Source organism: Trachemys scripta, chromosome 2 (genome assembly GCF_013100865.1).
Source record: "Trachemys scripta elegans isolate TJP31775 chromosome 2, CAS_Tse_1.0, whole genome shotgun sequence".
Taxonomy (NCBI): domain Eukaryota; kingdom Metazoa; phylum Chordata; order Testudines; family Emydidae; genus Trachemys; species Trachemys scripta.
This window is the reverse complement of record NC_048299.1, coordinates 216,723,001-216,786,914: the sequence shown is the minus strand read 5'-3', so window position 1 is coordinate 216,786,914 and position 63,914 is coordinate 216,723,001. Positions and strand designations below refer to the sequence as shown.

The 63,914-nt window shown below is 44.3% G+C and overlaps 2 protein-coding genes across 2 annotated transcripts; both read left to right on the top strand.

Moving 5' to 3' along the window:
• The first annotated feature begins 13,891 nt into the window (after positions 1 to 13,891).
• Positions 13,892 to 36,121, top strand: LOC117871819 (transmembrane protein 68-like). Its single transcript, XM_034759576.1, has 6 exons — positions 13,892 to 13,901; positions 15,018 to 15,182; positions 22,259 to 22,452; positions 26,171 to 26,231; positions 26,696 to 26,835; positions 35,239 to 36,121. Exons 1-6 carry the CDS (start codon positions 13,892 to 13,894, stop codon positions 35,341 to 35,343), a joined length of 675 nt encoding a protein of 224 aa, XP_034615467.1. The 3' UTR covers positions 35,344 to 36,121.
• Positions 36,122 to 43,646: 7,525 nt separating this feature from the next.
• LOC117871818 (uncharacterized protein F54H12.2-like) lies at positions 43,647 to 44,954 on the top strand. The gene is made up of 2 exons (XM_034759574.1): positions 43,647 to 44,131; positions 44,291 to 44,954. Exons 1-2 carry the CDS (start codon positions 43,647 to 43,649, stop codon positions 44,952 to 44,954), a joined length of 1,149 nt encoding a protein of 382 aa, XP_034615465.1.
• The last annotated feature ends 18,960 nt before the right edge of the window (positions 44,955 to 63,914 follow it).

The following is a 63,914-nucleotide window of genomic DNA, read 5'->3' as shown; positions in this document are numbered from 1 at the left end:
CCCCCCTTCCCTGCCCATGAAAGTGTAAGGCCTTTGTAGCAGAATCAGTGTATTTCAGCTTCTCAGAATATGTCTACACTACAGTTAAAAACTTGCGGCTGGCCTGTGTCAGCTGACTTGGGCTCAGGCTCAGTGGCTGTTTAATTGCGGTGTAGACATTCGGGTTCGGGCTGGAGCCTGGGCTCTGGGACCCTGCAAGGGGGAAACCAGTACTTAGATTCTGTACAAATAGATGGGAAAGCCACTTATACCTTTTTTTCTAGTTTTAATTTGTGAGTAACCTGCTACTTTTACATAGTCTTTTTAGACTAAAATTACACTTTGGGATGTACTGAGATGCTTTTTTAAACAAATACAAGGAAATAGTTAAGATCCTAAATCCATAACTAAAGTATATATACAAATACACTGTGAAATAACATAGTGGAAAAATCACCTCTTATTTCATTTACTTGTCAGGACCTCTGTGTAATTTTTTTTTTTTTTTTTTTGGCAAGTGTTCATAACATTGCAAACATCTAAAGCAGAAAAGGGAACTGAAAAATTTAAAGAACTCTTGTTGTGTCACTGTCAGCTCTTGCAGGAGAAATGCAGGACTCTGAACCTACTCTTGGCATGTTAAAATAAGAACTTCCAGCTTGGATTGCATTCCTTTATTAGGCAACCTCCTGTCTCAAGAAACTGCCCCAGAATATCCCCACACTTGGCATATTTCTTTTAATGAACCATCTTTTGTTAAACCAACCAGCTTTTGACAGGTCCGTGACTGATCTCTAGATCTTTAAATATGTACTTTTTGTAAATTTAAAGTGGTATGGGTATTTTGCTAGTAGTTTAAGTTCTTAATATTTTTTCCTTAATTTTCTTGTAAAAAGCCTTGGTTCAATTTTTAAAAGCAAATATCACTTCTGAAAGCAGGTAACCCTGATGTCTATTAGGCATAAAATCTGAAGAGATGGTCCTTGACAAACTGCATTTCTCATACATAAGGATCTATTACTCTGGCTGTTTTAGTTGGGTTATCCTGCCTGCTCCCTATTATTGGGGGGCAGCTAACTGTTCCTCTAGAACAGTGTTTCTCAACGACTGTCCCTGAGATCTCGCTGACTCAGTTTAGGAAGGCAGTTAGGAAGTCAGTCCTGTTATCAAAAAGACTGAGAAGCACCACTTGAGAATATTTATTTTTATAACGTGACTGCATCCTCTGCTGGCAGTTGGGGTGAACTGCCTACATGATGTAGTATTGGAACTGTGTCTTTATGGGCTGAGTGACCCAGGCAGTCTGGGCAAGGCACTGAACCTATTATTATTTATTATGCACAACCAATTGGAACAGGACACAGAACAAACCGGATCTCTTATAAGGACCATGTAAAGTATTCAAGCCAGGGGAAGCCAAAACAAATTAACAAAACAGATATGTCCTCTTCAAGAAGGTCAAGGGAAGAAGCCGTCTTTTAAACAAAGTTCATAAGGCCCTTACCTCAGGGCCCTAATTCAGAGCTCCTAAAATTAGCATCAAGAAACAAAATCTTTGTGCTCAGTCAGGCTAGTTTCCTGGTGCCTGAGAAACCTGCATGGCTTCTGGTCTCCTGCTCAGTCTCTTTTTCCTATTTAAATAGTCCAGCAGGCCACGGCACAGGACTTCCTTGATTACACCTAGAGAATTTTGGTTGTAGGCTCCAGCCTGTTCCTTAAAGGGGTAGTACAATTCTTCAAATACCTTAAGGACTGAGTGATCACTGAATGCTATACTTCAGTGGTTCTCAAACTAGGGCTGCCGCTTGTTCAGGGAAAACCCCTGGTGGGCCGAGGGATGTGCTGGCCGCCACTTCCTGCAGCTCCCATTGGCCGAGAACGGCGAACCGCGGCCACTGGGAGCTGCGATTGGCCGAACCTGCGGACGCGGCAGGTAAACAAACTGGCCAGGCCTGCCAGGGGCTTTCCCTGAACAAGCGGTGGCCCTAGTTTGAGAACCACTGATATACTTTACCACCCAGTCTTCTTTTTTGATGGGAGCAGCAGTAGATCCTTTCCAGCAGTGCTGTGGGCTTTTGGTTCCTTTCCTCCTCCATCAACCCCTATCTGTTCATCCTTTCCCTCTTTCATCTAAAAGAGATCTCCCTGCTCCCATGCAAATTCAATGACTTAGCCATTAAAGAAGATTGTCCTATTTGGCTGAATGAGTGTATTCTATCCACTTCACCTTGAACATGTCAAAACTCTTTTCTCCACACCTGCTTCCCAAATAGCTTCATTCTGAAGGGGGTCTAAGAATATTTTCTCCTATTATAGCATCATTGGAGAAGACATGCGTTAAATAAATCGAAGATCCATCAACTGAACTTTACTAAAGTGATACCAAGTCCAATAGGACTTGAAGCTTACACATTTTCTGCAGTTTCAAAGACCAACTTTTCCTTCCTACACCTCAGCTGATGCAGTAGGAAGTCTATTGGAGTTTCTGATCGCAGCTGAAAAATCTGAGTGTGCTCACAAATGAGAGTTTGGATCCTCCTCTCTTGATCTGAGAGCTACCATTGCACACATAGCCATGATCTGTACTGCCCTCAATGTCATTCCTCAGCCCCAGTCCCAGAAGAAGTCATCAGCTAGGAACGCCCAGTGCAGAAAAACATCAGAAGCCAATCAAAGACAACTCTCAGCATTGTTATACAGCTTGGCCTGTGTTGTTCCCAGATTCTTGGCTAACTCCTATGCAAAATTCTGGAATCTAAGAATACAGGGGAGGCAGCACCAGATAAAGATCCTACTAGCAGAAACAACCTCATTCAAGCACCCTTTAATGACACTTTATTGTTTGGAGCATCTTTAGGCAGCGCTTTAAATGACTTGGATAGAGCTTTTAATGACTTTTTTGGATCTCGGCAAAACATTCTCTCCATTTCCATCATCTAGAGAGTTAAGAGGGACGTACAGACCTTACCAAAACAAAGAAAATTACTGTAATAAAGACTTTGCTGATTTTTAATTTTGAGATGTGAGTTTTTATTTTAGGATTATTTTTATTTTTGGACTCTTCCCCCCCCCCTTGCTCTGCATCTCTGAATTTATAGTGAATTTATTATTTGATTTCTTCCTTTCCTCCGAGGGAACGTTTGTGCAATTCTTGCCACTGATCCTTGCATATGCCAAACAAAACATTTAATTTCAATCAGGGTGGATTTGATTTAAATCATTATTTAAATCACTAGTCAGGAAGACTATTTAATCGTGGATTTTTACATAAAAAGTTGGTTGTTATAAGCTTAATTCATATTCTTCACAACTCAGAGATAGATGTAGGTTTCATTTTTAGAAGGTACACACTATACATTTTTAAAGTGATTTATTTTGAAAACTTTTCAGATTACTTTTACAGCTATATCAGAAAATGAATGATTGTTTGCTTATTTCATTTACCAAAGGTAATTGAAGCAGATATTTATGAAGTCATTGGGAGGTGAACTTTCTCCAATTCAACAGGTTAATCATTAATATTTGGAGGATTTTCTTGCTATGCTATAATAGGACGAGAACATCACTAGAGAGACATTTAAATGGTTTTATTTAACTAATATAATATAAAATATTATATAACATAATATAAAATATTATGTGTTTTCTTCAACAGTAAACACATAATATTTTAACAAAACAAACATATGAATTTTTGAATTTAGTTAAACATTCAAGTTTTTTAAAATCAGGTTTGTTTTTGTTAAAATTGTTTTAACTAAAATAGTTAAATGAAATATTAAAAAAAACCAAAACCCCCAAATTAAATCGACTATATCAGCCAGGTCAACATGAGAAACTTGAAATATTGGCTTCTGCAGCTAACTCAGTCGTCTTCCCCTTCATTTTCCTGTTTGTTCATAATCTGGAAAAGAAAAACAAGCTTTCCTGCTTTTTCAGGTCCCAAATGATTTCTCAGTTTGGAAGGAATTAGTCCAAAGGAAGAAAACATTCTTTCTACACCAGCAGAAGAAGCTACTGCTGTTAAAAGTGAGATTATCACTTCGACAGTCTCTGCATCCAAGTGCTTAAGTGATTTCCACCAGTTCACTGGTGTGACTGTCTTTAAAACATCATCAGCAAACATATATTTCTTGAATGCTTCACCCTTAACTCTGAAATTTATTATAGTTGGCATTATGGAGGGATGATTGCTGGATGTCCATGTCATAGCCAACTCCTCTTCTTCAGCAGTTAAGGTTTGACCTTGGTACTGAGTATTGAGAATATTTGCAAGAAAATGAGCTGGAGATAGTGCTTGTCCCATTCGTTTTTTTAATGCTTGTAATTTAACTGTCGTATATTTCTCTTTTTAAGATCTCACTCAGTTCCTTCCAAATTTCAAGAGCGTCAGCAATAAAACAGCTATTTCCCTGCATTTTGTTCAAGGCTACAGAAATAGGCTTCAGGCTACTCAGTATGTGTTCAACATTTCTCAACATTGGGCTTAAGAGAACTTTGGCTGTGATAGTGCCATCTATTTTTTCACAATTTTGTTCTCAAACTGTCATCAAATTAGGCCATTTCTTGATATAGTGCTCAAAACAGTCCACTACTGAGTTCCACTGCATGTCTTGTGAGAGATTTAGCTTGGTTCCTCCTTTCAGAGCAGCTGCTGCAAAGTGGTTGTTACAGAAGTATTTTGCAATTTCAACAATATTAGCCTTTATTTCTTGAACACTGAAGTCTTTGGCTAGGAGGTGCATCAAATGAGCACTACAACAGTATGTTATTAGCTTGGGACTCTTCACACTCTCTTCTAAACAATTTCTTCTCATCTTGGATATATTTGCAGCGCTGTCTGTGACCAAGCTGTATACTGGACATTTGAATTTTTTTTCAGTTTGTTATAGCTTTTAGTGCTACTTCTTGTAAGTATTCTGCTGTGTGTGCATCTCCTGATGTATCAATTGTTTCTGTAAGGAAGACATTCCCTTCTTCTGTTGTCACACAAGCACATACAACAGGATTATTGTGGGACGTTGCTCCACCCATCAAGACTCAGGTTAACAATTTCACCCTCTAGACCTTTTGCACACTGCTCAATTTCTCTTTCATACATCTTATCCAGCAATTTGCCTGCGACATCTGCTCTGTCGGGTGGACTGTATCCTGGTCTTAATGACTGAACCATGTTAATGAAGTGAGAGTTTGTTGCATAAACAAACCGGGCAACTTTTTCATCAATTACTTCTTTTTGTAATCTGCTGGTTCTTATCACAAACTTATCTATGGTTGTTTCTGGGTGATGGAGATTTTTTTCTTTTTGCTACAGGTGATATACTGTGGCTATGTGACATACATGATGTGACTGAAACACTATCATTAACAGATAATTCTGAAACTATAGAAAATTATGGTGATCTCGACTATGGATAGTCTTCAGAATCCTGTATGTTAAGGATGCATTCTCCTAAACAAAATAAGTCAATGCAGTTATTTAATTATTATTACCATACTGCTCACTTAGTATTACTCATTGCATTCACTGACACTCAGTACTACTTTAAAGGTGAAATTGTAAAAGGAAGATCTGCCTATTTCAGCTATTTGTTTTTTATCACATCTGCATCTAAAATAATAGTACCATAGAGTAACAACTATATTTTTTGCTCAAACATGAGAATTCAACAATAGTCCAGAAGGAAGACGGTAGTCCTTAAAAAAGAAGTATGAAATAAAAAAGTTTAACACCCTGAAGATCCTGCATGTTCAGACAGGTTCCTTTCATCATCTTAACGCAGCTTCCTCCTGAGAAGGAACACTTCTTATGATGTTGTTTCATTCGGGCAACCAGGCCTTGTATTTCTTTGTTGCACTGTACATTTTGCATGCATGCCTGTTTTACCCACAAGTAGAAGAGCTTCATTAAAATATTCACAAACAGGGTCTCTTCTATGGCATGCTGCCGTTGTAGGTTTTCCCTTATAATGAGAGAATGGTATGGCAGATCTCAAATCAATGAAGGCTACACTCAAAAAAGATCTCAAGTCTTCTGGAATATGCTGCTCAAACAGTTTGACTTTTGTTTCTACTGCTTGTCCCTCCCTTCTCACATTTATCTCCAGACTTTTTCTCCTTGTCCAGATCTATTCCGCCCCCAACAATCTTCTATTTATTGAACTTTTTGAAACTTTGCACTTTTAGAGAGAGGTAAGGGATTGACTCTGTGTACACAAATTTGAAAAGGGACAATAGGGTTGAGGTCTGTTATTTCTCATCTCTAGATATTATTTATTTATTTAAAAACTTTTTTGCTGTTAACAAACATGTTATCTCTGGAGACACAAATCCACAGTTTGAGAAATGCAAAACTAAACATCTCTGATGGTATCTTCTAGACTGAGCACTGAGTCCCATTGGGTAGATAGAAAGATTAACCTAAATAATCTATACTGAAGCCCCTGGAGCGCCATAAGATTGGGTCCCTAATCCATGAACTATTGGAACGCATTTACAAAACTTTTCTTAAACATTACATGAATATATTGTCCCATACTATAGAATTGAATTTATAATCCCTATTCCATGATGAGATGAGGATGTTGAGCCCACCTCCAACCTTTCCTGCCCTGCTCCCCACTCCATTACTGCCATCACTTAAGCACTGACCCATGTCAGATCAGCATAGAGAATTCTACACAAAGAAATGAATGAAGGAACAGTCTGAACTATATTGCTCATGCGTACGAATGATCATAGGTGCCGACTTCCCCTCTTTCCCATGGGTGCTCGACCCACACCACCTCCGGCCCTCTCCCCTCTCCACCCCTTCCATGAGGCCCCACCCCCCATTCCAACCCCTTCCCCAAAGTCCCTGCCCCACCCCCTCTCTGCCCCTATTCCAACTCCTTCCACAAATCCCCGCACCGGCCCCACCTCCGCCCCATAGCAGGCCATGTTCCCGCTTCTCTCCCTCCCGGAGTATGCCAGCGCTGCCAAACAGCTGTTTTGTGGTGGCCCAGTGGGAAGGAGGAGGTGGGGTGGAGGGTGAGGGGAGCTTGACTAATTTTTCCACAGAGTCGGCACCTGTGCGAATGGTTACAACCAATTTAGAAGTCATTCAGGAAAAAGATTTAGGTGTCATTGTGGACAACTCAATGGAAATATCTGTGCAGTGTACACAGATTGGATGGCACGCTCTAATTTTGAATATTACATTACATTCTGGTTGCCTCTTCTCAAAACCGATATAGCAGAAATAGAAAAGTTACAAGGAAGGCTATTGCAGATGATTAGAGGCATAGAAAAATTCAACATGATGAAAGATTACTGACCATATAGTTCTTCGAGTGGCTCTGTATAGTCTTGCTGATGGGTATTGCTCTGCCTAGTGGTGTCTAAGTAGAACCCTCACCTAGCAGTGTATCTTAGAGCACACTCATGTGCCCCCTTCCCTGTCCGCACCCATCAACATCTCCAACTGTTTTGAGAGTGAGGATATAAGGGGTGGGGTGACCTGAGCTCTTCACCACCTAAGTTCCTTCGAACTGCATGCCTGGTGGAAGTGAACCGCTCCAGTCTCTTTGGATCTGGAGTCTTTTCTGCTTGAAGTGTTATTTCTTGTAGCTAGTTAGTGTTAGTATAGGTATAGTCAGTTAGTGCGTAGCTCGGTTCCAGGTTATGGCAGAACTGAAGAAGAAGATGGGATTCAAGAGGTGTTCTTCATGCCTCACTGTCTTCCCCGTGTCTGATGACCACATGTGGTACCTCAAGTGCCTGGGAGAGGGCTGCTCTCTTTCTAGGTGTTCTATTTGCCAGACTTTTAGACTCAGAGTCTGCAAGGACAGACAGACTCAATTACAGCTCCTTCTTCTCATCCCTCTGGACCTGGACAGTTGTTGGGTCCAAGAGGCCAGTCTTGACTTCCTGTGGCTTACAGTAAGTCAAAACAGTTGAAGTGCTCCAGGAATTGGAGCCCCATGAGGTCCAGATTTGGTTCCCACTGCTACCTCTGAAGCTACCTATGTCAGAACTGAGGGCCACGTGGTTGGCTTCAGCAGTCTTGCATCCAGAGAAAAAGTGGAGGGATAAGATGGCCACTCTCAGCTGTGGTGTATCTCGTGCATCAGGCTTCTTGGATCCATCCAATTCCAACAGAGCCTCCATGGCTTTGAAATCCGGGTTGGTTCCAGTCTTTTCTTCAGAAACTAGCAGGATGGATTTGAGTCTTGTATTGGATGTGATGATGTCCGTGTCTTTGGCTCCGGCTGTTACAGTTACAAGCAAAAGAGGCCTAAGGACAAATCAGCCACTGTTAGCAGTGCCAGATTCCATGCCTCGGATTTATCAGCCAATATGACAGAACTGCTACGATTCTAAAATCCAGATCTTCACCTTCAGCTCTGGCAGTTAGGATGATAGATTGTATCCTGCGTTGGATCTGGTGCCATCTAAGTCTTTGGCTTTGGCCAAAATTCCAGTTTCGGTTCCAGCTCCATCTTTGGTTCTGAAGGATGCTGTGATGGTGATAGCTGAAGTTCACTGTTTAGCTTCTGATTGTTCCTTGGGCAAGCGTCACTGGTTTTGAGATCTGCTACTTCATCTGAAAGAAAGAAAAGAACAGAGGACATTGTTACTCTTTCCCCAGAATGTGGTAAAGGTCTTAGGGCTTCCTTTGATGCCGCAGATTCTGCTGCTAGAACATTGACTCCTGCTATGAGGAGACGTGCTTGGCTTTGCTGCTCTTCTCTGGCCCTGGATACCAGACTTAAACTAGAGGATCTGTCCTTCAAAGGGGGATGATCTTCTCAGAGAAAAGACAGATGAGTTGCTGGAATAGCTAAAGGAGGCAAGATCAACAGCCCATTTTCTGGGCTTGATTTCTTCTGACAAGAGGAGACCTTCCACTCCTTCTTTTTGTTATCGGAGGCAATTCTGTCCCAAGTCGTCTTCATCTTATTTTTTGCCTAATCTAAGATGTCAGCAGTATCACTAATTGACATCCTTCCAGAGCCAACATAAGAAGAGGTTATTTAAGTCAAGGCCTATATCTAAGCAACCTGCTGCCTTCATGACATCTTTGTCTCGAAACACTGGACCTCAGATTTGATCGCACAATTGTTGGAATTATTTTTTAGGCAGCATATTATAACACTAATTTAACCATAAATTCCTTTATTAAATTCAGAAGCCAAATGGTATTGATACAATTGCTCTAAACATGCCTAAAAAGCCTAAATAATAAGCAATTTACTACATTTAAACAGTAACATAACATTTATAAGCACTTAATTAAGATACTTACAAATGGGCTAAACTCAGGGGTGCTTAGATCCATATTGGTTGGCTTCAGTGTGGTCAGGCAGGTATTGGCAATGAACCTTTTAAGAGTTTACTTTTTTATACCCTTTCACAAACAAGGGATGTCATTGCTAATTACTGACTTCAGCTAAAATCCCGTTTGAGAGAGTTCACCCTTACTTCCAGTTGTAATTCAGATAAGATTTACAATTTCCTTTCTTCCCTATATCATCCCCTTCTTCTTGCTGACCAATAGTTTTTCTACTGCACCTGGGTTCACATTGGCCCTAATTTTTGAGAGAACACTAGTGTGTGGGGTGGAAGGTCCATGCTGGCTCCTTCTGAGACAGATTCTCTTTCCTATTTAAAACCATCTGCAATCACCCCTATTGGTCAGAAGCCTCCTTTTTAGAAACTTCCCTTTATTTCATTAGTTATTCTTTGAACCCTACTTCATTCTGTCTGGCCTTATAACTAATTATTTTCAAGGCCTCTCTTTTACATGCAAATTAGGGCCCTTCTTTACAACACATTCCCTTAACCAAACTTAAGCTGACTTGAATTTTATATATATTCTACAGTGATTGTGGCACAGCCAGGAGCCTTGGAGCTCTCCTCATCGGAGTGTAGGGATGTGGTTTATGCCCCAGTTGGGCTTCATGGACCCCAGTCCCAGCTGCTATCTGTGAGCTGCGAGGTGGAGGACTGGAATGACATAACTCCCAGGACTCCTGGTTTCAATACCAGTGGAGCCTGACACTGGTGCAGAAAAAGGATGGGTGGGTTCCATCCAATTTTTGATTTAAGAATCAAATTAACAAATACATTCAGAAGTTTTGGTTCTGCATGTTAACTTTGGCTTCCATAATCCCTTCAAGTTCAGTTATCAATTTGTTCACAATTCTCGATTGAAAGAACTCGTAATTTCATATATTGATTCATCACATTTGTTGCAAATACCTTCTTTTCATATCCATCAGAGAATTAATTTGCTGATATCTTTCCAAAAGCCACATTCTAATAAGGAGGAATTTATTTTATTTACATGCTTTGGATGTGAGAAGGGCCCTTGCTCATTAGCTAGATCGAACTAAAAGTTTTGAAAATCATGTATTATTTGTGTCTTATTCTAAGTATCATATGGGTTTTATGGTTTCTTCTCAGATTATTGCTAGATGAATTAAACAGTGTATTGTTGAATGTTACATATTAGCAGAAATTCTTGTACCTACTTCAGTACAATCACATTCTACTAGAGCTGTTGCAACTTCTTTTGCTTGCCCTAAGCAGGTCCCTGTTGCTGAAATGTGAAGAGTTGCAACCTGGAATTCTGTACACACTTTTTCTCCAGGCATTATGCTCTGGATTTGGTCACTAGGACTGATGCTACATTCAGGAGAGTGCTGCTTCAGTCACTGTTCAGTGGGGACTCTGTTCATGCCTACCGACTATTATCAGCACTGCTTGTAAATCGAAACCATAAGTGGGAATATAGTAGAAATAGAATAGGTTCCAAAAAGGACACTGCAGATGATGAGCCCTGGAAAAGCTTGATGAAAGATTAAAATTATTAAGACTATATAGTTTAGAGAGAAACTATTGAACAGTAAAAATAAGGTAAATCATGTGCTTCTAGTTACATTTTCACCATAATACAAGAAGGGAGACACAAATGAAATTAAAAGCAACAAATTTAAAATAGATAAAGAAAAAATATTTTTGCAATACATCATGAAACTGGGGAACTAAGTGCCACAGTGTATTATGAAGGCAAAGAGGATTAGACAGTCTTATCTGAATAAGTATATCCACAATTCTATGATGCTGAAAATGTGTTAAGCATATAAACTCATGTGCTTCAGGACACAAGCCAACTTTTAACTCTGTGGTTCTCCAGATATGTTTTTTCGTAATGGTTCATTGTGGAGGTTTGGAGCATCTTCTGCTGATCACTGTTAGAAACAGGATACTGAACTAGATGGACCATTGGTTTAATCCCATGTGGCATTTTCTATGTTACCACTTTCCAGCAGCTCCACTCTTGGGATTTAGTTGTGCAAAAGGCTTGTGCAGGCCTTCCAAGGTGAATTTCTCACTATGGCCAATGACATAAATGGAGCTTCTTATGTTGACTTCAAAGGCTATTGCATTACGCCCCATGTGTGCAAAATTGTCCTAGGATTCATAATTTAGGAATAATGATCAGCCTAATGCAGCTATACGTCATGTTGCATCAAGAAAAATAATTAGGATAGTACTCAATAAACTAAAGGATGTAAAAGAAAATCATTAGGTTTAGTTGTAAAAGTAGATTATTGGGGAAAATTTAGCCACTTCAGAGTATAGACAAGTATGATTTCAGGCTTCTAATGTGGAAAATACAATATAACTGTTCATGACTATATTTTGTACTAAATCAAAAAAGATATAGTAGTGAAAGCTAACAGGGAAACAATACCATAGGTTCTTTCTGATGGGGTAGATTTGATAAGCAATTTCCATGACAGCTTATTTTATTGCAGCTGATCAGGATTAGAATCTGAGCCATCAACTGCGTCTCACTCAGTGACAGAAATTTATCATGTTAAACCCTGATCTACCAAAAGCATTTTCCCATCTATCCTCCCTGTCTCTGAGTGAAGGCCAGTTTCTAACTTGTTGGGTTTTCTGTTTACATCACACTTAAATAGGCACAAGTGACCAATGAGATTACTGAATTTTTGAAAGCCATTTGAGACTTTGATCTCAAGCCTCTTCTTAGCTCTTCATTCTCACATTGCCTTCCAGTGAGTAGACTGTGCAAATGCTGAGCTCTTCCCCAGTGTTCCAGACCTCCTCCAGTGTATTTTCCTAAGTCCTCTGCAGTCATGAGAAGGTTTAGAGGAAAACTATGGTCCTTCACATATCTCTGATTGTCACTGATCTCTGAGCTGTCATCCACCAATCTGAAGCTGGAGGAAATAACCCAGCATCTCCAAAGCCAATACTTGAGCTGGTGCATTGTTAGGTCAACTTGAACAGTTAAAGATAGTTAATAGGACATGGTATGTTTCAGTTCACTAGGCCTTTCTTTGTATTTCCAGCCCTATAGTCATTCTAATTATGCAGTGATTTTTCTATTGTTTTATTACTGTTCTAGGCTTTGACATCCTTTCAGTGAACATTGGCTTCATGGTTCTATTTTGTTTTTGGGGTTTGTTTTTACTAATGATTTCACTTTTGAGTTCTAGATATATTTTCCCCCACTTTAGATTTTCCTTGAGTGCAATTTTTTTTTTAATCCCATCCATGTGCCTCTCATCGAGGTTTGAATTGTTTTTAGTTTTTAGAGCTTTAGCATACACAAGTCTGGAAAACTAGCAGAAGGCTTATTCATTTGAATTGATGCTCAACATTCTGTAGTTTCATTGGTTGCTAATAACTATCTGTGATGTTCCCCTCTGGTGTTATCAGGCCTCGTGATCTACTAGGTCACTCCAATCCTTGACTCTGGGAACCAGCTTTACCCTGCTCTGTTGTGAGAACCTCCCACTCCTGGGCTGTTCATGCACTGCTTCTAGCATGTAAGCTGCTCCTTGGATTGTGCAACTGAATGACACTAGCCAATATCTCCGGTCCCAGACACAACCCTAGGAACCTCCGTCTTGCAGTGTCTAGTTATGCCCACTGGACACTGCAAGCTTATATGAGTTTGTCAATTTAACAAAGAAATTGATATGTACCAGGCTTGTTATCCCAAGGGGAGTTTCTGACATGCTTCAAACCAAATGCACTGCTGCAGGTAGAATAAACAATTGCAGTTCCATACTGACCAAAGAAATGGGGGGGGGCGGTGACTCATTCGAACAGATCCTTTTGTTGCTGCCCAGGCCAGCGTCCTTTGTTCCTGTGAGGCTGGGCTAGGTTTGTCTCATACCTGCCCTGATGAGGTGTGAACTGCCTCTCTGCTCTTGGAGAGTTTTTGCCTGGGCTTATTTTAAGCCACGAGGATACATTTTCAGCCTCATAATTATATAGATGAAATTATAACCTATAACATTACTGTAACAATTACTATAACATCACTATAACAACAGTGCTTAGAGCATCATGAGCCTTCCGAAGATACCCAACATGACAAACTTTGCATTAGATACCACACTATCATTTTACAAGAATGAACATGGGAGTGCTGGGTGTCCCCCCGAGGTACAGAGCGTCACACTATCCAAGTGTGACATGAACAAAAAGCCCATCAAGTTAGAGAATAGCCTGGAACTTTAGTTGAATACTGTGATGGACTGTACGCTTGTATTTACACTATTATAATCTTTTCACAAAGTATGCCTTCTGACGTATCATTTGAAAACTCATAATCTGATGGTCGTTATTGTCCTGGCAAAATATGTGTGGTAACATTGTATGTAAAGTTATCAGATTCCACTGTATGATGGTACTAAAACATTTTCCAAGTCTGGGGAGTGGTAAAACCAGTTCCTCAGAACAAAGGTCAAGCTAACGCATCAGTCAGGTATAAACAAAGTCAATGGGCCATTACCTGATAAGTGGCTATTCGTTGGCAGGAAAAAGGTCATGGGCAGAAAATGTACATTTTAGCAAAGGTTCCTGTGTACACAGTTTTCCCGGCACCATGCTCCCAGGTAGAAATACTTCTCAAGTGGAGGACAGGACGATAAAAAAGAAGGGGGCAGACACCCCACAGGACCGCACCCAACCTCCTCTCTCATTCTCTGTCCATCAATTCAGTGCACTAGAAGGAAAAAAGGAAACAGTCATTACACAGAAGAAGGGGTCCTGGCCTTAGGAGTTTGGTCAGTAAGACTGTTGAGAACATGTGGTAAGAATAACTTTGCTTTGAATTTAACATAGTTTGTTAAATTAGGAACTATTTGCATTTTAATTTTCTTCTAACCATTTCTGACTTTTATGCCTTATTCCTTGTATTCACTTAAAATCTATCTCTTTGTAGTTAATAAACTTGTTTTATTGTTTTATCTAAACTAGTGTGTTTGAATTGAAATGTTTGGGAAACTCCACTTGAGATAACAAGATTTGTGCATATCATTTCTGTTAATAGAATGATGGACTATCTATAAACCTGTATTGTCCAGAGAAGGACTGGGCAGTAGAAGACATACATTTCCGGGGAAAATCTGGGACTGGGAGTATGCTGGCATCACCCTGCAGCATAATTCAGGCTGGTAAAAGCCTAGGTGTGACTGGCAGGCTGCAAGTGCACACAGATATAGCTGGGAGTAACTTACATGCTGGAGGCTGTTTGTGAGCAGTCCCGATGGGAAGCTACAGTCGCAAAGCAGTGTAAAGGGCACACCAGGCAGGCGTGGAACAGCTACTCACCAGTCTAGATTGTACTCTGGGTATGTCACAAATGCCATTTACAGGAAAGAATTTTTTCCTTGATTTCTGACTCCTTTTCAATTATGGTCACAATTACAAAAATAAGAACAATGACTCAAAACTGCACCAAAACTTTAGGCCTCTGTGGGCTGACATATGGTTCAGTGATGCAGGAAATCAAGAATAAGGCTGCCATTTTCTCACTGCATTTTGACTATCAAGTGAAATGTTTGACTATCAGAACCAAGAGTTAATTGTTATGCTAAAACTTACTCCTGGTACAGCTTCCTCACATATCATCAAGAGTTTCCACAACTCTAGTAAGGAGTTTATGTTATATCACAGGTTGACTGGTATAAAGCTAGTATTGAAACTATTGTACTTTGTATTCTTGACAGGTTATGAGCTTCATGGTATTGAAAAAATTCCAGAAGGACCAGGGCTTATAGTTTATTACCATGGAGCCATTCCTTTAGACTACTGCTTCTTTATCAGTAATCTTTATATACAGACGGGAAGACTTTGTTACTCAGCAGTTGATCGCTTCTTTGCTAAGTTACCAGGTAAAGTATTTTTATTGTAAATAAGAGAGTTAGTAATATTTTGAATTCTGATATATTAATTCATACCATTTTAGAGATACATACATTATTACAAATATTGAGACATAAACAAAATGCTTTCCAGGTATGCACTACAGAAAATAGTATAATTTCAAGCATTTGAGAAACTCTCTGTGGTCTTTTGAATTTCATTATAGCTAAAGGTTTCTAGATTTCAAAAAACTTTGCATGTAGGTTTAACATAAAAATGAACTATGTTCTTTCTGTTCTCTTTTTATTGGTATGATTGACTGTTATAAATTGGAAGAATGCAACATTTAACGAGTTTTATTATTAGCTCTTTTAGAGCCAATCCTAAAATATAAACTATTCTAACAAACTTATTTTCTCAGTGTGGTAAATTGCACCATTGTTCTTAAATAGAAATCCTATGTCATTGTTAAGGTTGTCATTAGGAACCAGTAACTTGCATTACACAAGCACATTTGGACTCGGAAGGCAAAATCTATCCTTGATGTAATTCCATTGAAGTTAATGAAGTTGTACCAAGGGTGAATTTTGCCTATAGTCTTTGTATGTAGTCTTCCAGCACATTTTCTTTCATAATTTTGTTTTCCTGGCTTCTTCCAATTGATGTTCTGAAAATGAAGATTGGTTACTTGTAACTGAGATTCTTCAAGATGGACTCTGCATATTCACAGTCATGGGATGTGTGATAAATAGGGTAATCTCCTGAAATATCCTGGATGAACTTTACTGAATCAAGTTTTAAAATCTTTGGAACCTATTGTATTAAATGAATTGTTTATGTATCCTCACGGGGCAGGGATTGCATGTATTTCCATGGCAAGGGTAAATATAGCTCCCGCCGAGAACTAAGAACAATATGGGGTGATTAGTCAAAGTCACACAGGTTCCAAAATCTCTAGAGAAGCACCAGCTACTGGCAAGGTTTGCCTAAACTAGTTCAGACTGGATTCGTCAGGGACCAAGAGACAAAGGAAGGGATTTTGGTTAAATGGTCTGGTGGTAAACTGATTCAGGGCCTTCTTTCTGATCCAACAGTCGGACAGGATCTGTGGTCCACGGAAGGTCCCAATCCTTAGGGAAGGTTGGAAGGACTTTGGCCTACTTAGGCCCCAAAAGTCTGAGTTCCTGTTCTGAGCAAAGGGTGTTATGAATTTGAAACCATAGGAAAACTCGTGTGGGGTTTGAAGGATTGCTGCTGCCAGAGCCCTTATTGGATTTGGAGTGATCTCTAGTAAGCTTATTAGCACGCATGTAGGTCTTTGTGTTGTTTTTACTGTGTTTTCTCTGTATTGCTTTTGTGTTAAGACTAAAACAGCCTTGTTTAAAAAGAGATGTTTGGTAGATTAATAGTGGTAATTACACTGTTAACCATCTCTGAAGAGAAGGCAAAACAAGCCTGCTTAGGCAGCCTGTGTTTTGTCAGGGGTGGTTCAGCCCTGGAAATACCCTGGTCAGAAAGGAGAGAGATGCATGTCTCCACCCAGTGCTCAATCCAAAGGCAATGGCTGGGGAGCCAGAAGCTCGAGAGTGGGTGCCCTTGCTGGACCACTGAGAGGATGTACAGGTGCCCTGAACTGTGACATATATGATGGCTGTGTGTGTGATCTGTATCAGTGTGAATTGCAGTGAAAGTAAGTACCCTAGAAAGGAGAAGTACAGAGAAAAGTCTCAATCTTTTCGGGAAAGTTTTGTGAAAAGAGACAGGGGAAGATGAATTATGAACAGCTGAGGAGACCTTGGCTGGTTGAGGTGTGCACAGAAAGGCAGCTCAGCATTGAGGACCTGATGAAAACACAGTTAGTAGGTTTGCTGTATTCTAATGAACAGAAGAGGAATAATGGTCCAGGGTCTGCAGGGAACTTCCAGCCCACTGGCAGAGGGTACAGCCGGCAGGGTAAATCTTGGAGCCAGCTCCTTGGAGGGAAGCAGGTAAGTGGCTGGCAGAGACACTACCTCTTTTCTATGTAGTCTGAGTGCATCACTGCAACTGGGATCAGAGACGGATCTACAAATAGATCAGGAGAATCTGCAGCTGGAAAGGGACAAACTGCATCTGGAAATGCAGCAGCTAGCAGACCGGGAACAAGAGAGAGAAGATCAGGAGAAACAGCATAAGTACAAGAGAGAAGAAAAGGAGAAGTAGTACCAGCATGAGGAGAGAAAGAAAGACAAACTGCTTCCAAGTCCTTATCCAGTAGGTCGGGGCGGGCAAACTTTTTGGCCTGAGGGCCACATCGGGTTTTCGAAATTGCATGGAAGGCCGGTTAGGGGAGGCTGTGCCTCCCCAAACAGCCAGGTGTGGCATAGTCCCCCCGGGAGTCCTGCCCCATTCACCCCCCCTGTCCCCGACTGCCCCCCGTTGTCCCATCCAACCCCCCCTCACATTCCTGATTGCCCCCCCGGGACTCCTGCCCCCATTCAACCCCCCCGTTCCCCGCCCTCTGACCACCCTGCCTCCTGACCACCACCCCGAACTCCACTGCCCTCTATCCAACTCCCCCATCCCCTTACCACAGTGCCTGGAGCACCGGTGACTGGTGGTGCTACAGCCACACCTCCCAGAGCACCAGGACAGGCAGCCGCGCCGCCCTGCTGGAGCCAGCCACACCACCGCACAGCACGGAGCACCGGGTCAGGCTGTGGCTCTGCAACTGCACTGCTGGCCAGAGCATTGCACTGGTGGTGCAGTGAGCTGAGGCTGCGGGGGAGGGGGAGCAGCAGGGGAGGGGCTAGCGTCCCGGGCCAGGAGCTCAGGGGCCGGGCAGGCGGGTCCCGCGGATCGTAATTTTCCCACTTCTGCAGTAGGTAGAACTAGTCCTCAGGTACTTGTTCTGGTAGGTGGTATAGACTCCAAATTACTTCCTCATTTTAGGGAAGGGGATGATATAGATGTGTTTCCAAATGCTTTGGAAAGGGGTTGTGAATTGATAGGTCTCAAAATATAATTGTTATCGGGGATTGTCATTGAGTGGATGTATTTCCAGTGGGGTCCCAGAGGGATCAGTTCTTGGTCCTATACTATTTAACATGTTTATCAGTGACCTGGGAGAAAACATAAAATCATCCGTGATAAAGTTTGCAGATGACACAAATTGGGGGAGTAGTAAATAATGAAGAGGACAGGCCACTGGTTGAGAGCAATGAGGACCACTTCATAAACTGGGCAGAAGCAAACAATATGTGTTTTAATACAGCTAAATGTAAATTTATACCTCTAGGAACAAAGAACATCGGCTGTACTGACAGGATGGGATACTCCATCCTGGAAAGCAGTGACTCTGAAAAAGATTTGGGGGTCATGGTGGATCATCTGCTGAACATGACCTCCCAGGGTGATGCTCTGGCCAAAAGGACTAATGTGATCCTTGGATGAATAAGCGGGAATGTCGAGTAGGAATAGAGAGGCTATTTTACCTCTGTATTTGGCACTGCTGTTACTGCTGCTGGAGTACTGTGTCCAGTTCTGGTGCTCACAATTCAAGAAGGATGTTGATAAATTGGAGAGGGTTCAGAGAAGAGCCACAAGAATGGTTAAAGGATTAGACAACATGCCTTATAGTGAGAGACTCACAGCTCAATCTATTTAACTTAACAAAGAGAAGGTTATAGTCAATAAGTACCTAGATTGGGAACAAATATTTAATATTGAGCTCTTCAGTCTAGCAGAGAGGAGTATAATACGATCCAATAGCTGGAAGATGAAACTAGACAAATTCACACTGGAGATAAGGTGTACATTTTTAACAATGAAGATAATTAACCATTAGAGAAATTTACCAAGTGTTGCGATGGAGTTTCCATCACTGACAATTTTCATATCAAGATTGGGTGTTTTTCTATAATATATCCTCTAGGAATTATTTTGGAGAAATTTAGTGGTCTGTGACAGCTTGCAACCTCCCTCTTCCCCCCAAGGGGTCCCGACCCCCAGTTTGACAACCCCTGCTCTAGCAATTATTTTGGGGAAGTTATTGGCCTGGATTTGAATGTCTTGTATCTGAATATGTTCCTTCTCTTCAGACAAAGTGTTTGCTGTCACAGAAGGCAATTGAGGGTGATAATTACTTCCATAGTCAGGTCTGAGAATCTCCGATTCAGAAAAGGTAGTTGTAGTGAGGGGGGCGTGGCTTCCCTCTGAGACTGATGGGGATAAACCACTCTTCATCCCATGGTGGGCAGAGCCAGGTAAGCCACACCCACCCCGCAGGAAGCAGAGGGACAGTACAGGAACCTTAAAAGGTGGGTCCTGCAGCTCAGTTGCACAAGAGCTGGAAAAGGAAGTAGACGTTGCTTTCCTGCTGCCGAGCCCTATGCCTGAGATGGAGCTCTGCTGTGCTTAGGACCCAGAGGACGTACCAGGACTACTGACAGACCAGGACGCGGTGGAGCTATTGGGACTGCCGTTGGCTGTGTACCCAGGGAAGATACAGGAATCCCAGGAGATAGAGGTACATGCCAAAGGGGTAGTAGGAAGTAGCAGAGGGATACCAGATGATAATCCAGTTTTGTTGGCAGAATTCAGGTCAGTGTGTTTCAGACGGATCCCCGCTGACCCAGTGGCAGAACCATCCGCCATTGTTAGGACCCTGGGCTAGGACCTGGTGGAGTAGGGTAGGCCTGGGTCCACCTACCCCATGCGGCTGCCTCACCCTGGGGTGGCCATCTACCCACTTTAGGCCAAGAGGCCAGTGTTTTCTACCTATCCTCCTGAGCCTGAGGGTAGGCAATAGACTACTTAGTGCTCTTCCCTGCCCAGAGGGTCAGAGCCTTATAGACTGCTTCTTGCTCTGCCCTGCCCAGAGGGCCAGAGCTCTGAGACTGCTTCTTGCTCTGCCCCATCCCGAGGGCTAGAGCCCTGATACTGCTAATTCCCCATTGAGCTTTGCCTTTATAGATAAGTGGTAGTGTGGGGTGCGTGGCATCCCTCCAAGACTGATGGGAGCGATGGTCTACAGTAGTTATAGACATCCTTTATGTGGTCTCTTGAGTTACAAGTAATATGTGTAATATGGAGCCAACCAATAGGGTCAAAACAGTCAGTGCCATTCTGGCCAGGATTCAGTCACTGGATCTGATTAATACCCTTGACCATAATGCTGAAAGGATTTAGGGTTCTGATATTTCTTGAAGGGCAGTCGAGAAGGGCATGATGGTATCTGCTGATAGCTATTCCGATCTTGTATCCGATGGTGAGCATAGAGGTGACTGTGGTGGACCTCGTAGAACTGATCATAGAAATAATACATTCAGAGACTTGAAAGGTGTCTTGAGGGGCAGAACCAGTGGTGAAAATAGCCATTCCTCTCTTCTCTTCTTATCCTCTGAAGGTAAAGAAGGGACCATTGGAGAAGAGCTCCTCTTATTTGCTGTTGATCTTTTGCTGGATCCAAGACTGATGAGGACTCAAGCAGGATGGAGCTGAGCCATTACTGTGGGATAATGAGTAGGGAGGTGGATTCAGAATGTTGCACAAGAGCAGTTCTCACTGGCTGGGGTTGCACTCCCTAAATCGCAGGTTTAAGAGCCAAAAGTATTAGGTACCTGGTTATGCACTGTTTCTGAATGGTTTCATACCTGTGTCTTAGCTCTGCTCACAGAACTTGTATGTGCCATAGATAAAGTTCTCATTCTCGAAATGGCTCTGCTAGCAGAGGCCATTTCCAAAGCACATTTATCTCATCTTGATGCAGATCCACAGACTTGGAGACCTTCTTAGCCACATCCTTCCCTTTCTTTGAAGGTAGCACAGCAGAGGCTGCTGGAGTTGAAGGTACAATCAGAATGGATGGAGGTCCATAAGGTTTCTATTTATCCTGACCCAGAGGATGTTCTCTGCCTATCCCCTGTATCTGATGTCTTTTCAGCTTCTGTGTTAGCTGGCTCTCCTTCTTAGCTCTTGGAGTACACATGATAGAGATTGAGCACTTCGATGAAGGGCATCCCTAGGGTGACCAGACAGCAAGTGTGAAAAATCGGGACGGGGGGATAGGGGGTAATAGGAGTCTATATAAGAAAAAGACCCAAAAATCGGGACTGTCCCTATAAAATCGGGACATCTGGTCACCCTAGGCATCCCTTTCCAAAGTAAGTAAGGCATCCAGAATATGCATCTGATGTGGAAAACACCTCCAGACAGGAGACATGTTTGAATCCAGGTTTCCTCTTCAGAGCCACCATTTGAATTATTTATTAAAATTCTTACTTTAAAACTAAACTGCCCTAACTGACTACACTATAAATTAACTCCTATCCTTAGCTCCACCTGAAGAACTATGTGAGGGGTTTTAGCATCTGTATCAAATGTCCGGAGAGGCAGCTGTGGATCACCATGCCCCTTTTATAGCCTGGCCCCTAGACTGTTCCGGAACCAGGGAAAGGAAGGGATACGTGAGCTCTCCAATGGGCACTGCTAGTTATTATGGCTGGAACTCTGCCACACTTGGAAAGTGCAAGTACATTTCTATGCTACCGTGGGTTGAAGCTGTAACCGCTAATATCTGAGTATTTATACTGGATTTATTACTGATGACTATGACATCTCCAGTTTTATCAGATATGTAATATGTAGAGTATCAGAGGGGTAGCCGTGTTAGTCTGAATCTGTAAAAAGCGACAGAGGGTCCTGTGGCACCTTTAAGACTAGCAGAAGTATTGGGAGCATAAGCTTTCGTGGGTAAGAACCTCACTTCTTCAGATGCAAGTAATGGAAATCTCCAGAGGCAGGTATAAATCAGTATGGAGATAACGAGATTAGTTATCTCCATACTGATTTATACCTGCCTCTGGAGATTTCCATTACTTGCATCTGAAGAAGTGAGGTTCTTACCCACGAAAGCTTATGCTCCCAATACTTCTGCTAGTCTTAAAGGTGCCACAGGACCCTCTGTCGTAATATGTAGACGCACTTAAAAAATCCTGAAGGGGTGGGTGGGCGTGTGTGTGTTGGAGAGTTTTTGATTGGGTTTTATTTACAGTATGTGTAAGTAATAATTATGTAATGAGGTCTAATGTACCATATTGATCTCTACTGGTTATATTTATTGCAGGAATAGAACTACTTTTTAACCTGTTCCCTGCAGTACATAGTGGAAGAGACGAAAGTGTTGAAATTCTGAAGAAAGGCAACTTATTGGGTGTCTCACCAGGTGGAAGTCGAGAAGCATTCTTTAGTGATGAAAACTACAACCTCCTGTGGGGTAATCGCAAAGGCTTTGCTCAAGTGGCTATAGATGCAAAAGTGGTGAGTGGTTTCTTGTGTGTGTATATAAATATGTTTAACGCACTGATCATTGTGTGTTACATGCCCGTCTCTGCGCCCAAGCCACAAAAAATGAGTCTATTACAGCTGCTAGCTACAGAGACTAGCTCTTTAACTGAAGCTTTCAATACTCATGCTTTTCACTCTGGAAGGAGGCGAGCAGCAGGCCAGGGGGTGAGGAGGCGAGCGCCGGACCAGGGGTGGAGGAGGCGAGTGGCGGACTGGGTGCTGAGCAAGGAGAGGGCCAAGCCTGGAGTCGAGTAGGAGTGGGGCCCGGGGTGGAGTGTGTGTGGGGCTGAGGGTAGAAGAGGCAGGATAGGCAGCTAGCATTCCCCAGGGGAGACTTCAGCCACCACCCATGATTTTGCTGTGGTGCTGGGAATACCTTTACAAGACCTGAATAAGAGCTCTATGTAGCTCAAAAGCTTCTCTCTCTCACCAACAGAAGCTGGTCCAATGAAAGATATTACCTAGGGTTACCATCCGTCCGGGTTTCCCCGGACATGCCTGGCTTTTTTAGCTTTAAATGGCCGTCCGGGGGGGGATTTCTAATAAGATAGAAATGTCCGGGATTTCCCCCTTTCCCTCATGCAGAATGTGGTCTGGCTGATTGGACGGCTGTGCCTGATTGAAAGCAGCTCGCAGCCACTGGGGCCTCTAGCAGCCAGAGTCCCTCCCCCGCTCCCTCCTCCCCTGCAGAGCAGTGCCTTATTTGTTTGGCTGCACTTGGAGCCCGCAGCTCCCCCTCGGCCTGGTGGCAGGGGATAGGCAAGGGACAGGGAACGGGGGGTTAGATTGGTCGGGGGTTCTGGGGGGGGGCTGTCAGGAGAAGGGGGTGTAGAGAGCGGTTGGGGCAGGCAAGGGACAGGGAACAGGAAGACTTAGATAGGGGGTGGGGTCCTGGGGGCAGTTAGGGTGTGGGGGGACAGGTAGGAAGTAGGGGGATTCTGAGGGGGCGGGAAGTGGGAGGGGGCGGGGCTAGGGCGGCACCCCGTGTCCTCTTTTTTGATTGTTGAAATATGGTAACCCTATATTACCTCACCCTCCTTGTCTCCCCAATGGAATAAAACAGTTTTTGTTAATCTTCCCTTAGGTCTGGTCTACACTACAGACTTACATTAGTATAACTGTGTTGCTCAGGGGTGTGAAAAATCCATCGTAACTGCCAGTGTAGACAGTGCTTTGTCAGCAGGAGAGCCTCTCCCGTAGATGTAGCTACTGCCTCTTGGGCAGGTGAATTAACTACACTGTCTCCCATCAGCGTAGAGTGTCTTTATTTAAGCGCTATCATGGTACAGCTGGCTTCACCAATGCAGCATTTCAATTGTTGACTTGTCCTTAGATCTTTACCCACCTGTCAAAGGTATTTTGTGATAGGGGTCTTTAATTGGGTCCTTGAACTAAAGATAGCTTAACTATTTTAAAAAAGAAGTAGGGAAATATGAAAAAAAAAAATACCTAAAAGCTAGCACTGAACTGCAATTAATGATGTTATAGTGCAAGCTACATTCTAGAGAGAGATTATAATTTTACTCAAATAGTCTGTATTCATGCTCTAGAACAGAGTTTATGTATACATACCATAAGAGCGAGTGTGTGTGTCTGTGTATAAAAATATGATGAATAAAGTTTGTATTGACAATATTGTATGAAAGCATGCCTTTCTGTGGGCTGTTGTAGAAGCAGTAGAGATCTCCAATTTTGAGAATTCTTGTTTTTCCATCTCAAAAATGTAAAGGGTTAGAACTAACACATATTTTTAGTGGAAGGGACTAAAATAATAATGTCTTAAAGGCCCACTTTTAATTAATTTCTCATTTTATAAATTATCAGATTGGGTTTTCTGAGTCTTCAAGTCAATCTTTAGTCACAATTACATGCTGTAAATTTGGGAGTTCTTCATACAAAGCAAACAGGTTGAATCCTTGCTTTAAGTGGAAAACTGAGTAGATGTCCTATTGTCTGTGTCTCCATAATATAGATTCTATCATACCCCTCCCTATAAGACTGTTGTCCCTGAAATTACTGCCACATAAGTAGTGCAGTGTGATAGGCGACTTAGAAAATATAATTTGGCATTACCTGAAAATACAGAATTATTGACAGAAAATTATTAATGATACCAAAAACATTAATGGACTGAGAAATGGTAAGTTCTCCCTGCAGGAGGCACGTTTAGGAATAAACAATAGCAACTTAAATGGAAAATCTCAAAACTTTTCTTAAAAGTTTTGGCCCAGATCTTGGGCTGTATCTGATCTGTGCTCAGTGCATCTCAACATGGGAGGTGCAAAAGTAGATTTGTCATCTTTGCACTCTCCTGACCCTGGGGCTACTGGGCCTCAGTGTTGGTGACACTTAGAGGACGCTCTATTTTAAGTAGGCTGCCCTTGGCCTGAAGGGACCATAATGGCAACCATGGATCTCCAGGGTGTAGACACCCCCTAGTCATGCTTCCTTTTCCCCAGCTACTCCTCCTTCCCCATGCTGGGAGTTGGAGAAGAAGGTGTAATGAGAGCTGCTCTGATGTCTCTGGGTCACTTCATAGGCAGAAGAACTCCACATGTGGCTGGTTAAGCCAGCTTTAGGAAGAACTGGTGCAAAAGAGGATTGGGCCTGTTCTTTCTAGCAGGCAAATATACTATAGTAAGAACATGGAAGTTATGAATCTCTCCCCACTTTCTAGTGTCTGGTTATGCAGCATAGGACATGTGATGGAAATGGAAGCAAAGTTCTATACCATGCCATGTACATGGTTGGCACTCGATCTAGAATGACAATAATGAAGACACTGTCACAACATAAGGTTGGTATCATTAGGAATAGGGTGACCAGCCAGCAAATGTGAAAAATCAGGACTGGGTGGGTGGGGGGGGGGGTAATAGGAGCCTATATAAGAAAAAGACCCAAAAAATCGGGCATGTCTCTATCAAATTGGGACATCTGGTCACCCTATTTAGGAAGAACCTCTGCTGTGACGTGATGTGACCTATACTAGCTCAATATGTGCATCAGAGGGACAATCTGTATCATATTTGAGGGGAAATAAGTTTCTGAGAAATTACAGTTTCTTAAAACTATTTAGTATTAAAGGCATTAGAAAGGAAACATTCAGTTACGCATGATCATCCTTTCTTGTCCCCTTCCCCAAGATTTGCAGGTGTTTCATAGTAAAAGTGGGACTCTTACATTGCATAGTCTGTTTTCTATAGGACTTTTGCAAGATTTTGTTACCAAAATAATATATGTCTGGATGATTATTAATTATTATTATTATTTTGTCTAACTCATTAGTACTCTGACTTCTTAGGCACTGAAAAAAACTGCTGAACAAACTCATGAAACTGATAATTCTGATATCTGTGGAATTATTTTTTCTGCTTCTAAATGTTACCCTGTCAGTGTTGTTTTGGTGTTCATCGTGATAACAGCAACATGTGAGGAAGGTTCTAAGAAATCTCAGAAAATGGAGCCTCACCTGGTACATAACTAGCTGTAGTTTTTCCTGACAAACATGCGACTCCTTTTGAGTTTCTAGTCGTGGTAACTTAGCAGTTTCATTTTGATTTAATAGGATGGTAAAGTGGACTATAACTACATGACATAGATGCAGAATGCCTCTCTACAGAGATGATGAAATATTTAAAACAAAAACTGAGGCTGAACTTAGTCTTACCACTTCTTTTTCCTCATTTCTTAGCCCATCATCCCTTTGTTTACACAGAATATTCGGGAAGGATATAGGACATTTGGAAAAATAGGTATGATTTACTTTATATGCATCTTTTCAAATTCTTGGAGGTTTCTTTTATTTATATTTTCAAAATCAACTGTTTCTGGGAAATACTAGTCTTGTGAATTTCTTTTGAATCTTTTTTTCTCTTTTAACTCTAGTAACTGTTTCTTTGTCATGTAAACTGAAGTGCACATGGGTTATCTAATCTGAATATGCATTTATGGTACTAAGCATTAATTGTTCTCTACATGGTGACCCATTTAACCTGATAATGAATAGGCAGGAGGTAATGTACGAGTAGATAATTATTTTCAAGAATATGTGGCCTGCATATTGTTTGACCTATTTTATGTAGCCTTTCATCAAACACCCATATCATTTAAAATGTTTTAATTGCAGTCCAGACACCATTGTGATTCAGGGACACTGCTGACTTCTAAGGTTCACTCTCAAAATGTAAACCTCCCCTCCCCTTTTTCTAATTCACAGGGTTTTTCAGGTGGTTCTATGAACGTTCTCGAGTGCTACTCATTCCTGGATATGGAGGGTTCCCAGTCAAACTTCGCACATATGTTGGAGATCCCATTCCATATGATCCAAATATAACAGCTACGGAACTAGTTGAAAAGGTAAGTTGGCTCTTGGTATCTTGATTATAATACTTGTCATTTTATTTTGATCTGAGTGAAAATACTACTTAGGTTCCAATATCAGACCCCAGTCCAAACACATCTATAGTCATCTGAGCTGTGCCAGTCCTGAAAGACTAATGGGTCTGAATGACCCAGGAGAGACTCATCAAGTTAGCAGGAAGTTCTTCTCGGAGATCCAAAGGGGAGAGGAGAAAAGGATCTACTGCTGCAAACTGTGGAACACAGTTGGAATTAGAGAGCTAACACAAACTTCCTATCTCTAACCACCTGCTCTTATTCCTATTAGACTCCTCACCTATGCTCTGCCACATACAGTTCCTCATCTCCAATAGGAACAGCACTACTGTGTGGTCAGGGATAGGTAGACACCCTCAGCAGAGTGGTTTTATTTTTGTGATGATGTTAATATAAAAAATGCCTGGCAATGCTTTGGGGCATGAGAAGGGGCATAGTTAATATGTGATTTATTTTTTTGGTTGCAAGTGATTAAATTTGGAGGTCAGATACAGTTCCCTCACTGCACTTTCTTGACTAGTAGCTCATTCAGGAAGTCGTTTAGGGCAAACATTAAGCACGACCTCCTCAGCAATACTATAGGAATTTTTAATGGTCCATGGCTGCCAAGTCTCTTCTTTAACAGCTTAGACAATGAGTGTAGAAATCTGAAAAGAACAGTGCTCCTGTATTCTTCCCTCCCAGACTTTGCCTCTTCCAGCCCCCACCTCCGCCCAAATTATAATCAATACAATAGGGAAGAAAATACTTACCCTGTTGGGTTGTTTGGAATCTGGAAACTATGTGGTAACTGTATTAATGAAAGGAGGAAGTGTAGAATAGCTATATAGGCATTCCACAGCCATCATAGCTTCCCTATAGCCTACACCTCAAACCACAGATTACCTTGCAAAGGTTTTGTCTGCTTAGCTTCATCAGAGGCAGGTCCTTATCCACAAGGCATAAGAGGTGTTGTTTCAGGATGTTTTGCATCATAGCTCCTTGCCCTCAGGCAGCTTCTGTAAGCTTTTTCTGCAGGGGCTAGAAGGACTGTACAATTATTGCCTCTTTCCTCTTGGTTTTTTTTTTAATCCTTTTCTATTTTGTGATATCTCTTGATTCTATAGTGATAAGTGAAGCATAAATGCTTACATGGTTAGAAGACGGTTGAGGAACTGCACAAAGCAGTTTCTAAAACTGACTTCCTGAAGGAGCAAAATACCTTTTCTGCTCCCAGGTTCCACTCATTTGGATCTGGGAATACAGGAGCAGTTAGATTCCCCCACCAGCATAAACATGATTTCAGACACTTACAAGTTCAGAGAAGCATTTGTTTTCCCTTAGATTCAGATCATCAACGTCCTGTCTCTCCTTCCCCCTCACCACCACCACAGAGGGGAAGGGCATCCTTAGTGTACAATGGGTAAAGCCAGGGACAAGGGGGAAAAAAAAAAAAAAACCCAAACATTTTGCCCTTTTAAAAATTTCCAAATAAAAAAATCATCTAATCATCACCTTGTTCTATCCTGTAAGATAGATGCAGAGGCCAAAGAGAAGTCCACAAAGGAAAGGGTGACTTCTTTTCAGAGGAACAAGGGGAAAGGGTAGAAGCCTTACTCAGGCAAAATGACAAGTTAGCCCCTGGAATTTAGGAGGTTTCCATGTTCTCCTATATTTGCTTGGTAAAGGGGCACTCCTGCAGAAAGCTGAAGCAGCAGGGTTTCAGTGGTCTGTATCTGAGGGCATAATTTGACCTGGAAAATCTTTCAGTAATGAAGATGCCCGAGAAAGGGACAGAGCTTGACTCTAAATCCAGGAGTTTGCAGACATGACTGTTAGTGAAACGTCATGCCATTTGTGAGGTGCAATTACTATTTATCCCAGATTAAGTTGTCCTGTGAATTTAAGTTGCTGATGAATAGCTGACAGTGCTATTTGATAAATATCACTTTGAACACACAAGATCATGCAGGCTCCTATTATTTGTAATACTTTAACTTTGAGCAGAGGCAGGGGAATATCTTAAAGGTTCTCTGAAGAGCAAAGGCAACTATTTGTTTTGCCCTCTACTGATCCCTCCTGACTTGGAGGAATTACCTCATCATTTTTTCCCAAAGACATCTTTCTGTGGCTGTTAAGTTTATTTTGCAATAGAAATGACAATTTTCTATAGTCTTCACATCCCTGTCTTTGGTATTGGAACTGACTAGTGATGTCTCACAAGGCTATATCCTAAACTGAACTCTTCAAACACAATCCCTATTTATGTTTAAGAAAAAAAAAATCTAGCCTTTGTTTGATTTATGGGGGAGAGGAACACAGAGAACAACAATTTGTGGGTAGTCTTGGACTATTTGGAGGGAAACAGATTTAGCTCAGGATATCACTTAAGGCTGCAATACTAATTTAATCTTCCAGTGATTTTATTAAAGTTCTCCTGTAAAGAATGGAAAAGTCTATTTCTAACAAAAAAAAAAATACATGGAAATAAAATCCCTGAGGCTGGTTTATTTACTTATCCTAAAGGAGCAATGTGTCAGGATAATGCTCTGTTCCCATCCTCTGCTGCCCCAGAAACTGGTTACACCCACTTTCTTTGAGTTCAGTCTGTATTTTATTACAAACCCTTCTCCCAACACCAGTACAGTGCAACATCAGTTTTTAATTCCTACAGTTTTTAGTCCCTCTTTACCAGGACCCTAGGAAATGAGCTCTCCCTGTTTTGGGAGCTGTTTCTGTCTGGCTCAGTCTTCCCCTCTTGTAACACTTCCTTCCTTGGTTTATCAGGTTAGCCAACTGAGGCCTAATTAGTTCCTTGCCTCCCCAGCATAGCTTTCTGATTAGCTACTTGCTCAATCAGCCATCACTGGGAAACTAATTCAGGCTACAGTGATCAGAATGCTGACCCACCTGTCAGGCCTCAGCGCTCTGTCACAAGAAACTAATAGCAGAAAGGTCTCACATTGCAGGTCATCTTGAAATATGTAAACTCAGAGGCAATTTCTCTTGATTTTCCATTTTAAAAAAAAAATTAAGAAAATATATTAATACAACATGAAATTAAAGACCCAAAAATCAGGAAAAGGTTAATGTTTTCACAGTGATTTCAGGAGATCTTCCAAGAGATGAAAGTGAATTAGATGCCAGTTCCCATTGACTTGCATTGACTGCCCTTTGTGCATTTTGAAAGTCCGCCCCTGATCCTATACTATTATTATAGTCAATCCTACTCTTCGGCCTCCTAAACAGTAAATACCTCGCAGAGCCCTTCAAACCGTGTAACAGGGAACCACATCCAGTCACTTTTTCCCTTGTATGGACACATACAAAATAGGGACAAGGTATTGGACCAACCTCTGCTGGTGAAAGAGAAACTTTTGAGCTACACCCAGCTCTTTTTCAGGTCTGGGAAAGGTACTCAGGGTGTCACTGCCTAATAGAAGGTGGAGCAGATTGTTAAGCATAAGAAGTTAACGTATGTTGCAAGAGACTGTTCAAGATGCGGTGGACAATTACCACATCTGCAGTCTTAGGACAAAGGAGAATTAGTGGATCATAGATTGTGGGAATGAGACATAAAACCAGCATCTCTATTAAGTCCACCATTTTTAGTGTCTAGCAAGGTTGTCAATTTAAGCTCCCAGTCTCGTCTTTTGAAGATGGTATGCAGGTTTTTCTTTGATTACAAGGACAGAGAGGTCAGATATGGAGTTGATCATTTCAGGAAAAAAGTGTTTGCCCATGGGTGATGGAGTGTTTTTATCTATTATTGGGACCAATGCAGTCACAACAACACTACATACAAGATATATAGTTATATATCTGCAAATGATAAATGTTATGAGACAGATCCTCAGCTGGCATGAATTGGCTGAGGTTCTGGCCTTACTGGAGCCCTGTGAGGATTAATGCTACTATCAGAAATGTTTTTCATTTCCTGACTCCCATCCATTTAAATAGTTTAGAAAATCTTGGCCAATATATGTGCCTCTGTGACAATGCGGTTCTGGCGGAACCCAACTGAGAGCGCCAACTCAGGACAAATTGCTAAAACAGGGCAGTTACAGCCAAAGGCTGGGGTTTTTCCACCTCTAAGGCAAACCAAACCAGCCAGACTAGGAGGACTTCGGTCTCATCCCACTGGCTAACCGCAAGTCTAACAAGCAATCTCCTTAGACACTCCAGTTTCCCAGTATTACCACCAGTGCCACACGTTATGGGGACAAATGGTTATGAAAACCAATACCCCAGTAAAAGAACAAGGTTCTCCTGATCCCAAAGGACCAAGCCCCAGACCCAGGTCAATATAGAAGTCAGATCTTACCCACAAATCACGCTGCTGCCAATCCTTTAGAATCTAAAATCTAAAGGTTTATTCATAAAAGGAAAAAGATAGAGATGAGAGTTAAAATTGGTTAAATGGAATCAATTACATACAGTAATAGCAAAGTTCTTGGTTCAGGCTTGCAGCAGCGATGGAATAAACTGCAGGTTCAAATCAAGTCTCTGGAATACATCCCCAGCTGGGATGGGTCCTCAGTCCTTTGTTCAGAGCTTCAGTTTGTAGCAAAGTTCCCCAGAGGTAAGAAGCAGGATTGAAGACAAGATGGAGATGAGGCATCAGCCTTATATAGTCTTTTCCAGGTGTAAGAACACCTCTTTGTTCTTACTGTGGAAAATTACAGCAAAATGGAGTCTGGAGTCACATGGGCCAGTCCCTGCATACTTTGAGTTACAAGGCGTATCTGCTTTCTCTCAATGGGTCCATTGTATAGCTGATGGTCCTTAATGGGCCATCAAGCAGGCTAGGCAGAGCTAATCTCAGCTTGTCTGGGATGTCACCCAGAAGCATAGCATAAGTTTGCCATACAGACAGTATAGAGCCAATATTCATAACTTCAACTACAAAACTGATACATACATATAGACAGCATAATCATAACCAGTAAACCATAACCTTGTCCTAGACACCCCATTTGACCCCCTTTATACAAGATTTGCATGCCACTACAGGACCTTGGTTGCAACAATGATCTATACGGTCCCAGTTTATGTCAATAACGTCACAGCCTAATCTTAGGCTCACTAATCCATAGTTAGGTGCCTAAATAGTCTGATTTTTTCCACTAGTGTTGAGCACCCAAGAGCTCCCATTGACTTCTTTAACTAAAAGATTATTTTGATGCTGAGGAGAAACTAGTATCAGTTTGGGTGGAATAAGTGGGCCCAGAGACCAGGAGGTGTTAACATGATTATTGTTCTACAATATGAACCATTTTAAACAAGCAATAGAGAGTCCTGTGGCACCTTTTAAGACTAACAGATGTATTGGAGTATAAGCTTTTGTGGGTGAATGCCCACTTCATCATTCACCCACGAAAGCTTATGCTCCAATACATCTGTTAATCTTAAAAGGTGCCACAGGACTCTGTTGCTTTTTACAGCTCCAGACTAACACGGCTACCCCTCTGATTTTAAACAAGGTTTGGGGTCTTGAGTACAGAGACCTTAGGCTGCTTAGTTATTGTGGCAAACACGAGAAAACTCATGGCAAAGGCTGAAATGTATTGACTGAGATACATGTAAGGAAAAGAATCAAAATAAGGCAAAAAGCATTGAAATTAAGTGATTATGCAAAACAAATAATTCCTTTTTCAGAGATAGAGGATATGGGTTAGAGTCTCTTGCTCTGTCAAGCAGCCCATCTTGGTGAGGAAGAGTTAGTTTTGCTGTTCAATTTTGAGTCCTGCTTGTGACAAAAACAGACAGAGGAGAAGAGATGGAATAGTAAAAGTTGGCAGAAATAGGGTTTTTGTTGATGTACTCAGGATACAAAGAGGCTAGTCAGCGATATCATCCGATTTGGTCTGTTCAGGTCCCTTACCTCTGCCAGTTCTTCCCTGACTGGCAGAGCTGGATGGACTATCTCACCTTGTTATGTTGGGTCCATGTGGTGCTTTTGGTCTCTGGATTAGGCAGAAAGCTGAGACAGACAGAGAGAGAGAGGGGACAGTAGATGGTGAGGGACAGAAAGAGACACGAGAGAGGAGGATATTGTTGGACCTCATATGAAGTTGGGGTCCTTGCTGGGGCAATGGTGAGGGTTAGGCACAGGGCTGTCCTTAGGATTTATGGTGCCCTATGCAGTATTATTAAACTGGTGCCTCTTGGCCCGACGGCAGCCCAGGGGGGGAGGGATAAGGCAGTAAAGGATACTGAAGGGAGACAGGGATGGACAGAAAGGACAGGAAGACTTTGGAAGCCAGTTTTTTGTACTATAGTAATTAAAATTAAAGTGTGTATTTTAGATAAGAGTGGTCCTTTGAAGGATTTATTTAAAAAACTATGTCTGAAGATCCAAGCATTTAAGGCTGAAGATGAATACTCAGATAGTGAATCTAGTGTGTAAGGATTTTTAGAGATATCATTTTATCATCTTCAGCAACACACTAATTAAATATTTTTTTAAACTAAGGTCCCATAGACTAACTTGTTCTGAGTAAATATTACAGTAATACACAACTGTTTTTGTCAGTAAATTCAGAAACTGACAGTATATACCTGGGAATTGGCAAATGCCTGTTAAATGGCTTCATTACAAATTACCACTTGAATGACTCTAACAGTTTCAGTGTTGTGCTAATAGGTCTGGCAGGCCGGAAGACTTTCACTTTTAAGTTACGAGATCCCCTCTGGAGTAAGAGGCACCAGGCTGCAGCAGCCAACTGTGGAAGCCTGCAGGAAGGATCAGAACAGGGATAGGAAGAGGTGGGAGGGTGGACACTAAGACCCAGAGGTGCCCCAAATTTTTGGTTACGCAGCCACGTATGCCTAAGGACAGCCCTGGTTAGGCATCCCCACTGGTGTGCTAAGGTCCATGTGTCACAATGAAAATCCCCGAGCAGCAGCAGCGCTAATGTTTTTTCTTTTCCCTCACAAAGTCTCTAAAAGGACCCCAAAAGGGGGTGATGGGCAGAATAGCCCATCCTTTCTTTATTTTGTCCACCAGTTAGGATTAATTTCTGAAGTACCAATTTTGGTCCATTGATTTCAAGTCCCATACTCCTCTTGTTTACCAGACATGATATTAAGTACCATCCTTGGGTGTTATCAGTAGATCCTCTCTGTTTAATTCAGTCTCCTTTTTCCTTCTTTTCTTAAATAATGTTCTATAGCAAGTGACTGTGACAATTATAAACTTTTACCCACTTTTGACACATTAAGCTCATAATCAGAGAAGGCCCTCTGGGCCCTGATCATTACAACAGAGCAAGGGAAAGGGTCGAGGCTGAATATTTATCCAATTTTAGTCTGAGCAAAATTACAGTAGATGAGATTTAACATGCCTAAAAAAAAAAAAAAAGTTTTACATTCCAATCCTCCCTGTAACAGTGCAAAGACTCACCAGTGCAGCACCTCCTTCTGGTTGGGAATTAGCTCTTCCAGCCCAGAGTACCCGCTGCAGGCTGGTGTCTCACCTGCCGCTGGCCCCCCGTGTTCCTCCCAGACCCCGGTGACCCTTAACCTTGGGGTGCTGCCCCTGGCAGTGCCCTCACATTCTGGGTCTCTCCACCCAGGGAAACCCCCCCACCCTGTCTTAGTGGCTACTGCCAGCCACCATCTAGCCCCCGCTCACTGGGGCAGACTGCAGTCTGTAAACCACTCATTGCCAAGGGGGTAGGGCACCTATTCCCAGGCTACACTTCTGTAACCCCAGTACTTTTCCCGGCTTTTAGCAAGGCCTGCAGGTTCTCCAGGCTGGAGCTTCCCAGCGTCTCTAGTCTTTTCCCATCCCTGGTCCTCCTCAGCTCTCCGACAGCCAGGTCCTTCTCTCTCTACAGCTAGAGAGAGTTCCACAGCCTCCGGCCCTCAGCCATCTTGTAGGGCCAGCTGTGGCCTGAGTGGGGGCATGGCCTCAGCTGTGGTTGCTTCCCCCAATCAGCTTAGGCTTGCTGCTTAGGAGTGGGGCAACTGCCCCGCTACACCCTCACCCCCTCAAAATCCCCAGCCCTTGGGGAAGTGGTGACTCTTGGCCTGGGCTCCCCGAAGCTGGCTTTCCAAGGCTGCCCGCTTCCTTTCTGAAGCCTCCCAGTTTCTGGCCATCTTCTGAGTGTTGGCCTCCGCCTTCTGGTGGGCCTGCTCCGCGGCTTCGAGCTGCGCCCTCAGGCCCGTGTCTCCCAGACCCTCCACCCTCAGGGTCTGGGTCCATTTGGGGTCCTGTCCCACGACCACCTGAGTCCCGGCCTCTTACTGGGCCCATTTGCTCTGGGTTTCCGTACCAGTGACTGGCTCTTTAGTATCCTTGGGAAAATTAGAAGAGAATGATGGCTGAAGTGGTGATTCTTGAAATATAAAAGGTTTCCCCCTCTTTCTTTCTCTTAACAGACAAAGATTGCCATTGAAACGCTAAGAGACAGACACCAAAAACTACCAGGAAGTATACTAAGAGCTCTGTTGGAACGATTTGATAAACATCAGAAAGAAGACTAGTATATTTAAATATATATGTTGTAACTTGTGGGAAGAAAAACTGTAGTTTTCTTAAAAGTATAAGAGACTGCAAACTACATGTATCAAGCATTCAATCATATCACTGCCTTAAACTCTCTCTCTCATGTGGTCTGGCAACTTCAATCCAAATAATAAAAGAAAAGGAAATTAAGAAGTTCATTATACGTAGAGAAATTGATTAGAGATTCTTAAACCACATGATAGACATTCTGACATAAGAGTTAGAGCTCAGGTAACATTAGGAGCACATTGTGGGAAGTCGATTATAGAGGGAGTCGACATTAGAAAACTTGTATTTGGTCTGTTTCCAATTGTTGATAGGAGAATACTGCGCATGTACAGACCAGATGAGAGAGAGAGAGAGATACACACTCACACTCTGGGTGTAACACACTTGTAACTATATTTTAATATTTAATAAAGGTGCACATAAATGTAAAAAAGGTAAAGTTATGACTTATCAATATTGCCTTTGCATTAATGTTGAGTGTTTTCCCTTAGTTGTTTTCCTTTGAACAAAGCCTTTGTTTAATTTTAAAACATTGCAATTGAATTAATAATTGAGAAAAATATATGTACATATATTTATATCTGAGGTCCTTATGAGCTCTGCAAAAAAAAATGGTACTCTGGTTAAATAGTGTGATACCACTGTGACACTGCACCCCATATTCATCATAGTGGTATGATTGTGATACGATACGTCGTGAGATTTATATGGAAAAGTTATGATTTGCTGAATGATTATCCTACTTGTGTGCATGTATCATTCTGTATCTGAAGTTATGAATATTGACTATGTATCTGAGTAACACCCACAACTAGCTTTTCAGGTACAACAATGAAGACGCTATACAGCTATAATGTTTCAGCCAGCCTATGAGTAATGGCTGCTATGACTCAGCAAGGTGTTTTTGTTTATTTGCTAGGTCATCTGTTTTGATCTGTTTGCTCTCACTTATAATCACTTAAAATCTCTTTCGGTAGTTGATAAACTGGTTTTATGCTCTGTCTTAACCAGTGTGTTTTGAGTGAAGTGTCTGGGAGAATCTCAGCTCTGAACAAAGGCTGTTGCATATCTTTCCCCCATAGGGGGGAAGCAACTATATTATTGAGCTTACATTGTACAAATCCCTGTGCAGTGCAAGATGGTATAATTCTGGGTTTATACTCCAGCTAGGGTGCAAGGCTGAATACGGCCCCTGCCTAAGAAGACTGCATTACGCACTGAATGTGTGGGAGCCGACCCGCTCTTACCTGCTGTCATGGGCAGTGGGTGAAGCTGTTGCTTGGGGAGGCTAGCTTCCCAGTCCACCTGTGGCCTTGCCCATACTCCACCCCTGCTCTGCCCCAGGCCCCGCCCTCTCTCCACTGTCTCCCTCCTCTTTCCTCCCCCTCCATGATCACCCCTTTCAAGCCAAATCCTTGAACCCAAATGAAGCAAATAACATTTGAAAAAAACACTCAGTCCCTTTTAAGGGCTCTCTTCAACTGGGGGGGGGGGGGAAGGGGCAGGAGAGAGAAGAGGGGGAGGGTGAAGGGAGAAAGGGATGGACAGGAAGACTCTGGAAGCAAGTTTTTTGTAGTATAGTAATTAAAATTAAAGTGTGCATTTTAGATAAAGGAGGTCCTTTGAAGGATTTATTTAACAAAAAACTATGTCTGAAGATCCAAGCATTTAAGGTGGCAGATGAATACTCAGATAGTGCCTCTAAAAATCTGTGCAAGGATTTTTAGAGATGTCATTTTATCATCTTCAGCAACACACTAATTAAAAAAATTGTAAAGCAAATTTTAAACTAAGTCTAGTAGACTAACATGTTCTGAGTAAATATTACAGGTTTAAATTTTATTAGAGAATATTTAAAAAATAAACAATACAGAAAATTTGAAGCATCAGTTATTGGTCATTGGGGGTAACATACAGAGTATAGCGGTATGTTGGTGTTTTGGGGTTGGGCAGCACACATAGTATATACAGACTGCAATGTCCCCAATGAGGGGTGGGTAACCGGTGGGCAGGATCAGGAAACAGTCGATAAGCGGTGAGGGTCTATCACCCATACAGGAAGTAGAGACAGTCATGGGTACAAGTAAGTGGGCTGGGGTGACCCTCACGTGGTGGGATGGGGTGACCCTGGGGCAGACTGCAGTCTGTAAACCACTGTAAACCATGGGGATGGGGTGACCCTCACGTGGTGGGATTCAGTTAGGTTTGGTGGGTTCAGGGAATAGAGTCCAGCAGGGGGGGGGTCTGTGGGTGCACAAGGTCTCCCCGGCTCACTCTCAGTATTGGCGGTGGCCGGTGATGTGCTCGATGTAGATGTCCCGGGACCAACGGATAGTGTCTGAGACCATTAGGCGTCTCATGAGCCGTGCGTAATGATGGCCCACCCCACAGGTCCTCAGCACGCGTTCGTTACACGAGTCCCAGGCACCCAGGGCCCCAACGAGCAGCACAACTGTTTTTGTCAGTAAATTCAGAAACTGATAGTATATTCCTGGGAGTTGGCAAATGCCTGTTAAATGGCTTCATTACCACTTGAATGACTCTTTAACAGTTTCAGTGTTGTGCTAATAGGTCTGGCAGGCTGGAAGGCTTTCACTTTTAAGTTACGAGATCCCCTCTGGAATAAGAGGCACCAGGCTGCAGCAGCCAACTCTGGAAGCCTGCAGGAAGGATCAGAACAGGGATAGGAAGAGGCGGGAGGGTGGACACTAAGACCCAGAGGTGCCCCAAATTTTTGATTGCGCAGCCACGTATGCCTAAGGACAGCCCTGGTTAGGCATCCCCACTGGTGTGCTAAGGTTCATGTGTCACAATGAAAATCCCTGAGCAGCAGCAGCGCTAATATTTTTTCCTTTCCCTCACAAAGTCTCTAAAAGGACCCCAAAAGGGGGTGATGGGCAGAACAGCCCACCCTTTCTTTATTTTGTCCACCAGTTAGGACTAATTTCTGAAATACCAGTTTTGGTCCATTGATTTCAAGTCCCATACTCCTCTTGTTTACCAGACATGATTTTAAGTACCATCCTTGGGTGTTATCAGTAGATCCTCTCTGTTTAATTCAGTCTCCTTTTTCCTTCTTTTCTTAAATAATGTTCTATAGCAAGTGACTGTGACAATTATAAACTTTTACCCACTTTTGACACCTTAAGCTCATAATCAGAGAAGGCCCTCTAGGCCCTGATCATTACAACAGAGCAAGGGAAAGGGTTGAGGCTGAATATTTATCCAATTTTAGTCTGAGCAAAATTATACAGTAGATGAGATTTAACATGCCTGAAAAAACAAGGTTTACATTCCAAACCTCCTTGTAGCAGTGCAAAGACTCACCAGTGCAGCGCCTCCTGCTGGTTGGGAATTAGCTCTTCCAGCCCAGAGCACCAGCTGCAGTCTGGCATCTCACCTGCCGCTGGCGCCCCCCCCGTCCCTCCCAGACCCTGGTGCCCCTTAACCTTGGGGTGCTGCCCCCGGCAGTGCCCTCACACTCTGGGTCTCCCCACCCAGGGGAACCCCCCCACCCTCTATCCCCACCTTGCCTCAGTGGCTATTGCCAATCATCATCTAGCCCCACTCACTGCAATCTAAACCACTCATCATCGGCAAGAGGGTAGGACCAGCTGCCTGTGCCTATTCCCAGGCTATACCTCTGTAACCCCAGTACTTTTCCTGGCCTTTAGCAAGGCCTGCAGGTTCTCCAGGCTGGAGCTCCCCAGCTTCTCTAATCTTTCCCCAGCCCTGGTCCACTCAGGTACCCTCCTCAGCTCTCTGGCAGCCAGGTCTTTCTCTCTCTACAGCTAGAGAGAGTTCCACAGCCTCTGGTCCTCAGCCCTCTTATAGGGCCAGCTGTGGCCTGATTGGGGGCCTGGCCCCAGCTGTGGCTGCTTTCCCCCCCACAATCAGCCTAGGCTTGCTGCTTAGGAGTGGGACAACTGCCCCGCAACACCCCCACCCCCTCAAAATCCCCACCCCTTGATGAAGTGGGGACTCTTGGCCTGGGCTCCCTGAAGAAAAGATAGTGTGTTGTACATAACAGACCAGTCTATACTTCAGCCTACCATATATGGACAGGTTTAAGAGTAGCAGGCGTGTTAGTCTGTATCTGCAAAAAGAACAGGAGTACTTGTGGCACCTTATAGTCAATTGCATAATCAAGTCTCTAGAGACATCATAAAGACCATTAGCCTGGCCAGGTCTAACTAACTTTATATTAAGCATGTACCTGTGATTTTAAATCTCTCATTGGAATACAGCTGAATTTGGTTGGTGTGAAAGAGCAACTGTATCATTACTGTATACATCTTTGTTAATTAACATAATTGCATCTTATCAGGAATGTGCAGAAGACTCAATGGCTGGGCAAAAAAACTATTCCCCAGGCTGGTGTCTTTCAAAATAGGAGACTCCAAAGTCTAGATGGTTACCTTTCAGAATTATTTGGAACTGGAATGTCTATTCAGAAAAGGGGTTATATGAAAAATATATTTTAAAAAACCCCATGTTAACTATTTTGAGCACCAGGCAGTGGAAACCATCTCCAAACTCCTAATTCATGGCATTGAGGGCTAGCTACTTAAAAAACCAATAGTATATTTTGTATAATATGTATACCATCAGTAGTATAAGGGCCCTACAATCAATCAAACCCTAACCCCGCCCCTTGACCCCTCCCATCTGTCACCGGAAGTCCCACCCCATGGGGGTATTACTTCCGGGGTCGAGGTGCCACCTGGCCGGAAGCTAGGTGTGTCATGTGACCCCTCTAAGAACTCCCCCCACTACCCTCTACCAATCAGGAGCGGTTTCGTCCCGATAGGACCGCCCCGAGAGGAGCTTTTGACCAATCAGGGGGACTTCCGGGGCGGGGGTGACCCGTCCGGAAGTGGGTCGTGTGACCCCTCTAAGAACTCCCCCCACTGCCCTCTACCAATTAGGAGGGGTTTTGTGCCGAAAGGACCGCCCCGAGAGGAGATTTTGACCAATTAGGGTGACTTTTGGGTTGGGGTGACCCCTCTGAAAGGAAGTTGTGTGACCCCGCTAAGAACGCCCCAAGGCCCTCCGCCAATCAGAGTGCAGCACCATTACCCCATAAGTCCCAGCGCCAGACAGAGGAGGCGGCCATCTCTTACCAAGGACACGTGTTTTCGAAAGCGCGGAAAGGCTGCTGAGAGGAAACATGGACTCCTTTACCACTCCCGTGAGAACTTCGGACTTTGTTTTAGCCCCAACCACCTTTGACCTTGTGTGGAGAAAGCGCTACATTAGCGACAGTTCTGAGGAGGACCCTTTGACGCAGCCGTTGATGGATACGGCGGAACCCGACCCCGAAACCCTCGTGAGACAGCCCGATGAACGTGACGGCCTCTCTTTGTCCACCCCCTTAGAGGTGGAAGGCAATCGCGGCTCGGGGGAGGAACCGGCGGACAACGCGAACGGAAAAGACGGCGCTCAGGTAAATGAATGCTTAAGAAGCGGTGGTCGAGGAGGGTTGGGGAATGGGTTAGGAGCCTGGGTTGCATAAATTAAAAAACAAGCAGTGAGGGGTGCTTACATGGTTTTTTCCTGAAAATTTTTCAACAGGTCGACGATGCCTTTTTAGAGGCCTTTAAGAACTTACACATTGGAAGCCCTGTGGGAGTAAACATATCGTGCGTTAGCTGCCTTTGCTCATGTCGGAGACACAGATCTCAAGCCGAAAAGGACAAAATGGAAGAATGAACCATCTGAGACGCCCTTATGGTAGGGGGTCATGGCATCCATTTTACAGGTGGCTGTAAAAGGTTGTGTTAAACCAGGCGATTAATAAAACTTATTTAAATGTGTCAATATGAATGTGTCCCCTTTTATACTTGTGGTAGTAAAAGACGGTACCAGTAACAGTCATGTCTACACAGATGGCACTGTTAAAGAAAATATATTACGCCCCCGGGGAAGTTGGGAGCTTTGGCAGGGTCAACCCTCTTTTTCAAGCGGCCAGAAAGCATAGTAAAACTTTAAACAGAAGAAAGGTAACAGCATGGCTTTCAGACCAGGATGCTTACACTTTACACAAACCGGCTCGAATACGTTTTAAAAGAAACAAGACCATTGTTTCAGAGGTGGATGCGCAGTGGCAGGCAGATTTGGTGGATATGCACCGGTTCTCCAAACACAACAGCGGTTTTAAGTACATCTTAACAGTGATAGACATTTTATCCAAATATGCATGGGCCTTAGGCCTAAAAGACAAGACGAGTGGTGAGGTATTCAAGGCCTTTAAAGCTATTTTCAGTGAAGGTCGCGTGCCTCAAAAATTACAAACCGATCGGGGGAAAGAATTTTTAAACAAACCTTTAAGCGGATTGTTAAAGCGGCATGGAGTTCACCATTTTGTTACCAATAATGAAGTCAAAGCAGGGGTTGTGGAGCGATTTAACAGAACTTTAAAAACTAGGATGTGGAGATATATTTTACAGCCCATAACACCTTTCGCTACATTGACGTCTTACCTGACTTTATAAAGAGTTACAACCAAAGCGTTCACAGAACTATACGTACCAGACCCATTGATGTTAACCCTTCAAATTCTTTGAAGGTATGGAAAATGGTTTACGGAGATAATTTTAAAATAAAACCGGGTGTTGCCCCTTTTAGAAAAGGTGACCACGTGAGACTATCTAAAACCAAAGGCGCTTTTGAAAAAGGTTATGAACAGACGTTTACCAATGAGATATTCATAGTGGATAAAACCTTAACCCGGAGCCAGAGACCTGTATACCGCTTAAAGGATTACGAGGGTGAGGCAGTTACTGGATCTTTTTACCCTGAAGAATTACAAAAAGTAAACCCCAAACGAGACAGGATTTACAGGATTGAAAAAGTTTTAGCAGAGAAAGGAAAAGGGAGAAAAAAGCAGCTACTGGTGAAATGGTTGGGGTGGCCTGATAAGTTTAACAGCTGGGTGGAAGCTTCTCAACTCTGTGACATCTAGACACGAACAAACAAACAAAAGATTCCTTCTGCAAGGACAGAGAGAGAAATGAGTGACGGCGGGTTTTACATTACTTTGCCCAGCAATGCCAGCTCTGCAGTTTTTCCCCAAAACACCATTTCGAACTTTACAATACGGCTAATTAAGCCCTTGGATCTCCTGGGTGCCTGGGAGTTGGGGTTAGTGGAAATACAATACCCGCACAGCTGGAATACTATCAACGAAGACACCCCTTTCGAAATCACCTTTGGAGCTACAACGTGGAATTTTATCCTACGACGGGGTTATTACTCGACCATACCCGAATTACTGGAGCATATGAACAGCAACGTGGCTCGGCATTCCGGACCGCCTGAGGTGGTCATGAACTACGACCCTGTGAGTAGAAAAGTGAGACTTAAATCTTCCGATTTTATGTACGTGTTTTCTACTGGCGGGGAGCTAGCTAACATTCTGGGTTTGGGCCACAAACGCAACGTTCAAAAATTCCCCTTTTCGGCAGACATTACAGGCGGTTTTAACTCCTTGTATGTATACACGGCTATCGTAGAACACCAGTTTGTGGGGGACTTTTCTGTTCCCCTGTTACGCTGCGTCCCTGTCCAAGGAAGGAACAATGAGTTTGTTACCATTACCTACGACAAACCTCATTACGTCCCTGTCAGTAAACACCACATCGACACCATCACCATTGAAATAAAGACAGACCAGAACAGAGATGTCTCATTTCGCTTCGGCAAGGTGATTGTCAAGCTGCATCTGCGGCCGCGGAGAGAGCGAGGTTTCTAAAAAAAAAAAAAAAAAAAAAAAAAAAAAGCAAAACCCTATTATGGCGATCCCAAAAAATTATGGCGACCCCACTATCTACAGAAACTATTACAAAGCCCAGGCTGGATACGCCCTTCCTGGATATCATGGGGCCCCCGTGATGTACGGGGCAGGTGTGGGTGGAATATTTCGTAGCCTCTTTCGAAAAGCCGTACCGCTTTTGAGGAGGGGGCTAGAGATTATTAAACCCCACATAAAAACTGCCGCTCAAAACATAGCTAAAGATGTGGTAGGGCATGTCTCCCGTGCTGTTCTGGAGAAGGTGGGGAATACAGCTTCACAGGAAGGATCGGGGCTAATGTACATTAAAAGGAGGAAGAGAAAGAGAAATACGTCATACCCGCGACGCACAGGTCCCCCGAAACCCTTTAAAAGAAGAGCTTTGACACGCAGGGCCGGCCATAAGCGAAAGTCCAAGAGGAAGCCTGGGCGAAAGAGGAAACACGCTTTGCCTGGTAAAAGAGACATATTTTAATCAACATGGCTTTTGTTCACTGCGGGTCTGAAGAGTGCACCAAATCCGAACTAGACCTGTTTCAAATAGCCCCTACGCAGGCCAGCATCGAGAAAAGCATCTACATCGAGGTTCCGCCTTTATCGGCCATTACGGAGTCTGCCCCCATTGACTTTTTTATAGCAGGGAATGGCATAGATTATATGGATTTAAACAATACGCTGCTGTACCTGTGTTGCAAGATTGTAAAAGGAGACGGAACTGAACTCGCCGCGGACGCAGAAGTGGGTTTGGTGAATAACCCCGTGGCCTCTATTTTCAGTCAGTTGGATGTTACGCTGGGAGACCGCCTCATAAGCCAAAGCAACAACTGCTACCCTTACAGGGCCTTTATAGAATCGGTGCTCAATTACAGCGACGACACCCTCGCCACGCAATTTTCCGCCGGCCTGTTTTACAAAAACACTGCTGGACAACATGAAGAAACAGAGTTGGATGGAGGGAATCTAGGGTTTGTGAGGCGTGCAAAGCTGACGGCCAGGAGCAGAACGGTAGAGCTGCTGGGCCATTTACATAGCGACCTGTTTTTTCAAGAAAAACTTTTGTTAAACGGAGTGGATGTGAAAATTAAACTGACGCGCAGTAAAGACGCTTTCTGTTTAATGGGCAGTGCGGCTGAAGGCTTTAAACTGCGCATTGTATCAGCGTCCCTTTTTGTGAAGAAAGTACGGGTGGCCCCGGGAGTTCGTCTGGGGCACGCGGAGGCCCTGCTTACCGCTAATGCTAAATACCCTGTGGACCGCGTGGGAATGAAAGTGTTTAGCATTCCCGCGGGCAGCAGGGTCAGTAACCAGGAGAACCTGTTCTTGGGACAGTTACCCAAAATGCTTGTCCTAGGGTTTGTGGATAACGATGCCTTTAGCGGAAGTTACACTAAAAATCCCTTTCATTTTAAACATTACGATATTAATTTTGTGGCCTTGTATGTGGATGGTGAACAGATACCGACCAAGCCTCTGCAACCAGACTTCGAGGCAGGACGCTGCGTGAGAGAATACATGAATTTGGTACAGACAGCTGGTAAACACATGAAAGATCGTTCTCTGTTAATTGACCGTGAGGAGTTTGCACAGGGTTACACCTTGTTTGCCTTTGACCTGTCTCCCGACCAGGAATGCGCTGATCACTATTCCCTGATTAAAACCGGGAACCTGAGAGCAGAAATACGTTTTGGGAGGGCGTTAACGGTTACCGTTAATATGATTGTGTATGGGGTTTTTGACAATGTCATAGAAATAAATCAAAGGAGAAACGTTCTGTTTGACTATATGTGAACATGGACACCGTGCAGCTCTCACGTGTCTTATCAACGGACCCTTACACGAAAAAGAATTTCTTAGATGTGTTCCCTTGCGATTGGCTCCCAGAACGCAAGCTGTTTCAGAGACCCCTAGGCTTGGTGGTGAACACGCATCCACACAACCAACCGGGTGGACACTGGCTTGCCTTGTATCTGGCGGAGCGTAACCGTGGAGAGTTTTTTGACTAATATGGGCACCCCCCGAACAGTGTGTTGTTTCCTAAAAGCATTATGAAATTTTTAAACAAAAATGCCAAAGACATCGTGTTTCACAATAGACAATTACAAGACCCCCGCTCCGTCGCCTGCAGCTATCACTGCGTGTTTTTCTTACATCAATGTAGCAAGGGTTTATCTTTTGATCGGATTTTAAATTTGTATTCTAACGACTTAGTGCAAAACGACCGGATGGTGATGAATTTTGTAAAGTAAATTTAAATTCTTGGGCATGCCTAGCCTTGCTCAAAACATGTTTCAACAAGCCCAGACATGTGTATCTTGCAATGATTTTCATAGCCATGTTACCCAATAAAGCACCCCAGGTGAGGGGTTTAAAGACAAATAATGTTTGGTGTGTTTTTTTGGTTTTTTTTTTTTTTTTTTTTGAAAACCAATTGAGGAAAAATGTACACAGATTTTTTTAAATTATAGAAATGTTTTATTTAAAGCAAAACATTACCAGTTTTTTAAATTAGAATGTGAAAAATGTTACACACTGAGCCATTCGGCTCTTTTAGCCAATTTTAGTTTTTTAGACGGCAAAAAAGTGGTCACGGTTTCTCGATCCACCCCGGTGTCAGCAGTCGAGGCCTTGAGGCGTTCCAAAAGATTTCTGTTGGCCGCATTGCCCATGACGGAAGATGGCACATTCAGTTCTGCCATGGCGTTCATAAACACATCCCATCCTTTAGGTACATGCCTGCTAGGAACAGAGCGAGTCTGGGTGACGGCCCTGACTAAGTCGAGCATGTTAGAACCATTAACCACAGAGCCTTTGTACAAAAAAGCCCCTTTATCGTTCCACGAAGAGAGATTTTTATCCTGACCCAGCTTATTTAGCAATACTATTGCATTTTTCTTATAACGCTTATTGATGTTATCCAACACCTCCTGAGCAACAAAGTCTGAGTTCTTTGGTGTTTCTGGGGGTTTGGCAGTTACACTTTGTTCCTGTTCCGGTAGAAACAGACTTATTTTCCCTTTATCCGCTTCGCTCTGTTTCACGTACATTAGGTACCTTTGAAGCACGGCGCTGTAAAGTTTAGCCTTTTCATATTCAGCCAAGTCAGTTCTTTGAAGAACAGACTTCATTTCAGCATCCAGTAAGCGAGTTGCGGTTGTTCTGATATTTTCCTCTGCCGGAGGGGGAGCCTTTAATTGCTCCAACTGGTGGCTGGGCACCAGGAACATTTTTTCTGCATACTCCATTATTGATTAGTTAAAAGCCCCGTTATCAGAGGGATAGCAAAACTTAACAGAGGTCCGATAAACCCCCCAGACTGCTTTACCAGATGCTTTTTTCTTTTAAGTGAAACCCTTTTATTACACAAAGTTTTTATAAGCGTGCGTTTCTTTTTCAGTACACGCACTTGATTCTGTGTTAAAGGAACATTTCCTTTTAAGGTATTGAGCGCTATTTCTAAGATGGCCGCTACTAGAGGCTGAACACAGTATAGCCCTCCTTTGCTGTGGGGACGATTTGCTAAGTAATTTTAAAAGGCCCAGGTTTCTTTTTAAGCAGCTAGACATGTTTTCGGTAGCAGCCCCGGCTGTTAAAAAGGGGCCTGCCGATAAAGTTCTCTCTTTTTATACCTGGCTGTTCTTTTCAAAGTATAAACCGCCGGCCAGTCTAGAGGGAAAAGACCAGTTCTTAGTCTATAAGCTTCTGGTGTGGAAGCATTTAAATCCGCCACCAGGTAGCCGTAAGGTTTTTTGGTAGCATCCTCAAAAGCTTCTAGAAAGAATTGAGCTTTGCCGGGGTACATTTGCCGAGCGAGCGTAGCGATTTGTAATTTAGCCCTTGGGTTTTTGAACAGAACCATGTACTTTGTGTTTAGGTTAATCGTGCGACTTTTTTTCCCCTGACAAAATAAGTTTTGAACTATATACATAATGCTCAGGTTTCTGTGATGCACGTACTTGGTAAAAGCTCTCTCGATTTCATCACTTTCACAAGCCGAGTTCATCAGATCGTCTATGATAATCATATTTACTTTATTAGTAGGAAACAAACTTTCATCGTCAAAAGCCTCAGGCAGGCCCTCCACAAAATTGATAAAGGGATATTTACAAAGCAGTTCTTTATACAGAGGTTGCCAACAACTGTAACACCACACGATATTCTCAGGCATAACAGAGAGTGTGTGTTTGGCATTATCCAACACATTTTTTATAAAGTAACTTTTCCCGCAGTTGCTAGGCCCCGCGAGAATTGCAGAAAAGGGGTGTTTCCACCTCGTATCCATTTTTTTCCTCAAAAGCCGTAGGGCAGGGTTTTAAAACCTTCTCCTAGGACCCTTTTGTTGTAAACCACTTTGTGTGTCTTTTTAAGGGTTTTTGTTTCTATTTGCCACTGGTTTTTGTTTCTTACGATAGAGAGCTGCTGCACCTCTATCTTTTTTGAGGTGTTTTCTTGCAGACCCATGCAATAGTCCAAGACTAGGTCTTTCAAACTGTCGAAGTTGATTTTTTCGCAGTTTGCTATGTTTAGGGTAATACCTTTGACTTTCATACAGGCCTTTCCACCCGATAGCTTATACCCATAGGTTTTTGGGCTTGCCGACACAAACTCGGTGATGTGTTGATCTGGCGGAATTTTGCTCGTAAGGTCCCCTAAATAATCCCCCAGAGGGGGATTCCAGTCACCCTCCCTTTTCACAAAGATCACCGAGTCAGTGTCGTGGTACAGGCACCGCTCTTGCAAACCATCTAGGAGACTGTATAATTCTAAGCGGGCATAAGCAGTGGTGAAACAGGCTATGAAAACATTGGTATTGCCAGAGACAGAGTACCGTTCTTTTGCGTGCTTCCATGACACGCACGCTGTTTCATCATCGATAAACTCGCAGGATGAAACCTCATAATTGGGGGAGAACAAGTACTGCAAAAGTTCGTCAGGATCTCTCACGATGCTGGTGTTGGGTAGGTTGGATCTTTGGCCGAATTTACCCCACAGAGAATTTAAAAACAGTTTAGCGATTTGGCGTTTAGCAGGGTTTGATCTGATCTCGTGTTGGCGTAAACGCATGCCTTCTTTCTGGTAGAAATCGCTAACGTACTTATTTTGTTTTTCCTCGTCTGTGCACCAACTGGGATACCCTGAAGCCTCTTGTTTCTGACGGAGGTGTAATTTTATGTACTCTGAAAAGAGTTTATCAGATTTTTCATTAAAATGCCAGATTTCATAGATCTTAGCCACCGTGTACTCCTTTGCTCTGGCCACGTTCAATTCCACCGTGCACCAAGTCCCCAGGATGGCCCGCTCCTCGTCAGTATGGGTGCATGTCTCCCGCTGCTCGGTTTCCGCACAGGTTCAGCATAGCGGGAACATAAGCTTGCCACCCACTCTGACGGGTAACAATGGGAAAAAGAGGCCTCGTGGGGGGTACACTTTAACTTTTGCAATTCCAAAATAATTTGCAAGGGGCCCAAATTTGTCATAGACTATATCGGGGTGTCCAATAGGGTATTCTTTGGTTTTGTTTACGAAAGGGTACAGGCTGGTAAAATCATAATAGTGAATTTTTTCCCCGGGGTTAGGCTTGTAATATAGGTGGATAGCGTTTGTCCTCCCCCCAAAAAGAGCATCCCTAGGCACGAGAGACTGGGGTAACCGGGCTCGGTTTAAAAAGTCTGCAAGCTCCCTGTCTGTTTCTTTCATCACCTCCCACTCGTGCTCCCAAAGAGTCCTCACTACAAAACCAAGGCGTTTCAGATAGTCGGTCTTGAGCTGCGTCTTGTAATAAAGAAACCCAAAAGATGTCCCCGTCATAGGATTTTGTGCTTTTTCACAATAACAGGTGACACAGCCATGGAAAAAACAACCATTAAACTCAAAGGCTGTGCGTACCCCATCAACATTGGCATAACCGTCTAAAAAGTAGGGGCCTACCTGTAGTTCCCCACCCTGTAAAGCGTGCCGTATTTGTATATTTTCTTTGTGAGAGATATACAACAGCCACTGAATAGATGGGGTCGAATATCTCTTTTTCTGCCTGTGATAGTTGTCTGGAGGAAGAAGAGCTACCGTGTTAGGCTCCAAAAACATAAACCTGTACATAGCCATGCAGACAGATGCCAGTGTTATGTACCGGAATGGATCTATACACAGTTTTATCTCGGTGAATTTACCAGGTTCTTTCTCTACTACATCTCCCTTCTCCGTCATTTTCATAATCTCTTTTCTGTATAGGATACAGGCCTGTCTCAAAATTTTTACATCCTGCTGACAGTAATACGCGAGCTCTTTTTGTAAGTCAAACACCTCAGAGCTGTGGTCCCGATACCAGTCGAGAAAACTCTGCTTTTTCTCTGGGCATCATGCTTTCTACACCATAGTGCTCCATACCGGGCATAGGCCCCACGTAATTTTGATTTTTTAACGTGTTAAAAAAGTGTGGAAAATACCCTTTGCACCCTTCAAACCCCATCGCCTGCGGTAGCTTGCTAAGTTTCATGGGCAAGAAGTTTAAAGAGTCTATAAAACGAATGCCCAGGGCCTTAACTTCCACACACATTAGTTTACTACCCTGAGTGATTAGTTCTAGGCCCATCTTTTCCTTAAGTAACTGTTTAACAATAAAGTATGCATCATAACCTTTAGAATTGTGTGCTAGGAATGTGTAGTCCCGAAACGCTTTGCCAATAAAGGTCTTCACAAACACATAAAGACACTTATCGCCCTTAAATTCCCAGGATTTTTCTGGCTTTAGGGACATAGCAAAAATGTAATTGGGAGTGTGCACCCCGGTCTCCTGCGTGCATTCAAAATCATAAAAAAAAATATACTTTTCTGAAGATTCAGGCTTTCTAAGGCTGTCCATAAAACAGAGGTGGCCGTCTACATCACCAACGATCAACTCCTGACACGGCTTACAACGTCTCCCTTTACACCTATGCCGCTTGTCCACGTAAGACTGACACTTCTCACACAAAGTTTTAGACAGGCATTCAACTTGGTTTTTTGATGCACAGTCGATATGTCTGTCTAAACACTCTTTGGACTGACAATACAGTCTACAAGCTGAAAAGGACTGTAGGACACCGCTGCTGCTCGCCCACGCTGTCTGAGCACGTTACGCTCAAGCAGAGGTGGCAATAATACCTGCAAGAGTGGTCGTGACTGTACACCATGTGGCAAAACTCACAATAATTTTTCGCTCCGAACAACTTTTTTACATCCAAAACCCCATAGTAATGCTCATCGTGCAACAGGATAAAGTAAGTCTTGGGGTACACTGTGCCCCCCGTTTTAAAAAACCCCCAGCCGCCTTTCGCCGTATACAACACCACCTGTATGTTAACTCCTAAATGCTGTTCAACTTTGCCACGTCGCTGAGCATAACCTTTTTTTGATCTGACCACCCCAGTTTCTCATGTAACTTTCTTGCCTCCGCTAACAATTCCGCGTCCGTAGGTTTACGATCGGACATGACGGCCAAGAGCCCACCCGCAAAACACAAATTGGTACCGGTGTAAGTCAGGTCTACTAAACACTGTCTCTTTTTATAAAAAATTTGACTATTAAGGATAGTATTTAAAACTCTACGAGCGCCCCCACCCCTGTTTTTTTACAACTGTCACAACAAGGCGCAATGTTCCATCGAGATGCAACTCTCTATTGCTCTGTAGCAGTTTTGAGGTCTGATTTAAAAAATCCTCAGCAGACAGCTCATTCCTAGTTCTTTTGACCGAAAACAAAGAATTAGTTAAATTACGGCTCTCTAAACGTAACTGAACATAATCATCAGAGCCTACCCTACCATTAATGTCATCGAGCACTAACTGTATTCCCCGGTGTATGGCTTCAACAACCTGCTGAGCTGAATTTATTTGCTCAAGATTAACAAAACGAAATTCCTCACAATACACCGACCCCCCAAATCTGGATACTTCACGTTGCCAACTTCTTACTCTCTCCATATACACCTCGGCATTTTCGGGGTTACTTGGGGGTTTCTCTACGGGATCATTAGAGGCATCTTCTACATCAGATGCTATTTGAGAGTCAGACTCTGAGGCGCCTCCATGAGGGTCATTGGGAGTAGAACGGGACCCATCTAGAGAGCCCTCTGGGGAATTTGCTAAACCAGAGTCTAATTCCACCTCCCCATTTTCAGACAAGCCAGTTTGAGAGCCACCAGTAGGGGGCATCTTTGTTTTTGTTTTTTTCCCCCTCATTACCTCTTTAGCCCTTTTTAAAATTTTTACAACAACCCGGGCCTGAAACTTTTTGGCAGCCATCTGTTTATCCCCCAAACGCTGTCCCCCCTTTTGTTTACACATAAACTGATGTGTACCCTGGAGGGTGTCCCTTTTACCCAGGCCCCTTTTTACGACTAGTCATGCCTGCTCAGAGCCATCCTTTCCATCCCTTATGTTTTTCAGCATGGCTCTGAACCAAGCATCATATTTTTCCCATTTCTTTCTAGAATCCCGTTCTTTTAGCCTACCCGAGGATATATCCTCCACCACTTTTTTGAGGAAAGCCTCAAGCCCTTCCCAACTACTAAAATATGGGGCAAGCTTATGGTTTTGGGAGAATGGTTTGTCAGTTCTTGGTTTTTTATTCACAACCCCTAGAGCGCATGCTCCGGGTTTGTGAATGTGGGCATTTTTGCTCAGTTTCCTCAGGGCTTGGTGTGGTGGTGACCGCTGAGGAACTGGAGTGCTGGTTGTGTGATTGCAATACCTCAGCATCGCAGAAGCTTTTAGTCCATGGTTTTTTAAATGCAGCCCCTAGAGCACATGCTCCGGGTTTGCGCACATTCAGAACCCCTAGAGTGCGTGCTCTGGGTTTGTGAATGTGTGTGTTTTCGCTCAGTTTCCTCAGGGCTTGGTGTGGTGGTGGCCACTGAGGAACTGGAGTTGTGGTGGCGTGGTTGTTTTTTTACCAGAGTCTTTTGTTTTGTCCTTGGGTTTGACGTATATGAGGTTTGGACCGCCCGGATGTTTCAGCTGCGCTCTTGCGCTGTTTTGCGTTGTTAAAGGTCTCAAAGCAGATTCCTGGTTCGTTGTCAGTTCTGGAGGAGATGTCCTTGTATCTCTGACTACAGCATTGTCAGAAAAGTTGCCCAGGCCTATGACAGGGGAAAAACAACATTTTACAAAAACTGAACTTTAGCACCTCTCACCCACACCTATGTATTTACTTAAAATACAAAACCTCATAAAACAGCCAAAACCAATAAGCAAAATATATTTACAGGGCTTCATCCATCCATCCGTCACTGATGCTGGTGAATTTTCCTTTTCAGTGGTCTCTTTCCTTTTTCTTTTCAGCTTGTTTTCCCTCTGGTCTAAGGATCTCTCATGTTTTGACTGTACTGTGGAGCAAACAACAACATTATTATAAAACACATAAAACCGTCTTGTAAACATACATTACACTTACTTCATTAGGGTGTTTTTCTATTTAAAAAGTCATAGCTTTACAACAAAATAATCCATTTCAGGCTGTACAAACAGGTTTTTTAAATACATCTCATTTTGCAAAATAAAAACCAAAACGGCTTTTAAAATCCATTTTGCAAAAAAAACCCTTGTTAGTTTAAAAGCCACATGGTTTGTTCTAACCCCAGCCATGTGCCTTTGGTTTAGTTAGTAGCATTCACCCCCACAGTGCCTTAAACCCACCACATTATACACAGTAAAAAAAAAAAAAAAAAAGTTACCTTTCACTATGGGATAAAGTGTTGCAGGCACATGGTTGTTCTGTTCCCCCTCATGTGTGCTTAAGCCTTCAGGTTCAAAAACAAGCAAAAATGTTAGTATTACCACCAAATCCCTATGCAGCCTGTGTAATACTTTTGTTAATTTAACAGTATTAAGCACAACTATAGTTAAAATGTTTTGTTTTTTTGTTTTTTACCTTGGCCTGGTGGTAAAATGCAGTTTAAAGTTACTGGTTCCATGCTAACAGATCACACTGCAATAAACATAGGCACCATTATTTACTAAAACAGCATGGGCAAAAAGTGGCCTTATATAATATATAGTTTTAGAGTTAAAGACAGCAAGTCTTACCTCTTTTTGCAGTCCAGCAGCTATCCAAGTTGAAAAAGGACAAACTGCTGCATACCTGAGGTTTTTATACCCTCTTAGCAAACTATGTTGAATTTTTGCTTAACAATGGGCTAACAGGTTAATTTAATGACCCCTCCCATAGCATTCTCATAGCATTTTTGTAATCTGGGATAGTGAAACCAGTTTGTCTGGGTGGGTGAGTGGGTGTATGTGTGTATGGTTAAAACCCATTCAGTTTAACAGACTAAGGATAGCTCAGTGGTTTAAGCATTGGCCTGCTAAGCCCAGGGTTGTGAGTTCAAGCCTTAAGAGGGCCACTTAGGGCTCTGGGGCCAAATCAATATTTGGCCCTGCTAGTAAAGGCTGTTCTATGAGATAAGTATATCTCCATATTAACTCTATTGTACTCAGACATGTCTGAACTAGCCTTGGTTGTTTTATTGTAAGCACATTTTTAGGATTTTTCCCCACAACATACATTTCAGCTTTTTGCCACACACACACACACAAAAAACACACAAGAGCTAATTCTCAAACAATTTATTTTTTTTTTATTTAAAAAACATACAGCTTCTTAAAAACAAAAACAAAATGCTTTATTAAAACTTTTTAGCGCACTTAAAGGCCTTCTAACAAAACACAAATAGTCACAAGCCCCCCCCTTTAAAAAAAAATTACAGCTACCAAGTTTTATATCTCATGTTTGTCCCCTCACCATTCTCTAACTTAATCCTTTTAGATTTCTTACAAAGAGTTTTTTTCTTAAGCAGGGTTTTGTAACTCTTTGTGCGAACTAGATGGTCAATATAACGCTCTAAGCAGGCATCTTCCGGTTTGGTCATTTTCCTTAGAACACGGTCAGGGTCTGCACTAAATTGCACAGCATTTATCAAGGTCACCCCTTGCGCTAAATGTTCTTGGGTTAGGCACAAACATTGCATACCATAGCCTATGGCAACAACAGTGTTTAATAAGCTTTCCAAACACAGCTCAGCACACAGGCCCCGGAGCTTGCAGTTTATATCCACTGAAGTCCAAGTCACACAATCATGGTGCCTTTGGCCTGGCGCATCTATGACACAGCCCTCACAATCTTCAAAAAGCTTTTCCCTAAGGCAGTGTTTAAGGATAGCATAAACAGCAACGCGTACAATAGTCCTCATGACTTTTTTTACGCTCACGATGTGGTACTGGCTCAGTTAGTTCTATGCCAAGCCGCCTCCTAAACTCCTCATAGCCATCATCCTCAGAGTCCTCTTCAACAACTCGTATTGGCGTTGAGCAAAAACATGGTGGGCCCAGTTCATCTTCGCTGCTTGATGCATCGCTGTCCGGGTCCTCTAGAAAGGCATCGTCGAGCTGTTAAAAAATTTCAAAAAAGAAAACGTGTAAGCACCCCCGCTGCTTGTTTTTTAATTTACGCAACCCCGGTTCCTAACCCATTACCCACCCCTCCTCGACCGCCGCTTCTTAAGCATTCATTTACCTGAGCGCCGTCTTTTCCGTTTGCTTTGTCCGCCGGTGACTCCCCCGAGCCGCAATTGCCTTCCACCTCTAAGGGGGTGGACAAAGAGAAGCCGTCACGCTCACCGGTCTGCCTCACGAGGGTTTCGGGGTCGGGTTCCGGCGTATCCATCAACGGCTGGGCCAAAGGGCTCCCCTCGGTCGCTCCTTCCTCCTCGGAACTGTCGCTGATGTAGCGCTTTCTCCGCGGACGGTCAAAGACCCTCGGGGGTAAAACAAAGTCCGAAGTTCTCACGGGAGTGGTAAAGGAGTCCATGTTTCCTCTCAGCAGCCTTTCCGTGCTTTCGAAAACATGTGTCCTTGGTAAGAGATGGCCACCTCCTCTGTCTGGCGCTGGGACTTATGGGGTAACGGTGCTGCACTCTGATTGGCGGAGGGCCTTGGGGCGTTCTTAGCGGGGTCACAACTCCCTTTCGGAGGGGTCACCCCAACCCAAAAGTCACCCTAATTGGTCAAAATCTCCTCTCGGGGCGGTCCTATCGGGACGAAACCCCTCCTGATTGCTAGAGGGTGGTGGGGGGAGTTCTTAGAGGGGTCACATGAAACACCTAGCTTCCGGCCAGGTGGCACCTCGACCCTGGAAGTAATACCCCCATGCGATGGGACTTCCGGTGACAGATGGGAGGGGCCAAGGGGTCAAGGGGCGGGGTTAGGGTTTGATTGATGGTAGGGCCCTTATACTACTACCATCGCTAAGCTGTTTAATCAAACACAAGCAAAACTTAATAAATTAATTGCAACAAATAAAAAGGTAAAGGAAAATAAGGAAGGTAAAGCAATTATTTGTACCACTTATGGGAGTAACATGTTAACTACCATAACCAACTCATTAGGGAACACTCAAAAAGGAAAATTGCTTGACCTTATTAGCGATAAACAATCAGCTAAATGTTGTCCTCAGTGCACAACAAAAACTGTGGGAAATTGGCAATGTGTTAAATTGTGTGGACAGATCTCCTTTTAGTACCATTCATCCTAATCGAGGCACATTTTATTCAAAAGAGTCTTGCTCAGTGTCTGGTTCCAGGCAAAAAATTTTATGGTATCACTACTGATATTGGATCCTTGACAAATGGTTACTGTCCATTCAGCAGGTTATCTGGAAGACAGCATCCACACAAAATAACTGGATTGACATCAACTACTGGTGTGTTATGCAGTAACAAACACCTGAATACCTCTTCACATAGCTTCTTGTGCCAGGTTTGTTTTTGACATCACAACGCCAGTGTGTGGCCATGATGGTTCAGACCTGTACCATCAGATAGCAGTGGCTAGCTTCTCTGTCTCCTGCCTGGTGAAGCTTACCAAATGATGACAACCAGCAATAAGGGTAACCTATAATATGAGTGGGCTATACTTGTAATAGCTACAAGAAATGTATATATGGAGGCTTCACTTGTAATGTCGCTACTCTAAATTTCTGTTTTATTCCTCATGTACACAGCATTGTGGGACGCACTATAATAATGCCTATCCCTGTTTTTCAGAATAAATCTATTATCCAAAATGAGCCCCAATATTAGGAGGAAGTTGAAATATACCTACTAGTTATTAACATGCATATTAATCCACTTACTTTATATTTAAAAACAGTACTAGATTGGAAAGACACACATTATTCAAGTTGGAAATGAGGTGTATAAGGCAAAACAAACCTTGAATGACCTTATCCATGATAGTATCTCAAGATCCCCTGATTTCCCATGCTTGAAAAGAAGTTGCATATAAAGCTGTGTATTGATTTTAGCTGCATTAATTATGTATTGTCACTTATACAGTTTGGTAAAACACTTTAAATCACATATAAAGCCCTCCCCCTTCATATAGTAATTTGGCAAAGGAGTCGTTTTAACTATAACGATTATCAAGATGACAAGTGGGGATTTGTTGACCAATATGCTGGTTAGCAAACATACATATCATGTTTATATATATATTATTCCTTACCATTACACATTAGCATTTATTAAGTACAAATAGTATAGCAGTTATATAGCCTAAATTGTCCTATATCTTTACTATAATCCCATGCTCTTATGCTAAGTGTCCTATGACATCTTGTATTAGCTGACATAAGCTTTGACTTAAGAAGGTAGGAAAGTTGTCAGGGTCAGGACATATGATTATTTTACCATAGCAACAGGTAGGGAGTTATTTTCACAGACCAGCATTGGAATGTCCTAAGGAAGAGGTCAAGACATATGATGGTTCTACCTAGGAGGTGCCTTCACATCATTTCGTACCTGGAATGCATATGTTCATGGGTACGCTATGGTACCAGAAAAACAAGATAGAAAGCTGATTGGTTAAATCTCATTTCAGATGAGATGTACAGTAACTTGTAAAAAGGTAGGATATGAAAAGATAGCTTTAGGGTAACTCTGGAAGCACAAGTTCTGCATAAGGTGAATGTAATAACCCTGTATGAGATTACTTCCCAGAGACTGATTCATATAGAATTTTTTTTGGTACTATATTATTTTTGGCTTATAGCAGTAAGCCTGACTGACATTGGTTATTGGGTCTCTTGAGTATATTTCACAAGAAAGCAAAGTGTGGTCAAGAAACTGACTATGCAATTTATCAACAGCTTGAGAACCCAAACCACCAATATTCTATATTTTAATTGTTACTTTTCAAAGGTAAAAGGCAAAAATAAATTATGTCTTGTGACAAAGTTCCTCCTCTATCTTGCTGGGTCCTGCGTTTATTGGCACATTTTCTTGCCTCAGAGATTCACCATGTGGGTTGGGGAACAGCCCAGAGACCTTCCCCTCTGGAAGAACCCACAGTCCAGGTCAATTGGGAGGTTGGGGGAGCAGGGGGGGAACCCAGGCCCACCCTCTACTCCAGGTTCCAGCCCAAGGCCCTGTGGACTGCAGCTGTCTATAGTACCTCCTGTAACAGCTGCATAACAGCTACAACTCCCTGGACTATTTCCCCATGGCCTCCTCCAAACACCTTCCTTATTCTCACCACAAGACCTTCCTCCTGGTGCCTGATAACACTTGTACTCCTCAGTTCTCCAGCAGCTCCTTGCATCTCTTGCTCCCAACTCCTCACACTCACCCCACAAACTGAAGTGAGCTCCTTTTAAAACCCAGGTGCCCTGATTAGCCTGCCTTAACTGATTCTAGCAGCATCTTCTTAATTGGCTCCAGGTGTCCTAATTAGCCTGCCTTAACTGGTTCTAGTGGGTTCCTGATTACTCTAGTGCAACCCCAGCTCTGGTCACTCAGGGAACAGACAACTGTTCAGCCCGTGACCAGTGTGTTTGCCTTCAAACAGACTCCTGTACCTCACTGGCCTTGAGGGAGGAAGGAAGAGAGCTGCTCCTCCTGTTTCTAGACCCTGGGTTTTCCCTACAACTGCTGTCTGTTGCTGCTGCTCCAGCTACTCCCCTGGCTGGACTAACCCCCCTGCATCTCTGCTACCTGCTTGCTGGCCGGCCAGCTGCTAGACCCCCCCCCCCCCCTTGGTGGTTGTTGCTGCTCCAGTTACAGTCCCTTGGGGGGGGGGGGACTGCTGGCCCACTCCCTGGAGGAGGGAGCCAGCCATTGCTCCTGCTGCTGAGGACACCACCACCTGAGAGCAATCCTTCATGCTGGCCACCAGACTGTCGCCTAAAGCTGCTGTGTTTGTTGCTGGGAGCTGCTGAAGCCCCGAGGAGGAGGAGAAGGAGATGAGGACTATTTGCCAGTAGAGGAGCGCATAGGAATGGACCACCGTGGAGGGTAGGGTTACCATTCGTCCGGATTCCCCCGGACATGTCCGGCTTTTTCGGGTTAAAAATAGCGTCCGGGGGGAATTTGTCAATGTCCGGACTTCCCCTCCTCCCCCCCCATGCAGAGCGTGCGCGCGGCTTACAGACCAGCCGGGGCTCCGACAGCCAGAGCCAGAGCCCTTCCTGCACTCTCTCCTGAAACTTGACACCACTCCCCTCCTCTCCCTCCCTCCCCCTCCCTGCACTCACAGATCAGGGCTGTTCGTCTGGAGCTCCGACCTTGCTGCCCTCCCCCGCTGTGGAGCGCGCCGCTCTGCAGCACAGTAAGGGGGCCGGGGGCCAGAGAAGTGGCAGGGAGGTTCGGGGGGGGGGTAATCAAGAGACAGGGAGCAGGGGGGAGGGTTGGATGGGTCAGGGAGTCCGGGGGGGGGGCTGTCTGGGGGTTGGGGGTGTAAGGTTTTGGGCAGTCAGGGTACAGGTGGGGGGGTCTCAGGAGGGGGCAGTTAGGGGATAAGGAACAGGGAGGCTTAGGTAGGGGGTGGGGTTCTGGAGGGCAGTTAGGAGCAGGGGTCCCAGGAGGGGGCTGTCCCGGGACAAGGAGTGGGGGGGAGGGTTGGGAGTTGTGAGGGGGCAGGAAGTGGGAGGGAGTGGAAGGGGCAGGGGCGGGGCTAGGACAGGACGGGGGCGGGGCTAGGGCGGGGCTCCTCCCGTCCTCTTTTTTGATTGTTGAAATATGGTAACCCTAGTGGAGGGGGTTCTCACAGACTGAGTAACTTTTGAACTGTGCTCTTGTGGTGGGGGTCTAGATTGTGTTTGTGGGACACAGGGGGTTTGGTATGGAGCCTGCCCCATGGTCCATCTGTGTCCCCCTGGCCCCCACCACCATTGTTGCCCCCTCCACCACCCCCACTGGCTACTTACCATCTACCTTGAGCTCCTGCCTCTGGGATTTCAGCTGCTCACCTAGGCTTGCTATGCCCTGTTGCCACCATTGGGCCTGATACAGCAGCCAGCTTCAACGGACTTTTTTTGTTGCAAGCACACGTGGGTGCACATACCCCCACCTTTTGACTGACTCCCTCCCCCCTGCAACAAGCCCCTAGCTTTGCCCCAGCCCCTCATTAGCTCCAGTTTATTTGCCTGCCCCGCCCTTTCCCTCTGCAGACTTTGTTTGACCCGCCCTAGCCTCCGAAGCTAGCCCCGTGGTTCCTCGGCCCCTTTTCCCGCCTGGTTGCTCCCTACCCCCTGCGGTCCCCTTGCCCTGATTAGCGCCTCCCCTCGTACGCCCATGTCCCCTCCTATGCGCTTGTGTCCCTCTCCGTTTTAGTTTGATCTATCTCACTGCACCCCCTCCCCCCCCAATGCTGTTATATCCTCTCTTCCTTGGTGCAACAAGAGGAGCCGGAAACCTTCCCTGAATCGGTGACTGACCCCTAGCTCTTGATAGCCCCCCCCATCCACCCCCCCCCCCCCATTTTGGCACCCCTGCCTACAGCCTAGCGGGGAGGAGTGGTCGACCTGCTTCCCCTTTCCATACCCGCCCTCCAGTGTTTGCTCTCCCCCAGTCCTCATTATGGCAGGGGACGAGGAGAGTGAGACCCCTCGGGCAGACCCTACTGCCCCTCCTCCACCTGCCCCACCATCATCCCCCCGAGCCTCTACCTCAACCGCTGCTGCTGAGCCACCTACTACCACCACTGCTGGAGCGCCGGCAGCGGTGAGTAATGAGGTGACCTCCGCTGCTGCCACCTCCCTCGCCCCCTCTGACTCTGGGGGAGTCCCCCCAGTTGGCAGGAAGGGCCAGGGCACGAAGAAGGGTACAGGTCCCGCTAAAAAAGCCAGGCCCTCCATGGCAGGGGGTGCCCCCACTGCCGTGGCCCTGCAACAAGCCGCGGCGTCCCTCCCTGCTGTTCCCTCCACCAGCTCTATGGGTGTCCCACCCCCAGCTCCCAGGGCATACGCCTAGGTGGCGGCAGCCCCCCCGCCTGCCGCTACGTCATCTCCTCCATCCACCGCCTCTGCTACCATCTATAGCGGCCGGGGCACCTTCCCCACCTTGACCAGGAAGCACGGCGTCTGTTGCCTCCTGGTACCCGCCTCGCCCCACGTGGAGACCTACGTGCGGGCGTTGGTGAGGGTGGTGGGGCCCACGGCCACTGTGGTGGCCTCCAAGATGTACGGAAAGGTCGTCTTCTTCCTAGCATCAGAGGCCGCCGCCCAGGAGGCGGTGGAGAAGGGCCTGGCAGTGGGGGGGGGGGTGTATGTCCCCCTGGAGCCGTTAGAAGACCTGGGCGCCCGACTGGTCCTGACTCCTGTCCCTCCCTTCCTTCCAAATGCCGCCCTGTTACCCGCCCTCTCTACCCTGGGGAGGCCGATCTCTGTGGTCAGCCCTCTCCCATTGGGCTGCAAAGACCCCGCCCTCCGTCACATCCTCTCCTTCCGCCGGCAGGTCAGTTACAACTGCCGCCGGTGGCACGTGACGGTGAGGTGCTTGAGGGGTCCTTCTTGGTCCCCTACCAGGGGACCCGCTACCGGGTACATTATTCAACGGGGGAGGCCCGGTGCTACCTCTGCCCGGTGATGGGACACGTCCGGAGGGACTGCCCTTTGGCCCGGCACGGAGGGACATCCGGGACCCCCGAGCCCCGGCAGGGCGCCGGCCCTGTCGTCGCCGGTGCCCCTAGCTGCCCGGAGCCCGAAGCCACCCCTCCTCCTTTCCGGCCCACCAATGCTCCCGCTCGGGCCCAAGGGGTATCTCCCCCAGTGCGCCTAGACGAGCGAGAGGGCCCCGCCTCTGCCGCCTGAGATCTGGTGGGGCCTGTGGAGGAGGGTGAGGTAGGGATATCACCGGGCATAGAAGAGGGCATGCCCCAGAGAGAATCCTCCCTCCTACATGCTGTCCCACCATTGCCTCCCCGAGTCCCTAAGCCTTCGCTCTTGCTCCCTAACCCAACTCCCTAACCCAAAGCGAAGGCTGAGGGGGGATATGATTGCTATCTTTAAATATATCAGAGGGGTTAATACAAGGGAGGGAGAGGAATTATTCCAGTTTAGTACTAATGTGGACACGAGAACGAATGGATACAAACTGGCCGGGGGGAAGTTTAGGCTAGAAATTAGACGAAGGTTTCTGACCATCAGAGGGGTGAAATATTGGAACGGCCTTCCGAGGGAAACGGTGGGGGCGACGGACCTGTCTGGTTTTAAGATTAAGTTGGATAAGTTTATGGAGGGAATGGTTTAATGATAAAACATAGTAGTCAAGGAAAACCAAGCAATGGTACATGAACAACATAATGGCCAACAAGGGTCAGGCTAGAGACTCTTGCCTATATGCTCGGGGTATTACTGATCGCCATATTTGGGGTCGGGAAGGAATTTTCCTCCAGGGTAGATTGGCCGAGCCTCTGGAGGTTTTTCGCCTTCCTCCGCAGCATGGGGCAGGGATCACTAGCAGGAGGGTCTCAGCCGATTGAAGTCACTAAAACACAGGACTGGGGACTTCAACGGTAGAGTACAGGGAAGGGTCTTGCGGCCTGCGGCATGCAGGGGGTCAGACCAGATGATCATAATGGTCCCTTCTGACCTTAATGTCTATGAGTCTATGAGTCTATGAACTCCTGTTAGCCAGCCCCAAGATGATGCCATGGAGGGCTGGTCCTTAGTACAGGGGAAGGGGGGCAAGCGGAAGGCTCGAACTCCGCTCCTTCCATCTGATGCGGTAGCCCCCCGGAAGACCAGGAAGGGGGGAACCGATGCTGAGCCTTCCGCTTTGCCCCCGGGTGGGTTTTGTCCACCATTGCTGGCTAGGATCACTACCCCTCCTCCGGTGTCCCTTCCTATAGTAACCCCTGATGGAGCCCCTCTCGCCCCCTTACAGTCTGAAGCCCCTGCCCTCACCAAGGCGAGTGTCGCTTCGGGTGCAGGCGGGGAGAGCCCTGGGGTGGTGGAAGGTGATCTCCCTTCCATTTATGAGGAGATCGAGGCCCTGGGTCTGACCCCGGTTACCCAGGGGGAGGACGACCCTCTGCCAGCGGGCCTTGATCTGAGCGACCTCGCCTCGGCCCCCCTTTCCCCGTATTCCGTCCCCTTACCCACTGCTTCCACTCCCGCCTCTGAGGAGCCCCTGGACTCTTCCACCATCCCAGCTGCAGATGGCACCCCGCTAGCAGCCGCTGAACCTCTTGAGGCGACGGCCAGTGCCATGCAACCGGGACCCGAGTCGCCAGGGGACTCCCTCATGGCTGAGGGACAGCCGACCTCCTTTCCGGGTGGGGGCCCCATCGTTGATTCTCCACCTACGGATGCCGTGGCCTTACCATCTGCCTTGGAGCACGAGTCTGGCATCGCCGAGGGCCCACCTCCCTCCCTGCAAAGGGACACTATTAAGGGCCCAAAAGCAAGCTATTCCGCTGGTTAGGAAAGATAGAAAATGTGGCAAAAGACCACCTTGGCTTAACCACGAGATCTTGCACGATCTAAAAAATAAAAAGGAGTCATATAAAAAATGGAAACTAGGACAGATTACAAAGGATGAATATAGGCAAACAACACAGGAATGCAGGGGCAAGATTAGAAAGGCAAAGGCACAAAATGAGCTCAAACTAGCTACGGGAATAAAAGGAAACAAGAAGACTTTTTATCAATACATTAGAAGCAAGAGGAAGACCAAAGACAGGGTAGGTCCACTGCTTAGTGAAGAGGGAGAAACAGTAACAGGAAACTTGGAAATGGCAGAGATGCTTAATGACTTCTTTGTTTCGGTCTTCACCGAGAAGTCTGAAGGAATGCCTAACATAGTGAATGCTAATGGGAAGGGGGTAGGTTTAGCGGATAAAATAAAAAAAGAACAAGTTAAAAATCACTTAGAAAAGTTAGATGCCTGCAAGTCAACCGGGCCTGATGAAATGCATCCTAGAATACTCAAGGAGTTAATAGAGGAGGTATCTGAGCCTCTAGCTATTATCTTTGGAAAGTCATGGGAGACGGGAGAGATTCCAGAAGACTGGAAAAGGGCAAATATAGTGCCCATCTATAAAAAGGGAAATAAAAACAACCCAGGTAACTACAGACCAGTTAGTTTAACTTCTGTGCCAGGGAAGATAATGGAGCAAGTAATTAAGGAAATCATCTGCAAACACTTGGAAGGTGGTAAGGTGATAGGGAACAGCCAGCATGGATTTGTGAAGAACAAATCATGTCAAACCAATCTGATAGCTTTCTTTGATAGGATAACGAGCCTTGTGGATAAGGGTGAAGCGGTGGATGTGGTATACCTAGACTTTAGTAAGGCATTTGATACGGTCTCGCATGATATTCTTATCGATAAACTAGGCAAATACAAATTAGATGGGGCTACTATCAGGTGGGTGCATAACTGGCTGGATAACCATACTCAGAGAGTTGTTATTAATGGTTCCCAATCCTGCTGGAAAGGCG

What these genes read in the sequence shown, in the direction of transcription:
- LOC117871819 (XM_034759576.1), top strand. An exon ending in TGGCTATAGATGCAAAAGTG is followed by an intron (nt 22,453 to 26,170) that starts GTGAGTGGTTTC and finishes CTCATTTCTTAG; the next exon opens with CCCATCATCCCTTTGTTTAC. An exon ending in TAGGACATTTGGAAAAATAG is followed by an intron (nt 26,232 to 26,695) that starts GTATGATTTACT and finishes TCTAATTCACAG; the next exon opens with GGTTTTTCAGGTGGTTCTAT.
- LOC117871818 (XM_034759574.1), top strand. Translation starts at nt 43,647, where the DNA reads ATGGCTTTTGTTCACTGCGGGTCTGAAGAGTGCACCAAATCCGAACTA. An exon ending in TTGGATGGAGGGAATCTAGG is followed by an intron (nt 44,132 to 44,290) that starts GTTTGTGAGGCG and finishes TTTAATGGGCAG; the next exon opens with TGCGGCTGAAGGCTTTAAAC.